The 60,948-nt window shown below is 44.5% G+C and overlaps 1 protein-coding gene across 1 annotated transcript; it reads right to left on the bottom strand.

Moving 5' to 3' along the window:
* Window positions 1-2,052: 2,052 nt before the first annotated feature.
* Window positions 2,053-22,353, bottom strand: RACGAP1 (Rac GTPase activating protein 1). Its single transcript, XM_066584046.1, has 17 exons — window positions 22,207-22,353; window positions 16,875-16,963; window positions 14,670-14,872; window positions 14,445-14,584; window positions 11,959-12,028; window positions 11,379-11,432; window positions 11,228-11,305; window positions 9,333-9,447; window positions 9,124-9,248; window positions 8,867-9,031; window positions 7,888-7,983; window positions 7,373-7,571; window positions 7,159-7,264; window positions 6,938-7,070; window positions 5,492-5,621; window positions 3,844-3,952; window positions 2,053-3,740 (listed from the first exon to the last, which is right to left on the bottom strand). Exons 2-17 carry the CDS (start codon window positions 16,957-16,959, stop codon window positions 3,665-3,667), a joined length of 1,884 nt encoding a protein of 627 aa, XP_066440143.1. The 5' UTR covers window positions 16,960-16,963; window positions 22,207-22,353; the 3' UTR covers window positions 2,053-3,664.
* Between the last annotated feature and the right edge of the window lie 38,595 nt (window positions 22,354-60,948).

Here is a 60,948-nt window from a genome sequence, read left to right as displayed (position 1 = left end):
AGAAAAGATACTCTGCATTTTTTTGCCCACATGGCCAAAATCCATGAAAAATACAGAGCTGCATATGAACGTATTGAAATCAATGAGCTCCATTCATGGTATATTAAGCACATCACGATACGCACGTAATAGAGCATATTTCATTCATGTGAATAAGCCCTTAGGCTGTATAGACCTGGGGGGGGTTGTTGCCACAGCTTGTTAGCCCTCATGTCCACAGGGTAAAATTAGGCCCACCGTGGATTCTCCATGGAGAATCCGCAGCGAGTCCCTGAGGCTAAAAATAAGATTAAAAAAAACTCACCTGTCCAGACGCTGCAGATCTTCCCTTAGTCGCGGCCGGATCTTCTTTCTTTGGCCCGGGGAATGTCCACGCGCATGCGCCAGTCAATCCATTTTTTTTTAACTCCTACTCTCCCGCCCCAGCGAGCAGAAATTCGGGCACGGGTGTTCCGCGGATCCGGATGGCTTCCATAGGCTTCAATAGAAGTCTGCGAGAGCCGTCCATGCAGGGTATGTGCACTAAAATGGAGCATGCTGTGGGTGTTTTCCCGCAGACGCAATCCGCGCCTGAAGGGAAAATAACATCCGCAGGTATTTAACTACCTGCGGGTGTCCAATGCATTCCTATGGGGCGCGGATCATGCGTGCGGGAGAAACACTGCAGATTTTAAGTCTTATTTTACCAGTGGACATGAGGCCTTAGTCTCCAGGTAAGGGTTTGTATACACTGGGTGACAGAGCCAAAGCATGAATTCGGTCCAGTGCCTCACAGAAGTATGCACCACCCTTGCTGGGTTTTCCCCTCTCATTTTGCTACATTAAATCTGAAATTAAAATTTACATATTTCAGGAGGAAACAGTCTCCATTTAATCTCCACAACATGACAAGCACTTTGTAGGTGCAAAACTTTACTGCGTCAATCAAAAACACAACTTTAAAAATGAAAGCTTAGGGCTGGGTTCCCACTGGGCGTATTCCCGTCGGAAATTCCGCGGTTTGGCCGCAGCAAAAACCGCGAGATTTCCGCTGGGAGACCCACCGTGGCTTTCAAGCGGCCCGGCCGCTTGCTCTTCCACTGCAGCCGGCGCTCCCATACAGGAGAGCGCGGCCGCGGCATTTAAAAAAAAACCCGACATGCTGCATATTCTGAAGCCACGGCTGCGGTCACCGCGGTTTCAGCCTGACTTACCTCAGCGGATTGGCCGTCCCAGAGATTAGCGGCCGCAGGCAGATTTGCCGCGGCGAAATTCCGCGGCAAATCCACCCCTTTGTGAATGCAGCCTTAACATTGCGAGTGCATATGTTGAATATTTTGCACTTCTTAAAGATTTTTTTCCCATTCCACTAACTAGGACAAGTTTTGTCAGCTCTTTACATAAAGGTTGAAGTAAAAACAAAAAGGGATTATAACAAGGCACTGTAATTGCAAAGTCAGCCCTTCAACATGGAGTAGCAGTATTTGACCTTAGCAGCCCCAGCAAAATACTGGGGAGGAGACTGAAGGCACAGAACAGTTTCCATCACATGGCATGAAGCAAATATCTTTATACACTATAAACGTATCACAATGACTGTTTAACCGTCTGTAAAAATGCAATGCTATAAACTATAACTAGACGTACTCTGCCATCGGGGAGGGGGGGGGGGGGGGGGGGAGAAAACTGCCAATAGAAAAATGTAATGCATGGGTCCCATACAACATATTTGGAAATTGCACCATCCGGCATGTAGTTTTGTGCCATTGCTCTTGCTTATGCCACCTCTATCAGGCATACGGTTGTAAACAGTTATACTCTCCACAGGTGTCACTTGGAGCAATTTGCACTATTGGTGTTAACTTGTAACTGCATCCATCCTAGAACACGATAGATTTTCCCCAGTGTGAGCAAAAGCAAAATTCAGGTGACGGCTAATGAATTAGCAAGGCTGCAATCAGATTGTGAAGGCCTCTTCATGGCTTTGCTCCTGAAGTGTAGATGTCTAAGGAGTGCTAATGTACATTAGATAAAGCATATGAAATATTAGCAAACAGAATGAACAGTCAGGGGTGAATCTTCAAGGGTAAATATATTCTCGAAACACATTACAAAAGGCAGTGCATTAAAAAAGGATAAATAAACTTTCAATTCAAGGCCAAGTATATTAAAGCACTCGAATAACATTTCTTTTTATTGAATTGGCAATATTTTCAAGAAAAATGATAGTGCTGAGAGCTAAAGTAATTCTTAAGACTGAAAGCCAAAAGAGGGACTTAAGTACTGCATCTCTGCTATGGTCCTGTCAGTAGATCGCTTTATATAGCGCATATCCTGGGCTGTGACACGCCGATCAGGACTGTAGTCATGTAGCGAACAAACTGTCTAGATAGAGACTCAATTTTTTTCCTTACCAAACATGATACCAATCATTTTTTTTCTAGTAGATTATCTGATGTAGCTACTTTTATACTATTTTCTGTACATGATTATGGGAGCCACCATGTTGTCAGAGATGCTGTACAGCAGTCACATTGGCCATAGGAAACGGTTATCTGGAGAAAAACTCAATGCCTTCTATGGGAGAGTATTCTAGGCATGGCCTGCATAAAAGGGGGATGGTGTCACTGCAGAGAAGGCGAGGAAAGACATTTGCATCACCTATTGAAGGTTGGATCCTGGTTTAAAAAATATTTAGGTGCCATCTTTAAAAATTTAAAGTGGGTTTTCCAGGCAAGTACAATCAATAACCTATGCTCAGGTCATCAAAAGCTGATCACTAGGGGCCAATGCCCAGGACCCGGGAAGATCAGGTAGCTGCTGCTGGTGCCACACCACACATGGGCGCAAAATCAGGCGTTCGCTCCGACCTTTGTAGTGGCCGGCGCCTGCAATTATAGGCACAGCTCTTATTAAAACCAATGAGAGCTGCGCCTGGAATCATCAGCATCGGCTACTACACAAGAGACTAAGCAACCTGCTTCCGCCTTGTACCTGTGTGTTGCGGCACTGACAGCAGGCACCTGATCAGCTGGGGTCCCAAGCAGTAGACCCCAATCCGCTACTGATGTCCTGAGGATAGGTTATCAATAGTGTTTGCCTGGAGAACCCCTTTGAGGTTGATAAAATCTTTTCTTATATTAGCATTACAGTAAAATAAAATCTCAAAAACTCAAGAAAAATATGGGTTAAAGATAATTTATCAGCACTGTATAAGAAACATACAGGCGTACCTGATGAAGTACAAGGTTTAACCTAACAGCAAGAGATTCCCTTCAGCGAGAGAAGTTTGCCATTAAAAAAACAAAAAAAAACAAACACGCACTTGAGGCAGAAGAGGCTACATACACGATATAGTAGCCAAAATAAAATGGTGTATACATGAAAGGTCTGGACATTACCATCATGCCAGAACAACAACTAATGTTGACTCCAGCAGAAGGAAGAGCCGCCGCTTCCCGTCAGACTATACAGTTTATAACAAGAGTCTGATCTAGTCAAGTTAAATATTCTATTTGCCTTCAGTATGCAGCAATAAAAGCGGGCTTACAAGTAAAGTGTTAGTTATGCAGTATCACCTCTTCCATGTTACAGTATTGTAGGAATCTTGTATTACCACTTAAAACCTCAAAAACAAAAAGCATAATATAAAAATGTGCAATTTCGTCTGCTGTAGGTTGACAACTCATTTTAATAGTGGAGAGGCAAAGAAACTGCCCTGTTGTGCAAAGCTGCTAACAGATTTACTTTTGCTTCCAAACCTAGAATGGGGAAGAGGAGAAAAAAAAAAAAAAAAGGTTATTAGCAATGCTAAAATAATCACACAATCGTTACATTTTATCTTTTGAGGAGACAAATACTTACTTTGGTGTATTTCTGCCAATAGTGGACCGAACTTTCTGCGACAGGGAACTTGTGGAAGGCGTTTTGCTAATTTGTTGCTCAGGAGTCGTTAGAGGCCCTAGCATGCTAACTGCAATAGAAAACACAAAAAACGTGGTAGCAGGCAGGTGGGGAATAAATGCTGGAGTAACTGAGCTCAAAAACCTTCTAGATGTTCGTTCACTTCTTGAAGTTTAGAAGAAGTCAAAGCAGTAAAGACCACCATAGCTAATGAGTTATGCGGATTATTATAGAGATGGGCACAGGGCTGGGCAGTTATTTCCCCTCTGCACTTAGCACAATCTATCATTTACAGGAGCTAAAGCCCACACCTTCCTGAAAACAGATTGGAGACGGGCGCTATCAGTAGCAAACTTGGCATCCAAGTGGTTAGAGAGAAGGGGCTTCTGCTGTTAGACCTTTGGCTCTGATGCTATTGTGGGGTGACAATGGGTTGTCACAGCAGTCATGAATATAACAAAGGCCCCAAGGTCTGCTATTGTTGGGAGAGTGGCAGTTATTCCGAGGTTGGCCCTGCTGTGGTCACCAGTTCTAGAGAGTCACTGCACTTTTGATCTACCTGGACTCACATTGGTCAGAGATGGTGGTAGTTAGAGATGAGCGAGCGTACTCGGAAAAGCACTACTCGCTCGACTAATTTGTTTTATCCGAGTATCGCTGTGCTCGTCCCTGAAGATTCGGGTGCCGCTGCGGCTGACAGGTGAGTCGCAGCGGGGAGCAGGGGAGAGCGGGCGGGAGAGAGGGAGAGAAAGATCTTACCTCCGTTCCTCCCCGCTCTCCCCTGCAGCTCCCCGCTCCGTGCCGGCACCCGAATCTTCAGGGACGAGCACAGCGATACTCGGATAAAGCAAATTACTCGAGCGAGTAGTGCTTTTCCGAGTACGCTCGCTCATCTCTAGTGGTAGTACATATTGAGGTAACTAACAACTTATCAGTCTGTCTCACTGCCTAGTGCAAGACTGGGTGGGAGAGCAGAGGGAGAGGTGCAACTATACCAAGTTATGCCCGGACTTACATAATGCTATGCTTAGATTTTGAATGGAATTCCTACAATATATACTGCAGACGTAAAAAAAAATAAACGCTCAAGTGTGTGTATATCTTACTAAAATATTGACATGGCCGATCAAGCACCAAAACGTATGTCACTATGGGATTCATGTGGTTTATTCTGATGAAGATTGAAAATGGAATATTTAAAAGCGCTCTAAGCAATTAAGTTTTCTACTACACATGGCAAATTAAGTAATGATGCATAGTAATGTACTATCTTATCCCTGGTGCTTAATGTTCGATTTATCCTAGGTATTTATTCCTGTGCTGTCATTTACAATTTATTTCGGTAGGCTTGAGAAGCATATGCCACAATACCGCCCTCCCAGTAGGAGGACCTTTATATGTAAGAGTTCAAGCTACAACTTTCTTCTGAAACTTGCTTCGCTTTGAAGCTCCACAAAGAATGCATCAGAATAGAGGATTATGGAGGCGAGTAAAAGGTTGGTTCATCTACTACCTTTATTCTGTGCATACACATGTATTTATGATGCCAAGTTTACCTAAACATTTAGAAGAGGGGAGAGACTATAATAGAAAAGGCAATTTAACTAACCTTTGACATCAGGAGTCTGAGGAGTGTTGAATATATTTGCATTTTCAATTACATGAGAAGGGTCTATATTTTCTACCATCATGAACTGATTCCAGTAATCTGCTGGTAATGACATCAGTCTTTCCAAAACCTGTATTTAAGTAGTTGAAGGAAAAAAAAAAAGTTATATTCTGTATATTATACACAGACACTTATCTACTCTGCAACATACTAACTGAACAAGCAGCATAATGGAGGTGTAACATTTAAAATACTATGTAGAGGTGTATGACAGCATAGTATCTTGTCTACAGCATCAGTAGACATTAACAGCATGATGTAGGACAAAGTATTTTTTGGTTTTGTTTTTTTTAAACTAGGGGGAAAAAAACAAAAAAAAAACAAAAAACACATTCCTAGAAGGATCTAGTGGATAGGTGGCTGTGATTAGTGCATCCAGCGCTGGCTGTGATTGGCTGAGCCAGCTGTCACTCAGCTGACTTAGCCAATCAGAGCAATCTCTTGCTAGAGACAGGGTCTGAAAATACCACTAGCAATAGATGCTTTGTCGGCTTGACAAGTGCCCAGCAGCCGCCCCGAAACTACAGAGAACACCGGCGGGGACCCTAACGCATATTTTTATATTCAACACGTCTGCTCGACCCAACCCAACCACTGTGAATCAGCCAACCCAAACAACCAATCAGGTTGCGAATTGAGCAGAAGTGCTATGGAATATAATATGCGACACCAACGGCACCTGCTAGGTTGAGTATTGATTTTTCTTCAGCATCCTTGGCTGTGTTTTTAGCTGTGCTGAAAACGCAGCTAAATACACTGGCATACAACATGCCAGCGCTGCTGAAAAAGTGCTGAAACCGCAGTAAATGCAGCGTTGAAAAACGCTGCATTACTACAAACGTCTGTGAGGGAGGCCCAACTCTGATTTCTATGAAACATACCATGAAACGGATACTTCTATAGCGGTAATAGATGGGGTGTAGATTGATCTTGTATTATGTTTAAACGCAGACTTTTTTCCTTTCTCAAAAGTAACATTAAAAAGAACTGCACTTGAGATGTGAAACAGTCTGCCTCCTCTAAAGCATGGGGTCCCCAACTCCAGTCCTCAGGGACCATCAACAGGTCCTGTTTTCAGGATATCCTATAGTAAGAACACCAGTGGCAATGTCTGAGGCACCGACCATAATTACATCACCTGTGCAATACTGAGGAAATCCTGAAAACATGACCTGTTGGCGGTCCCTGAGGACTGGAGTTGGGGAACACTGCTCTAAAGGCCCATAACCTACAGGAGAGGAAGCCTCGCAGTACTTTATTAATATCCTTTGGCTTATGGTTTGACTACAAAATACATGAAAAATTGAGGGAGATGGGGTGGGGGTTTTAATTGTTTAATGGGTTTGTGTTAAAAATTACAAAATGGATTGAAGGTAAGACACCCACCTTGGGTTGTCTCTTTGTATCTTGTAGAATGGTCATTGCGTCAGGATCAGGAACTGCATGCCCTACTAAAGTTGGACCAAACACCTTAGATAGATTGGTTACATCCATCCTACAATCCCGACTCTCAGACACTCTGCACAACACAGAAAGAAAATGATTAAATGGGAAGGTGCGTTCGTAAAGGAGGCGGTGACACAAAACGAAATAAACTACACACCAACCTTTGAAGGTGAATCATTAAGAAAGCTAGCGTGTCTCTGTTGGCTGCTGGAAGCTCATCGATCGCTTGATATATAGCAGCAATGCTGTTATCCTCATCTGATATTTCTGATGAAAAAAGGTAGATTTTAAGGAAATATTGTCTAGGTCACTAGTAAAACTTCTGAACGTTAATTTTCTGTATTGTGCAACACAAACCAATTATAAAGTCCTTACCGGCTGCCACCATGAAATCCTTATTCAAGCGGAAAGTAAGAAGCGGTTCCTTCAGGTTTCGCAAAAAGTCCTTGAGGAATCCGCAGACAACATGAATGTCGCTCACTTTACTTAGCAAAGGCACACTCTTCCCTCTCAAGAACTTTTCCTTCAACTCTTTCACGGTCCGGTCACAGCCAGAAATTCTGTACAAGCCAGTCTAAGAAAAAAAGATTACATGATAGTCTAGATAAAACAGCGTTCAGTATTCCTATAGATCACAGTTTAATTCACACAAGCGCCTGGCCATCAGACCGGAACCAATTTACTTAAAGGTCAGTGCTCATATAGCTGGCTGTTAGCACACTTCAGTGTGGAGCCCACTTGTTTAGTCAAGTTAATTTGAGAGAACTGTGTTTAACAGGCATATTGTGGGTTCATTCTGGTAAACAGAGGAAAGGTTGCAGAAGCAAAAACACTTCTGTTACATTTTGGAATAGATTTCATTTACCAATAATCCATGCAAACTGCCTTACCTCGTGAAGCCCTCGCTGTTCAATCTCACTGACACAGTGAACCACTAAGGGAGGGATCATTGGAGATGTAGAAGGAACAAAATCAGCCAGTGTACCCTAGGAGAGAGACAGGCGTTTAAAGAAAACATATCTTTACTATGAATGCTGAGAATACCAGTTGTCTACAACATTCATTTAACCCCTTCACACCCCAGGGTTTACATTTACATCCTGAGCATACAGGGTTTGTATGGAGTAGGTTCGGCAGCTGATCTTGCACCATACACAGCAGATGCCACCTGTTTTACAACACCCAGAGCAGCTGCAATCAGCGTTAATGCTGATCATGCCCGTTAACCCTTTAAATGCTGTCAATTTTGACAGCGACATTTAAAAATGCCCCAATCGGTGTTCAGGGGATCCTGAATGAAAGCAGAGAAGCAAGCAGTACTGATAGAGCAGCATCCCCAGCAACTGCAATGCAAGTGAGACTTGTGCTGCTGGACATTCAGGGGAAGGAGAGTCAATAGTGGGATGGGGACGAGGGGAAGGGGCAAGACTATTTGTCCCCACTCCAGTGGGCTGTGGCACTAGTGCAAGCCATGCAGCCTTTTAATTGTTTAGATACCATTTTGTACAGCAGCCATCTGAGAACTGCAGGCTTGTCCCACCCACTTTATTGGGACAAGTTTGTAGTACTCAGACTATTTTTTTCCTTTATAAGTACATCGTTGTGAGCACTCACAGGATCGCTGTCAGATATAAACACTGAAAAGGCTGCGCTGCTTTTACAAGTGCAGCAGCCCCTTTAATCAACTAGTCGGTGAGGACCCCAGGCTGTAGACCCCACTGAACAGATATAGATTGCTGATACGGAGTCCATTTTAAAGCCAGGATAGCCCTTTAGTTATCTTGACATAAGAGTATAAAAAGGAAGTAACGGTTCCTTAGGACTAAACATTGTTAGCTTACAAGACATCCTGAACAAAATGCACCTTACCTCTCCAATACGAACTGGAGTGCTTCCGGAAGTAGGTATACATGGAAGGGGGCACCGGTCACGGCATTCTGTGTGAGATACAATGCGGCAGTCCCGACATTTCAAAGAAAGTTTTCCAAACTTGATCCTTTTCCCACAAGGAACGCAAGACTCTGGTTTAATTACCTTGAACCAAAACAAGAATGTAAAAAAAAAAAAAAAAAACAGACTAGAAAAATAAGATACCAGATATGTCCTGTTTGGATTTTTAAACATACCGTTTTTGAAACAAATTCATGGAGTCTCATCCCGTGATTCTGCGGAGTTCTGCAGTTGTCTGTCTCATTTCGTTCAAACTGTCTGCTCATTAAACTAGACTCGCTGCTACTTGGCTGCAGCTGGGCTAATAGAGTAGAGAAAAAGTCAGTATGTAAATGGTAGACCAAAATAAATAAATAATTTTTCCTTGATGTCTACACAAACTCACCGGTCTTACGGCTACGCGTGTAATACGGCACAGTCTCTATAGTTGAAACTGCTTCAATAATACCACCATTATTTGGAACAGTTACTGTTGTTTTTGTCACTATGGACTCATTGGCCTAGAAAACAAAGAATGCAAGAGAGGGAAGATTAGTACGTATTCACGCATTTTGTACGATTCATTTAGAAGCACTAGACATGAAAAAAATCTCCAAAAATATTGCAATCAAGACCGACAATGGGAAAAAAATAAAATCTTTAAAGAGGTCTCAGTGGTTGAGCTATGCCAGAACCAGAAGCAGCCTTCTCCTTGTGCACCATCTACAATAAGAGACATATTAAGAGCCAGGCCGACAGCCACTAAGGGAGTCAGAGCTTGTGCAGAGTTTACACTGAAAGACTTCACCGCTGGATCACAGGCTTATCGCTCAGCGCTTTCACCTTCTATGTGAAACACTGAGAGGGGAGAGTTTACACTCAGCGACAAACCTGCGATTCAGCAATGGTTTTTAAGAGACAGACACTTAATTTCACCAGTTTTGAGCAGTTAAGGACATTAAGTTTTTATTTTCTGCAAGTCCATTCATCAGAAAATAAACTCCAAGTAAGAGCTGGCCTAGAATTACATAATTTAGGCCAGTTTGTATGTTAGGCTGTGGGAGGCCATTCACCTCCTCCAAGGTGCACACACACTTTATCAAAAGTGACAAGCATGGTGTGAACCTAAAAAGTCAAACTTTGGGCAAAAAGCAAGCAAAGTTCTCCCCACCTTCTATTGCTAATGATGATACTGCGTTATCTCCCTCCAGTTCTATAATAGCGGTTTTAAACGTTAATAGCAGATTTGTGATACCAAACCGGGCCACTATACTATGGACAGCATTGATATGGACAGCATTCTGATATGCACAGCTTTCCATAGCAGCTTCATCAGCTAATGTGTTGGGGGCCCTGACGTGTTGACCCCCTAACCATCTGTCATTGTGATTTATCCTGAGAATAGGTCACCAATATTTAATCTTCTGGAAAACACCTTTACATTTTAAGACCTGCTAGTAATGCGATCAGTTGAGCGTCATGTTAAATTCTACATAATTCTAATTTTGGACAACCCCTACTTATTAGAGGGGTCCTTTAACAAGCTAATCAAAGTGTTCCCAGTGATTAGCTGTTACGTTTTCGGTTTCCCCTACAGCACCAGGGTGAGAAGTACTACACAGTACCCACTCAAGTCAATTGGCTGTATATAATGCATGACAGGTCCTCCGGAGAACGACTGTTTCTGCTCTCCATTCTTGCCAGTTGATGAGAATCTTTAACGAGGACTCCTCCCCCAATGTAGAATTGACTTAAAGGGCATGTCCAGTTTAGAAAACACATTTTTTACTTGACCTTTTAGGCATGTTCCACCACCTACATTTTTGTTTTTCATTCATATTACCTTAACGAATGCAAGAAAAACAAATTTTACAGGAACTGCAGGTGATGTCTTCTACCTTCCCAGGCAGAATTGCATTCATCCATTGGAGAATAATTCTCAAATATTGTCGTGCAGGCTTACAATTTCTGGGTTGTCTAGTGTGACAGACAAGCAAGCTGATCCATTAATATGGTGTATATATAAAAAAAAAAAAAATTTACAGGGGTCTGCCAAGTTTATTTACTACTACTGTTATGTACAGCTAAAAGGAATTCTTTACCTAGTTGGCCAATTCATTTAAGAAAGTTTTACTACTTGTCAGTTTTAAACAACTTTTTTTTACTCAACTTTTCAAGAAACATGGCAATGTGCTTACACGCATTTTTAAGTGAGGATTCAAGGGAGAAAGACTTGCTACAGGAATACTTTACCACTTACGCAAGTTATCATGGAAGCTTTATTGGAAAGTAGTAACTTACCAGATCCACAGCCAAGCCGAATGAACGATTTCTCTTTGATGGAACAGGAGCGCCTTCTGCTTGTTGCCTTGAGGAGCGCTAGAAAGCAAAACAATTAGTCAAAAGTAGAAGAATAAAATGGTGCAGATACCACTGATTTTGGACAACTTACTCTCTTTTCCCTTTTCTTAAGTCTAACATTTCTGACAAAAGAAGAGTCCCAATCCTAGCAGAAAAAAATACAAAAATAGTAACTACAAAATATTCAGACACATGCAATTTAAATAAAATATTTGTGCTTCTACAGCGATTTAGGCATATGGATTACTTTTTAAAGCACCAAAGTATAGTAGAATATATAGCTGTGCCTCAAAATATAGCCATGGATATATAAGCTAAAAGGGGTGGTCTGCCCTCTTTTCCGCTGATGACCTGTCCTCAGGATAGGGCACCAGTAGTTGGTCGGGAGTCTGCCATTTAGGACACCCGATCGGGTCTGCTGTCCATGCAGCAGGCAGCACAGGAAGTGGGTGCTCTAGCTTCACTCCCATTGAAATCAATAGGAGCGTGACTCTGCTCTTCCATTTCCCGATTCTGTCCTGGTAGGATATCACATCCAGTCCGAACCAGGAGAGGAGCAGGACGTGTAATCACAGTTTCAGATCAGGCATTCAACAAATTCAAGCACAAAAAAAAATAAAAAATATATATAAAAATATTTTCATGCAGGTTTACATTAATTTCGTCATTACCAGGGACTCCTCAGTTTTGTCAAAGCTGATGTCCGAGAGGATGGATCCAGATTCATCTATTGTAGATAATCTTAGGGAGGGGGTAAAAAACAAGAAAAAAAAAAAAAAGTCAACCATTAAAAGGAGAAAGCAGAAGTATAAGCAGCTAAATTCGGAGCCTCTATTACTGCACTGTTCCTGAGACATTACTCCAATACAGGAGATTTACATACACAGATGCCAGTAGAGTATAAACTCAATCATTGGAATCTACAGACTCATGCAGCCTGTACACAGTGTGAACAATGAAAACAAACTAAAACCGATTAACCTGGTGCCAGTAAGAGGGGGTATAGCTAGCAAGAGGAGCTAATTCGTATTTTTTTGTGCTTAGTGTCGCTTCCTAGTGGCAGTAGCTATATTCACGGTCTTGGTTCTGTTCCCCAATGACACTAGCGAGAAAATAGTTTTAGGCTGGGTTCACACACGGCGGATTCCCGTCGGAAATCTCGCGGTTTGGCCACAGCAAAAACCGCGAGATTTCCGCCAGGAGAACCGCCGCGGTTTAAGCCGCGGCGGCTTTGAAGCGGTCCGGCCGCATGCATTTCCGTTGCGGCCGGCTCTCCCATAGAGGAGAGCGCGGCCGTAACATAAATAAACAAAAAACCGTCTGTAAACAGACATGCTGCTTCTTTTGAAACCGCGGCTGCGGCTTCTTTTGAAACCGCCGCCGCGGTTTCAACCGGATTTACCGCAGCGGATTAGCCGTCCCGTGTGGACGAGGTTTCGGGGAAACCTCGTCCACATGGCTGGCTAATCCCGAGATTAGCGGCCGCGGGCGGATCTGCTGCGGCAGAACCGCGGCAAATCCGCCCTGTGTGACCCCTGCATTACAATCCTGTCGAGGGGAAAAAAAAAAAAAAAAAGACTGCTGCCCATAGCAACCAATAACCACACAGCTTTAATTTTGCATTCTACTCTTGAAAAACAAAAGCCGTGTTGCAATTGCTTGTCACGGGCAAAGTTTTTTTTTGCAAGCCAGGTTTATGAAAATCTGCAATGTTTTTAAAGTTCGTAAATATTAAACAGTGAAAAAGACAACATCCTTTCTAAGGCCGGCTGTCCACGGGCATTGCGAAGTCCCGCGGCAGGTCTCCGCCGCGGGAGCTGGAGCCACCGCCGAATCTCCGCCGGTCAGCCCCATCTAATAGATAAGCTGGCCGCAGAGAATCAGGGCAATTCGCCGCATGCAGCGAATTGCCCACTGTGAGCAGAGAATCGCAATGATTCTCTGCTCGTGGACAGGGGCCGGCGCTTTCCACAGCAATGCTATGGAATGCGTCGTCCGGCGTGATTCGCCAGCGAATACACGTCCGTGGTCAGGGGGCTTAAGGCTGCCTGGCCATGTGCGTTGCACAATCCCGTAGAGGATCTCCGCTGCCCAGGACCAGGCATACGGATCTCCGCAGTGAGCCTATCTGACAGATAGCCTCACCACGGAGAATCGCGGCAATTCGCAGCATGCTGGAGATTGCCGACTGCGGAGAATCGCTAGGATTCTCTGTTCTTGGACAGGGGGGCTGCGCTTTCCATAGCAATGCCTTGGAAAGCGTTCACTGCATTCCCTGCAGCCCAATTATTGCTGCAGTAAACACAATGCAAAAGCACCCATAGACAGGCAGCCTAAATAGATGTGCAAAGAAAAAAAAAAAAAAAGTTATTCAAATTAAGACAACACGGGCATTTTATCTCAATTTTTTGTTTCTCTATTTTTTTTTAATCGACAGTTGCATTTTATTTTGCTGGACATGGTAGTTTTTTCTTTATACTATTTAAAAAAAATAAACAGATCTTTCATGAAAGATTTTCAGCCGCCATCTTTTGACCACCATAACTTATTTTACATTGACGTGGTTGTGTGAGGACTTGTTTCTCACAGGGTGAGCTGTAGTTTCTATTGTTAACTTTTTTGTGGTTACAGGTTTGCCTTTTATTACTTTTTTCTTGAGATGAGGTGACCTTTTGAAAAAATTTGAACAATTCAGTCATTCTGCATTTTTTTCTGACATTCACCATGCAAGATAAATAACTTATACTAACAGATCGGACTTTTGTGAACACGGCAATAGCAAGTAAAATGTATTTATTTTAAGATAAAATAGGTAAAATACATTTTTTTGCTAAGTAATAAAATTGTAATTACACATAAAGATAAGTCCTCACAGGGAACTTGAACTTTTAAAAAGTTTACCTGCTTATACAATATAATGGACCAGTATATACTTGTGAGAGCGCCCCTCCCACTGTCAGGTCATTTAAATGCAGATGTCAGTAGTGACAGCGGCATATAAACGGATAGTAATCAGGCATCAGCTCTCAGACACCCAACCACATATGACGTGGGCCTGCCTCCCAAGCACAGAGTAGGCCTGGCTCCATACAATCCCTGCTCCCAGCTGACTTACATGTATGTCAGATTGTGTTAAGAGGGTAAATGATTGTCCTACCTTCTAGTCCCATTGCCATCTGCAGACAATTGTGTTCTGTTATTCAAAAAAGCTAGTGCGCTCCTCTGTTGTTCGCTGAGCTGAATGCTTCCTGACACATCACACATCAGCAGCTCTCTTATCAGCTGAATCTGACGCTCCTAATACAGAGGATAAGAAAATAAGTCAAGTTACATTCCGTTTTACATTGTGCGAAGTACGAAGGAAACTTTCTAGAGTCCTCACCATTTTCTCACATTCAGCTTCTGCTCTCTGCCGCCTCTTAATCTCCACATCCACCTGATTGCGAGCGTGTTTCAGCTTCACCTCAAGTGCGCTGCGCTCAGTCTCGGTCTTCATCAGCAGCTCTTTGCTTTTTAGAAGCTCCTGCTCCGTTCGCAGCCATTTTCTTCGAAAATCCTCAAAGTTCTTAGCCAGCTGAATAAATTCTAAGATAAAATTCAGACTTGTGAGCTTGAATCGCAGTTGCATGTACATTGCCGCACAGTGTAGATGCAGATATTATACTGGTGAACATTGCCCTACAAAGATTACAACTGAGCCCATAACCCCCAAGATGGGGGCGCTCCCTGGCCCGGCCATTCTTACTCCCCATTACCATCTAGGGTAAAGTCTGCCTGCTGGCAAACTGTAAAGGGAACCAGTCATGTACTTTACATGATGCTGTGCCATGAGTGACTGTAGATTAGTGACAGACCATTGATTCCAGCGGTTTGTCACTTGTGTGCTAATGTTTGGTAGATTACAAGCACTTCCATAGGGAAGAGAGCGCCTGGCGAGAGATTAGTCCAGTTTACTTCTGAGCTGTTGACAACCTACTCCTCATGTTTGACACTTCTCAGTATACAGTGTAATAGTGCAAGTCATGTCAGGTGGATGGGGTTAGTGGTGTTTCGGGAAGCCAGATGGATCTCTCACCAGCGCTACAGCTTGATTAAGTGCTCACACAGTACATCATAAATGACGGACCACTAGAATTGGCTTATCCCGCACTACTTTATGGCATCTTCATTGAAAGCAGCATAACACATCAGTTTCCCTCTAACCCGCCAGTAAGGCCTCCCTCACACACACACCGCTTTTTACGGCGTTCAACGCAGCGCTAAACGCCGTCAGCGGCTTTCATTGTTCTTAATGGAGCCGCTCACAAAGCCAGTGGTACGCGGCACTTTTCGACCAGAGTCTGTCCTATTTTCGAGCCTTTAGCTCTCTTCATCAATGAAGTGGAATGCTACATGCCGACCTCAGCCATAGCATATTTGCAGTCAAAACCGAAAGTAAAACGCCGTAAAGCAATATGTGAGGGAGGCCTATGTTGTATCTAATGACCAAGGTATTTTCCTCCTTGTTTTGAAAATGCCATAAGATTTTTTCTTTGTCTACATAGCTATATTAAAGGGGTTGTCCCGCGACGAAACAGGGTTTTTTTTTTCAACCCCCCCCCCCATTCGGCGCGAGACAACCCCGATGCAGGGACTGAAAAAAAGAACAGCACAGCGCTTACCTGAATCCCCGCGCTCCGGTGACTTCTATACTTACCGGTTGAAGATGGCCGCCGGGATCTTCTTCCTCCGTGGACCGCAGCTCTTCTGTGCGGTCCATTGCCGATTCCAGCCTTTTGATTGGCTGGAATCGGCACGTGACGGGGCGGAGCTACACGGAGCCCCATTGAGAAGATAAGACCCGGACTGCGCAAGCGCGTCTAATTTGGCAATTCGACCATTTTAGACGGCGAAAATTAGACGGCAACCATGGAGACGAGGACGCCAGCAGCGGAGCAGGTAAGTGAAAAACTTTTTATAACTTCTGTATGGCTCATAATTAATGCACAATGTACATTACAAAGTGCATTAATATGGCCATACAGAAGTGTATAGACCCACTTGCTGCCGCGGGACAACCCCTTTAAGGCTTTTTTTTGGTGGTGGGGGGGGGGGGGGGGGGGGGGAGGTTTTTTTTTTTAATGGCACCGCTTTGGGGTACATATAGTCCATAAAACTTATTTTACATTGACAGCGCTGTAACTAAACGGTTAAACTGTAACTCGTGACCATCCATCCGTTACATACATATTTTTAAAAATATATTTTTCTGCTAAAGTAAGAACTCTGCTGTTAAAGCAAAACCTTTCCCTTCTAGATAAGAAATTATGCTGCAGGAAGGAAATTCCGACTTCACAGCATTGGTCTTTCCAATTAAACTTGGGTTGATATTGAAGATGTCTAACGCGTGCCAGCCCCAATGTAAATGTATTTATTGATTTAAAAGTAAAATACCAATTTGCTTGAACATGCCCCGGGAGCGTACTTAGGCTTCTCAATGAACACTTCCAAGAAGACATTCTTATACAGCAGATGGGAACTTCTATGTCAAATTGTCCAAGAGGCACTTTTTCTTTCTAGTACTCGTGATATCAACTTGAATACTTACGTGGTTCCATCCCTTCATTAAGGCCTTCGATCTGGCGAATCAACTGATCAAAAAGATTGCGCAAGCTCAACATTGTGGTCGCCATCTTCCTACAGGGGAAAACATGGAGATATTTAGCAGTACTTCATTGAAAGGAACGGGTGAGAGGCTGGAAGCATGCGATGCCACAACAGTAGGGGCTGGCGAATAGCTGTAGAGTTTACCAGCAACACAGCAGGTAAGGCTTGTCTGCATTCAGCTGCATTGTCTGGTCTCACCCTGAAGATGCCCTCACTGCATGTTCTAATTGAGGGTGCCCAAGAGGCTGGCAGTAATTTATCTCCCCTCAGGTATTGAAATTTACGTTACCAGCTTCTCTTATTTGTAGGAGGACCGTTAGTCAGTTTGACCACTTTTAGTGGCCTGGCAATAAATACCCAGTTATATATAGCAACAACTAAAGCCAACTGGCAGCTCCATGATGATACACACATCCTACAAGGGTTATAAATGGATACAACTCTGATTAGCGCTTTTTGCAGATAGCAAAAAAAAAAAAACCACCAGTTTCTAGTCGGTAACCTTCATCGAGTTGCAATAATGTGCAGTCTGAGCAAGTGGAATTACTTTGGCCGGTATAATGCTTTTAGTAACACAGAGTGGCTGACAGTGTGATGTCATGTGTTCCCCGCCATCTAGTTTAGATAAGTCAAAAGGAGAGGGGTGTGACGAACGGCTTCAGCTCCAGATCCTTGTCCCATCCTCAATGCATACACACGTTTCCAGAGTTGTACAACACGCCAAACTTGCATGAGATTCTGAACTGTGTGAAACCGGGCCAAAGGGGTATTCCGGAGACAGGGTAACATTTCCCGAATGTTTCAAAATCGTCAGAATGTTTCACCTTACTACCGTTATTCCAAACGTCCATCTAAGCCCCCCACTAAACCCCATTCTCTTTCCTTGCTGAGCCAAGCAGATTTCCAGCCAGATTTAGGCCGCCTGCAGACGAGCGGAAATCCCGCCGCGGGATTTCCCGCGGGATTTCCGCTGCTGAAAGTCTGCATAGGAGTGCATTACAATACGCACTCCTATGCAGACGGCCGCGGTTTGGCCGCGCAAAATCTCGCGCGGCAAACAAACCGCGGCATGTTCTAATTTCCTGCGGGGCACGCACTCACCCGGCCGCCGGCTCCGGTCTGCGCATGCGCCGGCTGCGTGGCAGCCGGCACATCAAAGAGCCGGGGCCGCCAGGCGCGGGTAAGTACGCGCTCGTCCCTGCAGGCTCTGGGGTCGGATCGCGCGGCGAGATTTCTCGCTGCCGGATCCGACCCGCTCGTCTGCAGGCGGCCTTAGGTTTCAATATTGTTATTTAAATTGGCTGCTGAGGAGTGTAAAAACAACATCTCCCAAGTTATTACCATAAATAAAGAATTTAAATTAAAAAAATTAAAAAAAAGGCTTTAACAACATCTCCCACAATGCCTCACTGCCAGTTACTGATGAGTGTGTATTCACGACTGTACGACCGATCATTATTACAGAATGTGAGGGCACTGAGCATGTCTGACCAGTAACACAGCAGAGCATCCAAGTCGTAACCTTCGGAGACCTAAGCAGCTGAAGCCATATCTCTGCAGGTTTGTGAAACAAGTCATAGCATTATATTGCAAAATCACGTGTTATCGCCTAATGATGTATGTAACTCACTTATCACCAGAATACCCCTTTAATCCTTTCCCAACATGCGCTGTCCACACACGGTGCATATCAGGCGTCTCTATGAAGTGGGCACAGGAGCTGAACCCACTCCATGCACAGCCAACCACAAGCAGCAGCCGCAATCAGATCCAACTGATCGCGGCTGTTAACCCTTTAAATGCTGCTGTCAATTCAAAAAGCAGCATTTGAAAGTCCCAATTGGCATTCATAGGTCCCAATCTCGTTCCCACACAATGAGAACACAAAGTGCTAGTCGGTTGTCATGGCAACCTGGGCCCTTCTGAAAGCCCCCAGGGTTGTCATGAATGATTGCCACAGGTATTCCCCCATCTGCAAGATTTTAGATGATTAAGATATCACATTAGTCACACATGCTGGACGAAGTCAGAATAAATAAATGCACTGCCGGAATCGAGCTTTTTTTTGATCATATCCAAAAAAACCTACATTTTAGAAAATTTAACAAAAAGCGATCTACCCCTCCAGGGGGTCCGGTTTCAAGATTTTAGGTGGACACCTTACAGAAGCCCTGGCCAGAGGCAACAAGGTCTGAATGGGTACTAAGAAGAGAAACCCCAGAATTGTCATTTCATGCAGAATGCAATTTACCAGAACAGACCCGTCAGGGCAGCACCGCCGTATACAACTAGTGATGTCACCGGGCTCTCACGAATGAAGCCTCGTAAAACTTGATTCATCTGCACTTTTGAAAAGCCATAACTTTTTTCGTTTTCCGCTGACAGACATATCAGGGCTTGTCTTTTTGCCCAGCGTGATGTAGTTTTTGTGGTACCATATAATGTATTACATGTCTTTAAAATTTCTTTGGAGGACAGGGAGGGAAAAAAGACAAACCAATTCTGACATTTTTTCTTCTTACGCCCACTGTCCATGGGCAGATTTAATTCGTGGAACCCGCGTGGGAGATCTGCAAATCAAGCCGCCAATAGAGATACATTAGCGTCCGCAGGACAGTAAAAAGCATGTAGATGTTATTCTTTTCCCGGCATGTGAATCTCACACGTGGGAAGTAATCGCGCCATGCGCCATTTTCCTGCGGATCCCAAGCGGACTGTCACTGTGGACGGGCCACGAATCCGCAGGAAAGCAGGAGATTTACAATAAAAAAAAAAGGAAAAAAAAAAAAAAGCACTGCACATGCATCGGGAGCATCTGGACACTTTTGCTCTGCTGAAGAAAGAAGATCTGGCCGCACACAGGAGACCTGCGCTGGATCTGGAGGTGGTAAAAACCTGTCTTTTCCTCTCCATGTCCGCGGGCACACACGGATACTGCTGTGGGATTCAGCACTGGAATCTGTGCGTACAAGTGGACACGAGGCCTTACAGCGTTAATCATGCAGCATAATGACAGGATACTTTTTTTTGTGAATGCGATCAATATTCGAGGCATGTAAGGGGTTAAAAGCAGGAATCAAAATTCTCACCGATCTCCACGGTTGCAGCAGGAGACAGACTGTCAGAGGCTGAGCCAGCGTCAACCTTAACCCTTTCCAATCCAATTTGTATTCTGGTTTTCCTAGGGGGCTTACTCTTTCTGCCGTTATACAACGGCGCTATATGCTGGCTAAAGCCAGTACTGCATCAGGTGACACATTGGATAGGCTCCAACAGCAGAGAGGCTGGCAATATACAGTAAGAAAACCCCGACAGACGGAGCTGTAAAGTCTTAAATCATAACGTCTTCAGGAGGTCAGACAGTGGATTGGAAAGGGTTAATACCTAAATTTACATCCATTCACGGGCGTAAACTTACAAGCTAGCTGGCAAGGGATTAGAGGCGTTGGCAGACACTTAGGCCTCATGTCCACGGGCAAATTAACATTTACAATCTGCAGCGTTTCTCCCGCACGCGCATCCGCGCCCCATAGGGATGATTAGATACCCGCAGGTAGTTAAATACCTGCGGATGTCATTTTTCCCTGCAGGCGCGGGTCCTGCATGCAGGAAAAAATCCGGACATGCTCCATTTTAGTGCGGGTCTCCCGCGGGGACGGCTCCCGCAGGCTTCTATTGCAGCCTATGGAAGCTGTCCGGATCCGCAGGAGACCCGCGCCTGAATTAAACTCACCTGCTCCGGATCTTCCCTTCTTCGCGGCTTGATCTTCTCTCCCTCGCGGCCTGATCTTCTCTCCCTCGCGGCCTGATCTTTCTTCGGGCAGGTGGATGTGCCTGGCGCATGCGCGCGGCACACAGCCGACGAGCCGAACAAAGAAGATCGGGCCGCGACAGAGAGAAGATCAAGCAGCGAAGGGAAGATCCGGAGCGTGCGGAGAGGTGATTGTTATTTTTAGCCCTCATGTCCGTGGGGCAGGAGGGACCCGCTACGGATTCTCCCTGATTTTCCCCGTGGACACGAGGCATTTTTTTAAGGCGACATGCAGACGGCCAGGTCGGATTCCAGCTGTGAGATTCTGCAGCAAAATCTGACCCTCTGCCAGCCAGTGACCCCTGTCTCGGATGCACTGCGGATGTGCCGGCTGGCGTGCCGCTGCAGATGTGCAGTGCAGGGGATGACAGAGATCCACTGCAATTTTAAAATTAACATTTCGGAATCACCACGGGACGGACGGCGGCTATTGACTGCAATGGAAAACTTCTGTGAGTCTTGCACAAAAATAGAGCATGCTGCGTTTCCTCCTCCGTGAGCGAGAATCGCAAGTGTTTTCTGCGCATGTGCATGGAAGAATCATTTTACATTCATGCTATGGACGGACATTGCAGCTGAATTTGCAGCGGGCGTCTGGCCACGAATTCCACAGCAAAAAACGTCAGTGTGCATGGGGCCTTAAAACAAAAGCAAGGGTGGTAAGGCTGGGTTCAAGAATCCCGTCCACACGCTGCGCACAAGCCGCACGGAAACAGACATACGGCATGTCAATTGTCGCCATTCCCGCTGTGGGCTCTCTCTATGGGAAGGGATTCCCGCAGCGGAACACAAGCGGAGAAGCCTCTTCAAACGTGGGTTTTGAAGCTGCCTTTCAGCTGCGGAAATCTGGTGGAATCTCAGTGCGGTCCTGCTTCGAACATTCCGTGAGCTTTCCGCCCCGTGCGTACCCCGCTTGAGGGTGGCTTCACATCTGTGGCGGAGGTGCCATCACAGATTCAGCTGAAAATACCCAAAAGCCGGCCAGCTGGGTGGACCACATGATAATCAATAGGGTCCATCTGGCTCCCTCCAGAGACAGAAGCGGTCGGCCGCGGGGATGCCTCTTCCCTGCTCCGCAAAGCAGATGTGAAACCACCCTAAGCTGCCCTCTGCCCTAGCATTTGTGGTGGGCCCTATACCACACCAGTCACCTGGCATAGCCACTCGGATGCAGGGAGCCATGATGCCAGCAGGGTTACAGCACTGGCTCATCCGCTTGAGGACGGGTCTGCAGCCCACCAGCCCTCACCTGTGCAGGCAGTGAAGGGGGATATATCACACACACCGCCCTCCTCACATTACATACAGCCCCATCACTGCAGCAGGACCCCGCAGCGCACAGGCGGCTCTCCCACCCCTCTGACTGACCAGTCGGTAATGCAGGCAGCGCCTCTGCGGCCTACACGGGCTCCCACAGCCCCGGGCTAGTCTCCATATAGCACCTTCCTCAGACCCCACTTACCGGCTGGCTGCTTTTTCGGTTGTGTCGGAGAACCGCGCATGTGCAGCAGGGGGGAGGAAGTCACGACGCGGTCACCGGACCTTCCACCGCTTCTAACAGCCGTTGTCCTCAGGAGCCGCTGAGGCTCCCGCTCAAGTTTGAATTCGCTAGCTCCGCCCCCCGTTACCATGAGAACACGATGACGTCGCGTGCGTGGCGGAAAGAAGGCGGGCCTCGCTCACAGACTGGCGGGAGTGGGCGGAGGGATACGGAGGTGGAGTGATACTTTGGTGTATTCTTATGGAAATCAGCGGTGTTACTGTTAGGTGATCACGTGATACACGGACTATGTGGAGTGTGTGGGCGGGCCGGTGTAGTTGTGCAGGAAGAGAAGGCGTCTGTGTGGGGCGTCCTGTACAGACTAGTGCGAGACGGGTTAAATAATATGTCGGCGTGGTCACAGGGAAGATGAGATGTGCAGGAGCAGTGTACAGCACTTACATATGTGCCCATACAGCTTGGGGTATACAGGGTGGCTATAGAAAAGTAGTCCGGCATCACACACTCATGGAAACTGCCTGCGTCATGTGAACGTATTTGCACGCGCGATACACAGAAAATGAAACCCGTAGATTTCAGTGGGTTCGCACACAAGCGCCCGCTTTTCATGTGCATTTTGGTAGTGCTCAATTGTCCTGTGCATTCACGCACCACAACTCCCCATTGCAGTCGGTGCGAATGCGCAAATGTGTACAAAATCCGCTAGGAGATGCGTGAAACACTGCGGAATTGCACAGGAAAAAGAACATCTGGAACTCAGACTCGCAAATGCACGTGCCCCGCGCACAGAAAAAAGTGCAGTAAACTACACCAACGTGCGCACAAAAAAGCTGCGAAAACGCTGCGCTCATTCGCTCGCAAATATGCACGTGCCCATGTAACTCTGGCCTACGGGTGCCTTTACCCAGCGGAGGCTGACGTGTATGTTCCGTCCGATAGCGATATGTACATAAGTTGCGCGTTTTAATAACATCGCTTTCAATGTGTTTATTAACACGCGTTTTTCACGCCGATACAAGGCGATCTTCATTGAAAGGCGCCTCCATCACTTCTGTGAAACTGTGATCTTCAGGCGCGTCAGAGGATCACAAGTGTGGCCATTGATGTCAGTGGTAACCATCGCACCCGCGTGCACATCGTACCGAACGCGAGCGCCATGCAATGTTTTTAAAGTTCTCACTGAAAACAATCGGCGAGACGTTCCGAGGAAACGCGCAGAGATGGAACAAGCCGTGTTTTCTGGAGACGATGAAAATCGCTCATGGAGATCAAATTTGTGCGTCTCGCGACACACAAAGCTCATGCGAGATTGTCGCCCGTGGGAACGTAGCCTTACAGGAAGAAGAACTACAAGTCCTTTCCTCATGTCCCCCGCATCTTGGGGTCCACAATGGTTCTAGTGGGTGTTCTTTGAAATAAACAGTAGAACGACGACCTGTACGAGCTACTGGGAACCGTATCCAAGGTTGCGTTCACATGTCACGGATTTGTTGCGGGTTTTGGTGCAGATCAGCAGCAGATTTTACCCCTTCGGTTGAATTCAAAGTGAAGGGGTAAACTCTACTGCAGATCTGCAATAAAATCAGCGGTGTGTGAACACACCCTAAGGGGCCTTTTATATGAGCCTGACCGCCAGGTGACAGCGTTCGGAGCAATGCTCCGGCCTGATACTTGGCCCGTGTAAAAGGCTCTTTAAGCTAAAGGCCCAATTACACGGCACGAATGTTGGGCAAGCGATGCCCGACGCTCGTCCCTGTGTGTACTCGCTCCCATGTTGCTGCACAGGAGCGAGTATCACTGGCTCGCTCAAGCTGCATAAAATCCTAAACACCGATTGTTCAGTGTAAACAGCAGCCGTTCAGTACTGAACAGCCGCTGTGTTAAGTGAATTGAGAGGGGCAGGGAAGAGGATTGTCCTCCATCGGCCCCCTGCTGGTCGCTCTGTGGGCGAGCCAGCGAAACCCGCTCCTGTGCAGCAGCATGGGAGCGAGGACATACAGGGACAAGTGTCGGGCATCGTTTACCCGATATGCGTCCCATGTAAATGGGCCTAAACATCACACAGGTGAGCGCAATATGGGGCCATGAATTCTACCGCCATATCGCGCTTCCTCACCATGTGAAATCCCCAGGGATGCGAGGCGTCTTCATGGCAAAAGAGCCTCACAACACTTCAGGGATTCTCCGGCACGGCTGTCACAGGCACGGCAGAGGATCGCGGAGTTTCTCCCATTGCTTTCAATAGGGCGGGTCCTGCTGCCGTCGGCTACATTCACCACAATGGGAAGTGCGTTGCAAGATCATACAGTAAGATAGAACATGCTGCCATGTGTTTCTCGCATGGCATCACATTGCGGTGCCATGCGGGAAAACATCGCTCAGGGGTATGACTGCATTCGTGCAAGATTAGGGCGTCTCGCAACACACAAATCTCGCACGATTTTGACGCCCATGTGAAGCCAGCCTTGGGGCTCCTGTACACTGGCGAGAGCGATATGGGGCCGTGATTCGGGCTGCCGACCCCATTGCAAACGTGGAAAACCTTGGATGTGACACCCTCGCATCCCTGCGGGGCTGAAGGAATCCCCTGCTGCAGCTGTCACAGCCGCGGCAGGCGATCGCGATTGAAAACAATGGACGATTTCGCAAAAAAAAGAGGAGATGCTGCGATATTTTTTTTCATGCAGCATCGCAGGAGTGAAAACATCGCAAAGGAGAATGAAAGCATTGAAAATCGTTGGTTTCCTAATCATGCGTTTTCACTCGCGCAATTTTCTTGCTAGTGTGAAGGAGCCTTCAGGGTGGTTTCTCACGGGTGATAAAAACGTGCGATTTTCACGTAATCTCCCATGTTTCCCTATGGAGCTTGCTTTTTATCGCATCACAACGCAACAAACATGCGTTGCAATTTTAGCATTAGTCCTATTGACTTTCGCTTAAAAAAAGCACGATTTTCTATGCAGAATTTTAACGCGGTTGCTCAAAAATCACGGGAACATAGTTCCGATTTTGCTGCGATTTTCTCGTGGCAAAGTAGCGATCGCCCGCCTGGAACGAGGCTTCAGAGAGACCTCACCCGTGCCTCCGCCAAAATATTCAGCCTGTCTGGTACTCACAATAGAGTGGGGGGCATTAGTGGATCGACTAGCTAGTGCTGGTAGATCAGAATTCCATAGGCTCATGGTAAGTATTGGTTCCATGGGGATCAGGTTCTCGCGATCTGTGAGAATGACTGCCAACTTCTTGTTACCCAACTTTCTGGACAACCTAATCTCATGATTGAGATTATCTTTGGGTCCGTGTAGACCTGCTGATTTGTTGTTTGAACGTGCAAACAATGTTAGAGTTTACTCGTGCAGTTTATACAGGCAGATACATCCTTGGCTCCTTCAATCAAAAATCTTTCAGTCGTTCTAATTCCCTCAAACAGCAAATATGACTGAATGATCGACTAGTGACCAAGCCAATGAGGATTTTTCCGCCTGCCTAACAGGAATGAAAAGCGAACAATTTATTGTTCGTTGTTCAATTGTTGGCTTCGTTTACACTGAACTATTTTCGTGCGTTTTTGCTTGTTTGAAGCATGATCATTCCGTGTAAATGGGCCTCATATATATATATATATGTTCAGGTATGTCAGGTAACCCGTCTCCTGAGAAAAGCTTAATGTCCAAAATAGTGAAGAATAATAAACCTGGAAGCAGAAACAGCGACGTCTAGGGCAATTCCACGATTCCCAGCGAACAATCCGCAGCATTTTGAAATCCCAGCAATGTGTAATTGTGCTTGTGAAGCGGATTTAACCCTTTCCAATCCAGTTTGTATCCTGGTTTTCCTAGGGGTTTTTTTTTCTGCCTTTATACAACAGTGCTATATGCTGGCTAAAGCCAGTACTGCATGAGGTGACACGTTGGATAGGCTCCGACAGCAGAGAGGCTGGCAATATACAGTAAGAGAACCCTGACGGACGTCTGCGTACATCGGAGCTGTACAGCCTCAAATCATAATGTCTTCAGACGTCAGAGAGTGGATTGGAAAGGGTTAAATGTTGGTGTAAGTAGCATATAAGCGTCTTTTTCTGCAGCAGAATTTAACAAATCCCTAAGGCCTCCTTCCCACGAACGGATTTACACCGCGTAATTCGTGGCGAAAATCCGCTGCGTTGCCCCCTGCTATTAGGTTCTATTGAACCTAATAGCACAATGCTCACGATGCGGAATTCCACCGCGGAATTCCGCACCGTGAAATCTCCCGTCCTCACCCGCGGCATGCTCTATTTGCCGTGGGTGTACGCGCTGACGGCTTCCATTGCAGTCAATGGAAGCCGTCCGTTCACGCTATCTCCCGCTGTAACATAGCGGAAGATAGCGTGAAAACGCTTTCCCGCCTACCGCCGCCGCGTCATATGACGTGGCCGGCGCGTCACGTGACACGGCCGGCCGCGTCATGTGACGCGGTGGGCATGTCACATGACGCGGCGGCGGTGGGCGGGGAAGCGTCTTCACGCTATCTTCCGCTGGTAAGTATGGGGTCTCTGGGGGGCGCCGTGACGGGCTTCGCCGCGGAATATTCCGCAGCGGAGTCCGTCACGCTCGTGTGAAGCCGGCCTTAGTGTTTCCACAAGGGTTGGTTGCATTGTTCCACCAATGACGCAGTTGAGTAAAAGTAAACGAACGGAAATCAAAATTGCACTAAAACTACACCGAAAAAACGCACCATTAGGGCGCCTACCCACTGGCGTTGCTGATTTTTGTGCGTGAAAAACGCAGCGTTTTTTGCGCGGTTTTTGCACGTTTTCCGTGCCTTTTTCGCGGTGTTTTTCGTTAATTTCCATTGACAATCATGGGTGCATTAAGAGAAAAATAAGGAGACATATGCAACTGACAGTTCCTATGTGAAAAATTGCAACGAAACGAAAAAAAAACCCCAAATGGACAAAAACACATTCTATGGTAATTGCTCTTCAGAAAAAACGCAAAACGCAATTTAGCATCGCAGGAAAAAAAATCGCCAGTGGGTAGGCACCCTTAGCTGAGCAAATGCCACAAAAATCCACCATAAATAGTAACTTTATTTTTTGTGGATTTCAGGACAGTTTATCAGCTGCCCTGCGGAAATGCCTTACCGGATATTCCTCATCATATCCGTCCCATGTGAATATAGCCTAAGGCATCCTTCACCGTGTTCTTTAGAGCTTTTTGGGCTTTGAAAAAAAATACCTTGATTTTCATGTGGTTTTGTTTCCAACCTTTTTTTTTGTATTAACACATTTTTTACATGATTTTCTCCTATCCTAAAGAGAAGCCTATGGGAAAAGGGAAAACAGTGAGAAAAAAAACACCCAGAAAATGTTGTTTTAGGTTTTTTCTGTTTTTTTTTTCTTTAAAAAGCCACTGAGCACCCCAAAAATGCACCAAATGCATGCAATTTTTTTTAAAGAATAAAAATAATCATGGTGGCTCAGTAGTTAGCACCGTTGCCTTTTTTAATCACAGTGGCTAAGTGGTTAGCACTGTTACCTTTCAATCATGGTGACTCAGTGGTTAGTATTGTTGCCTTTCAATCACATTGGCTGAGTGGTTATCATTGTTGCCTTTCAATCATGGTGACTCAGTGGTTAGTATTGTTGCCTTTCAATCACATTGGCTGAGTGGTTATCATTGTTGCCTTTCAATCATGGTGACTCAGTGGTTGCACTATTGCTTTTCAGCACTGGGGTCCCGGGTTTAAATCCAACCAAGGATAACATCTGTATGGAGCTTATATGTTCTTCCTGTTTTTGCGTGGATCTCCTCCCACACTCCAAAGTCATCATAATAGGTAAATACAGATTATGAGCTATAAAAAGTCAAAGAAAGTTGGAAAACCTACAAGAAAAAACGCAGCAAAACATTATGTGTAAAACTCTCCCTGATAGTATATATGTATATACTTTAAATCTGGTATAATACCCCAAATAATCACAGGGAGAATCTACAAACTATGCAGATGATGCCCTGGTTGAATTTAAACAGCACCCCTGCATGGCAGGTGTACCCACTGTGCCCATATGGCACCCACTGGGGAGTCAGTTAAAGGTATGCTGGGCACTGCTGTCTCCTATGGAGGGCAGTAGTGCCAAGCTGTGAAGAATGGCTAAGCCAGTAGCAGGAGGGTCTGTGTGGGGTTTTGTGATTAATCAGTGTATGTGTAAGGGGGGGTCCCCAATGGTCCAATCATTTTTTAGTATCCCTGAGCAATATGGAAATGATGATGTTTTATAACAAGAAGCTCTGTACTTATGTAGTAGTGTGCTGTTGCTGCCACCTGCAGGCTGAAGATTGTCATTTTATTCACAGCATTTTACCTGGGAAGAGGAGCGGATGACGTGGCTGGTGGAGAGGAACCCGATGCCGGGTCTCCCGGAAGTGGGCAGTATGAGGGCGGCATGGAGTGGGTTCGGACGTTCCTGTATGTATCTTGGTCCACAGCTCTAGCAGCAGTGGGGGCAGAACCCAGTGCAGTCTCTGCTGGGTGTGCTGCTTGGTAGAAGACCCTCTACGAGAGCTACTTACCCGTGACTTCAGAACCTTCACTCAAAGAAACATGAATCAACGACACCTAAGCTGCCCAGCCTCGCATCTGGGGTCTTGAAGCCGCCATGTTGTCTCCCTGGGAACAGACACTTGTATCCTGTTCAGTTTGTTCAATAAAACGCAGTTTGGAGCAGCAACAGCTGGAGCCATGTCTTCTAAGTGAGGATGGGTAAGGGCGGTTGCAACCGCACTCATTTCCGGAAAAACCCGGTGAGGGTTGATACCTTCCCATCGCTCCAAAGGTCACCAAAACCTCAGGCGCCCATTGCTTCCATACCCTCAGCTCCCTCATCAAGCCGCCTATGCCTCATCATGTTGGGGGCCCCAATTGCCATCCAGGAACCCCCTCTTCATAAGTAAATAAAGTGTGGCTGTTGCCAATATCCACAGGACAGGAGATAAATGTTTGATTGGTGGCGGTCCTACCACTGATATCCCAGCAATCCCAAGATTTGTGCAGCCTGAATGTGCCATGTGAATGGAGTGACCACTGCTCTACTAACGTCTATGAGACAGAGCAAGATTGCTGAGCACTCATACTAAGCACTAATTCCAATCAGCAGGGACTTTGTAACACATCTCCAGCACCACTACTACATACCACACCCAAAAGAGGAAGGAAGCACCATTTTGGTCTTGCAATGGGTCCCCTCCTGTTTGCATTCTCCTGATCCACACCCTGGGCTGTAAAATGAAACCCTGTTCAGCATACAGGGATGGTAGAATCCTTTTTGATGCCCAAGACAGGGGTATCACAATGCACCCCTCCTTCTTGGATCCCTAAAGCTTACCATCATAGCTGTTGGTAGACAATCATTCAGCTCATAACTAATGTATCAGCCCTTTTATGCCCAGGAACACACATACTTGGCTCTAGTACCTGCATGTAATATTCATATGTACATGTAAGTGTCATATATATATATACAGTATCGTGATTATAGGTATGCTATTTTTCTGGCGTATAAAATGAGTATATTTTGGCGCATTATTTTTTTTTGCTAAAATTTGTGACTTTTTACTACTTTCATCACTTTTGTGTTGAGAAACTTGAGTAGGGTAAGGCAAGAGCTGGCAAGGCCACCATTGTTCAGAGGAACTTACTCTGATTTACACTAGAAGTTGTCGAAATGCTAGCATAAATCTATGCCTACTCTTAGCATTTTCTGGAGCATGGACTGCCGAAGAAGTATCAAATTTATTGACATAGGCACTTCTTAAAGGGGTTGTCCCGCGCCGAAACGGGGTTTTTTGTTTTTTTTTAACCCCCCCCCCCCCCGTTCGGCGCGAGACAACCCCGATGCAGGGGTTAAAAAAACAAACCGGAGAGTGCTTACCTGAATCCCGGCGGTCCGGCGTCTTCATACTCACCTGCTGAAGATGGCCGCCGGGGTCTGCTCCCTCCGTGGACCGCAGCTCTTCTGTGCAGTCCATTGCCGATTCCAGCCTCCTGATTGGCTGGAATCGGCACATGACGGGGCGGAGCTACACGGAGCCGGCATTCTGCACGAGCGGCCCCATTGAAGACAGCAGGAGACCCGGACTGCGCAAGCGCGGCTAATTTGGCCATCGGAGGGCGAAAATTAGTCGGCACCATGGAGACGAGGACGCCAGCAACGGAGCAGGTAAGTAAAAAACTTTTTATAACTTCTGTATGGCTCATAATTAATGCACAATGTACATTACAAAGTGCATTAATATGGCCATACAGAAGTGTATAGACCCACTTGCTGCCGCGGGACAACCCCTTTAAGAAATTTGTTGCATCTGACTCCACCACACATCGGTTTAAGATTGGCGTATGAAACACCAGTCAAAATAAATCTCAGAGCATTGAGTCTTAAAGGCAATTGTGCGCCTCCTCTCAATGGCACCTAAATGGCTGCCGACTCATTGTCCTGGCCCTGGGCCCAGATTTGTTTTTCTACATATCCATTCATATCTCCATGCCTATTACGTTGTATTAGGTTATGGTTTTACCGGCCGTAGAAGCTAGCTGCGCACGACTTTGCAGAAAACATATACTGCTTTATTAATAGAAACATAAATCCAATAGTGTTCTTAATTCCGTTAATAAATTCTCTACCTTTCTCTGAAAAGGACATTTGAGTGCACAGCCTTCCCTGGTAAAGAGCATTAATAATACGGCCTGCCTGGACAGGGGCCAGTCCTTTCTGCCCAGCACCCTCTGTTTGACACGGGAGGGTTTGATTTCTCCATTTTGAAAATCATATTTTACATAGCTGTCAGGAATTCGGATTTTTTAGCTAGTACCATTTATATTTAGCAGCAGAAGTGTCAGAGACCTCGGTGAAGCTGCTTACTGAAGACAGGCCTTTTTATTACATTTCCTTTGTTGGCACCTAAATCTAGTCTGTGATTTAGAATATACTGAAGTCATAGATTTAAATTCAGTACCCATGAAGTGCAATATATTCCTATCATTTATTTACCTTAGGATGAAGTATATAAGAAGATTGAGTAAAAACGAGTCGTCTTGAATAGCCAAGTTTTTAAGCTTAACCCTTTCCAATCCAATTTGTATCCTGGTTTTCCTAGGGGGGCTTACTCTTTTTCTGTTATACAACAGCGCTATATGCTGGCTAAAGCCAGTACTGCATGAGGTGACACGCTGGATAGGCTCCAACAGCAGAGAGGCTGACAATATACAGTAAGAGAACCCCGACGGATATCTTCCAACATCGGAGCTGTACAGCCTTAAATGATAATGTCTTAGGAGGTCAAAGAGTGGATTGGAAAGGGTTAAAGGGGTTTGTCCAGCACTAGGAAAAAAAGGCCTACTGTTTTACCAAAAACGGGGCAATATCTGTCTATGGGCTGTGTATGGTATCGCAGCTTATCACTATTCCAATGGAGCTGAACTGCTATACCCCACACAGCCCATGGACATATGTGGCGCTGTTTTTGGTAAAAGAGTAGGCCTTTTCTAGTCTTAGACAAATCTATTTTAAAGGGATTCTCTCATTAGGTTCATGATGCCCAAAACATGAATCCGGGATAGGTACACCTGTTGTTCCTGTGTATGTTTTATTCTGAAACGCTGTGACATTTCAGAATAAACATACTTTGAAGTTTGACTTGGGAATGGAGGTCATGGAGTTAGGCCATGCCAGCCTCTCCATAATGCAGAGTGACAGTTATCTTCCTCTTTGTGTATAAGGAGAAAGCTGTCAGTCTGCATGACACTGGCCGGTGCGGCCCACTTCTGCAACTAAAAGCTCCTGTCCCGAGTCAAGCTTCAAAGTGCATCAATTCTGAAACACTGCATCGTTTCAGAATAAAACATACACTGGGGCAATAGGCATACCTATCCTGGGATCATGCTACCTATGGTTTCGGCAGCAATAACCTGATGACACAATCCCTTTAAATCTACCCTCATGCATATTGGAATGCTGCCCTCTTCAGGATTTATGAATGACTGATAGACATTCTCAGGCTTCCACTCTCTTGGTTGGGTTTTCTTGTATGATGCTATTATTCCCACTAGATGTATTACTAGAAGCTTCTGGGCCCAATATAACATTTCTGGCAGTGCTCATCACCTACCATGAGCTGTTTATGATATTCCTACATCATTATGTGACATAGGAATCTTTGGGCCCCTTCAGGCAACGGGGCCTCGGTGCAGCAGCCTCTGCATACCCTATAGCTATGCTCCTGATTTTTATTCCTCCTAAGCAAGACCACTATGTCTGACACTCACCCCTCTTACCTCCAAAAGTCTTTATGCTCATGGAGTTAAGGGCCTCACCCCAAGGAGTTACAAATGGCGTAGAGATGGTCTGGAAAAGTGCACCAAAAATTGTGCCGAATTTTGGCACATCGAAACTGAGCATGCCAACGGGACATGTGCTGATTAGCTGTGGCTCTCATATAAAAAAAAGGACTATATCTTGCTGTGTAGTGGTCTAAATAAGCATGGTACTGAGGAAGAAAAGGCAGCTATCAGTGAGGAAAAGGCATGAGAGAAAGAGAGAGAGAGTGGAGTTGAGATGGCACAAGACAAAGCCTGAAAGGACTGGCAACAACTCCCACAAGCTACAATGGAGATTGTATTCATCTTGTCTCCTTCTCTCTGTAATGCCAATGGATGTAGCGGGAAACACCCACTCTCTTTATAAGTGGAATTTCCAGAAATGTAACCCCCACCTATCAGGATATTCTTGGCCTATTCTATCAGCATGCCATACATTACTCAGGTGGGAACACCTCATCAAGTTTTACTGCTGCCCTTGGACTCCAAAAAAATTGTGCACCCTTGCGTAAGTGATAGGTGTTGCCTACTAGAGAAATCTGTATTTTTATCAGGTTGACCTAGCCTGAGTGAGGGGTAGAATAGGCAGCTGTCAGTCATACAAGGAGACATATACAGATGACCTTCATGTCTCCAAAAAATGCTAATTCTACTCTGCCAACTGTGTAAGTTATTTCAATGGAGTAGAAGAAATGAGCAGTTGTCATACAGCTCTCGTGCCACTTAGAAACAATAGGGTAGAACCGAATAAATCCATCACATGCCTTCTTCCCCTCTCCTGTGAGGGTCTGCCGCTTCCCACAAAAATCAGATTGTCAGCAAATCTCAAGAACAAAATGTAAGTTTAAAAGTATCTAAAAAGAACAAAAATATTCTTCAAACATCTATTTTATCTGTTTTGGAAAATTCATTAGCCGAGTCACTTCTTATGGGAAATAGTCTGCTATTAGCACATTCATTGCAGACTTTTATTTCATAAGAGCATAGAACACTGTAGTATTGGAAAGAAATGGTTTTTATGTGGTGAAATAATGGTAATGATAATCATAACAATAATGACCACATCTTTGGGGGGAGACGCGATCATCAAACTCTGTATTACTTTTTCTAAGTATGGTTGAAAAGTCAAGAATGAGACTTAGGGATGTCTCACACGGGACAGAATATTCCACAATCAGAGAAGATTGATGGCCTATTAATGCTACAGTCCTGGAGAATCAATTTAACCCCTGCGAGCTCCATTAAGCAAATTTATGCTATGGAATACCTTACTCTACGGTTCCATGATGAACACTTCAAGGGGTATTCCACTGATTCAAGGTGAAAGTTACATGCTTCATAAGGTGATCACATGTGATTTTGCAATATAACATTATAACTTGTTTTACAATGCTGCAGAGATATTGCTTCACCTGTGTTCTCCAACCCCTGGCTTTGTTCTCCATTGGTATTGAATGGTTACGACCTGTATGTTCCTCTGGTTTTACTGGTCAGGCATGCTCAGTGCGGTAAAATTCTGTAATGATGATACAGTTTGTACAGTTATGAATGCACACTTGTCAGTAACTGGCAATGGGGAATTGTGAGAGATGTAGTTTCTACACTCTTCAAAGGCCATTTTATGGTTCCATCGTTTTTTTATTAAACATTTATACAAACATAACAGATGGTAATCCTGAAAAGAAAGGAAAAATTTAAAAAAAACTTGGTTCTCAGCTAACAATACTCTAACTTATTTTCATAGCTGATTGTAGCTGACAGAATACCATAAAAAATAAAACATATTTAAGAAAACTCACATCCAAGACTACTTGAATGTGTCTATTAGGGGAAAAAAGGGTGAGGGAGAAGGGTTAGAGGGAGGAGGGGCGATAGGGTGAGAAGGGAGGGGGGGTGAGGGGAATGGGCACCGCTCACTTCTGTGGTCCCATACAAAGGAGACCATAGGACAACCATCGTATCTGCATTTCCCAATTGGGGGCTTCTTAGAAACAGTCTCTCCTAAGATAATGTTCTTCAACTTAGGGTCTCAATCGTCCCATCTATAGCCATCTCTTAAAAGGGATCTGATTTCCTCATGGATATCCAGGGTCTCCAGATATTTCAATGACCTTTTTAAATCATGTGGAAATCTGAAGCTGTCTGGAAAGCAGAGGTTTAAAAAAATCTAAATCATAAAAGAAAAATACATATTTGGTATTGCCGCGTCCGTAAATATCCGATCTATCAAAGTAGTGCATTATTTACCCCGCACGGTGAACGTAGTCCGAAAAAAAAAAAAAGAACGCCACAAATGCACTTTTTCAGTCACCCTGTCTCCCAGAAAAATGCAATAAAAAGCGATCAAAAAGTCGTATGTCTTCCGAATTAGTACTAGCGTAAACTACAGTACACCTCGCAAAAAATGAGCCCTTGCTCAAGTATGTCGACAGAAAAATAAAAAAGTTATTGCGTCCCTTTAGGGGACTTCCACAGAGACCCATCAGGACCCCCTGATCGCATTCCGAGGTCCAATGGTGACAGCCCTTTACATGCTGCAGTCGCATAGACTGCAGCATTTAAAGGGTTAACACAGCAGAAATCAGAGGTTTTCTCTGATCTCTGCTGTAAGAGCTGGTGCCTGGCTGTCCTCTGACAGCCAAGCACCAGCTCTCCCTGCCACAGAGACCATGGGCTTGCTTCTGACAAGCCGATGGTCTCTATGGCAACCTGTAAACAAACCAGTGCAGGAGTTTGAATTCAGAAGCGGGAGATTGCTAGCAGATTGGCAATATCTCCCTGCTTCTGTTTTCAAAGTCCTGCACTGTTCTGTGTGGGTCTGTGCAGGCAGAGCACAATGCCATAGCTTGTGGCATTGTGCTGTGCAGCTCCCATAGTGATACATAGCCCGGAAATCTTCCAGGCTATATCGCTATGGGCAGTGGAGCTCGTCCCGGAAAATTTCCGTGCGCGCCACTCAAGGAGTTAAGCCAGTGTTTCCCAACTCCAGTCCTTACAGACCCCCAACAGGTCATGTTTCTAGGATTTCCTCAGTGTTGCACAGGTGATGTAAAATACAGAATACAAATTAAACTCACTACCTTCATCCACAAAGCCCTCTACAGCACTGCCTCGCCCTACATTGCTTCCCTCATCTCAATTTACCACCCAGCCTGCGCCCTCCGCTCTGCTAATGAAATCAGACTGAGTGCCCCTTTAATTCGAACCTCTCATTCCCGCCTCCAAGACTTCTCAAGAGCAGCAACTATCCTCTGGAATGCGCTACCAGAAAATAGCCAGGCAATCACTGACATGCTAAAGTTCAGGCGTGCTCTAAAAACACCTCTTCAGGGAGGCATACCATATCCCCTAAACCAAACCCCTCTGTACTCCGCCTGATAACATGCTCCCTGTCCCACAGACTGTAATCCATGATAGCCGTAATCAACCGGCATCTGCAGTCATCCTGATTCCGCCACTGTACGGCTTGACCATTGTCTATGTGTATAGCATCCCTCACTCTCCACCTCACCATACCATGCACTTCTCCAGCCCCTTTACCTTCTGTATCACCCCATTATCTGTAGTATGTAAGCTCGTTGGAGCAGGACCCTCACCCCTACTACTTCCATCAATTGATTACTACATGTAACCGTTGTCTTGTTTTACTTCCCCTGTATTGTAAGCGCTGCGGAATATGTTGGTTCTATATAAATAAAGATTATTATTATTGTTGTTGTCGGTGCCTCAGACATTGCCACGGGTGTTCTTACTATAGGATATCCTGGAAACACGACCTGTTGGACTGGAGTTGGCTTAAGATGCTCATAAGATTTAGAAGCCCACCTCTTACTATTCATCATGCTGATGGCTACAGTTTATCATCCCCATTCCTTTATAGTGTGCCAACATTTCCTGCAGTTCAGTGCGTCCTCCTCAGGTTGCAATGGGAAGCAGTGATGTAGTGTGAAGACAAGTCACTACATTCTACCTAATCATTCAAAATGGCATTCAAATATTTTCCGAAAACCTAAATTAATATGCAAAGATACAAGATACTTGTACATACATCTCCTTAATAGAACAAGTGCGTGTGTGTCTTTGGCATTTGAAACTGCCTTCTATGACAAATACTGTTTATTGCTGGAAAAGTCAATAGCTTTATGTAAAAAGCAAACAAGTGATGGCTGGAATGCAAATAAATGACACGCACGAGGTGAAACGCGCAGTGATAAATGTGGGAAATATGTTCCTATTCGTACGGAATGTTTTTACTGCAAGTTGATGGATTTTATTCACCACATCACCAATGCAAAAGAGGGGTAAGTAACTAAATGATATACATAAAAAGTGTAAATAATCGGAAAAGGATTTTGCCAAACACTGCAACTGCAAGGGAACATCGGGAGACATATTTATAAATGCCAGCCACCTTCCTGGAACTAGTGCTCAGGAATGAGTATTACTGAAAAGTACAATATAGTGTAACGTCAGAACTGGGTCAACGGCATTGAAAAGAATGGTGTTCAGGCTGAGCTCCGTATCAAGCTCTGCATCATTTCTTCTGACACTTGTGAAGTTTCACAATAAAAGGACGTGACTTCCAAATATCAAGGAGTGTGAAAGCAAGAAGGTGAGCTATAACCGGTAAGATCCATTGTAGCTTAAAAGCTGCACTGTATTTCTCAAACGGCTTGGAACATGTTGAGGAACACGGCAGAAAGTAGGGCAGATTTATATTGAAATTTGCGTCGGAAATTGTCTTACACGCTGTGCACCACATTTATGGCGTATTTAAGACAGTTTTTTTTTTCGCTGCGGACAAAAAAAAAGATGTGGCTTTCATTGGCCTTTCCAAATAGAAGATTCATTGCAGGAGTTACTGCTGCTCATAGCTATTTAAACGAAACAACTGAGCGACTTGATGTAAAGTGTGTTTGTTTCAAGTGTGCGTGACTTAAAATCAGGTGGCTTTAAAATTGGGGAACTTTAGAAGGGAGTCATTTATATCTTTTTACTAAAATTTTTACTTGTTTAAATTACTAGATTACTTAAATTTTCTTTGTATGATCCCCATTTAGAATGTGCTCCATGATTGACAATGCTGTCCAGTGTGCAGCTTGTTCCATGTATGCTGTCCTTGAACAAGCCATACTATATGAAATGTGTGCTTATTGCACATTTAGAAGCCCAAATCCTGGATCTAAATCTGCAGCTTGCAACATTGAGATCCATGGGCAACCTGGAAAGGGGTTTGCTGTGTGCTGAAAAGACACTCGCTGGGACAGATGTGGGGATGAATAGTATTATGGAGTGCAGAATGATCAGGCAGCTAGCTGGGTGACAGTTAAAAGGAAGGGTAGATGGAAGAGTGCTAAAGAGGCTGATTCTCAGCTGGCACACCCCAACAAACTTGCAAAGTTGGCAGATGAGGGGAATGCCATTACAGGGGTAGCACTGCTGCAGCACAACATGCCCTCTGAATGCCAAGGGGATTGTCTGATCCATTAAGAAGGGGAAGGGGAGCGCAGGGCAGGCTAGACAGGTCCTGGGAGCGGGGGACTCAATTATTAGGGGGGCGGACAGAACAATCTTCCACAAAGACTGAGATTGTCCAATGGTGTGTTATCTTCCTGACACTCGCAAATTGGGTTGACTGATTATTGGGAGGATTCTGCAGTCAGGGTATACATTGACACCAATTAAAAAGTTAGAGGTTGATGGAGGGTCCTTAAAAACTATTTCAGAGAACTAGGATGTAAGCTTAGGGCAAAGACCTCCAAAGTAGTATTTTCTGAAATACTGCCTGTACTACTTGCCACACCAGAAAGGCTGCAGGAGATTAGAGAGGTAAACAAGTAGCTGAAGAGCTGATGTAGGAAGTGGATATTTAGGTTCCTGGAGAATTGGGCTGACTTTGCTGTTGGCTGCAGGTTTTATTGTAGGGATGCGCTGCATCTCAATGGGGAGGGTGCAGCTGTGCTAGGGGAGAATATGGGTAGGGTATTATTGTATCTTGACGCCACCTGTCACACCCCTAGCTCCCAATTGGCTGTCTTAATGTAGGTCCTAGCAGCAAGGTGCCAGTGCTGGCAGACTGTTTGTGTGATGATAATGTGGCCACCCAGCGCTCTCCCCAGCTGGCTGCTCCTGCACGCCCACCGCAGCCATCCGTCACACAAGTCCGCTGAGCAGCACTGACCTGCACGGGCACAAACTGCAAAGCTCATGAGCCCCCCCCCCCCACTCACCAGGGCCAGCCATTGCATGTCAGCGCCGCTGTGCCCCAACAGCTAACCCACACCTCTCACCTCATGGGCCCTGAATGCATCTGTGAGCCTCAGGATGGGGTAGAGAGAAGGAGAGCCCTCCAAGTTTTCACTGCTGCTGGGAGGGCGATGCCGAGGATGGGGGACACACGTGCAGAACCTGACAGCTCCTTCTACACTTGTGACTGTCAGGACAGGGTCCGGGATAATGGAAGTCCCTGAGAAAACCCGCTACCAGTTCTGACAGTGACATGCCGACAATGGGAGAGAGTACAGCAGCAGACCCCTGACCTTCGTCTGTGCTGCTGGAAGGCCGATGCTGCGCCTCAGCACGGGGGACAGAGTTGGAGACCACTCTGCTTCTTCAGCCATGCTGGGAGGACCTGTGAGGCTGAGGATGGGTGAGAGCCAATCACAAACAGGGGGCGTGAACCCCCTGTCAAAAAACTTGTATCTTGACTTCACTACTTCCGGTGGTGTCAAGATACAATAATACCGATGGCTAGAAGGTTAAAGGAGTGTTTAAACAGGGGGGAGGGGCAAACAGAGAGATAGAGGGGCAGACAGTGTAGATAGTAATCTTGGACTAAGTATTGGGAATGGGGACAGGAGGGGTTAGTACAGTTAGAACTGTCAGAATAGTTCATAGGGATACATTTAAAACAAAAAATATAACGAAAACTTTCTAAACTGTATGTTGACTAATGCTAGAAGTCTGACCAATAAGGTTGACAAACTGGAAGTAATTATATCTGAGGATAACTATGGTATAGGGCTCATGCCCGTGGGCGTATGCGTAAAAGACCTGCAATGTTTTTCCATTTTGTAAACATGGGCTCTGCCGACAGCACATGGCTGCGTTTTGCACTGTGCATGTCTGCATATCACACGCGCACGGACATTCTTATTTTTTTTTTCTCTTAAACTCCCCGCTCTAAAACAGAGCAGGGATGCATATGAAAACGCTGGCATACGCAATATATTGCTTATCAACAGAGTTTCATAAGCAGCTTATACAAATGTATAGGGCTCACGCTGCATGGTATGCAGAGAAATAATGCATGCTGCAATCTGTTTCTTGTGCATATCGATATGCAGTATCTACATGCCGTTGTGCATGGATCAATGGAATTCCATTGACTTTCATTGACTCGATTAACCGCGTATCACGCGTCCGTGCAACGCACACATAATATGTGGTGACAACATGGTGGTGGACATGAGCCCATAGTGGGAGTAACGGAGACCTGCTTGGATGAAAGCTGTGACTGAGTGGTGATCTTACAGGCTTATAGTCTGTTTACAAGGGATTGAAAAGGGGGGGGAGGGTGTAAAGTCCTGCTTAAAGACCACAATATGTAAAGATATATGTGGAGGGAAATGAACAAGTGAAGTCTCTATGAGTAGAGATATATGGAGGGAAAATAGGCCCTATAGGCCACCAAATATAACAGAAGTTACTAAAAATCTATTACTGAGGCAAATAGATGAAGCAGCAAATCACAATTAGGTACTTATTATGGGGGACTTTAACTATCTGGATATAAACTGGGAAACTGAAAGCTGTGAATTTCATAAAGGAAACGTGTTTCTGTCAATAAGTATAATTACTTTTCCCAACTTATACAAACCCCACTAGAGGGATGGCAATTTTGGATAGTATTAACCAATATACTTGACAGAAAAACAGGGGTGCAGGTCGGGGAACACCTGGGAAACAATGACCATAATACAATAAATTTCCACTTGTCTTTCAATAGGGCGTTTCATCGGGGAAATACAAACATATTAAGGCAAATTCAATGAGCTTAGAGATGTCCTTCACCTTATTGACTGGGACAATGTCTTCAAAAATAAGAGCACAAACAATAAATGGGAAATTTTTTAAAGCATCTTAAATATTCACTCAGAGCAATTCAGACCTTAAATAAAAGGGTTAGAAGTAGGAGAAAACCAATATGGCTCAATAAATATGTAAATGGGGAAATAAACAAAGAAAGCATTTAAACTACTAAACAAGAAAGCAGTGAAGAAACATTAAAAGCTATAAAGAAAAAATTAATTATGTAAAAAGCAAACAAAAGTAACAAAAGTCGGAAACAGAGAGACTCATTGCCAAAGAGAGTAAAACTAACCCTAATTTTTTCCTCAATTACATAAACAGCAAAATACCATTAAAGTGGAAGGTTTTGGCCCTTTAAAAAGTATTGAGGGAAAAATAGTGGAGTGTGATGAGGAGTTTTATTCGCCAGTGTATTCACTCATGGAAATGAAACGTCAGATGAAATGCACAGTGGTAAAGTAAACTTTCCATTAAATGTCACCAATCTAACCCAGGAAGAAGTGAAGAGCCGCCCTAATAGACAAATTGCTGGGTCCTGAAGGCATACACCCCTGGGTTCTAAGGGAGTTAAGCAATGTGATAGACAGACCATTGTTTCATATATTTCATAAGGACTCTATAGTGATGAGGTCTGGTCCACTAGATTGGCCCGTAGCAAAAGAGGTGCCGATATATTCAAAAAATGGTCAAAAAGCGGACCTGGAAACTATAGGCTATCAAATCTAACTTTTACTATGGTTAAAATGTTTGCAGGGTTTCGAAGAGATGCTATCCTGGAGTACCTCAATGAAAATAGCTGCATAACTCCATAACAATGTAGGTTTATGAGGGTTTCCTCCTATCAAACCAATCCAATTAGCTTCTATTAGGATGTAAGTTCTAGACCAGATCGGGGAGAGTCATTGGAACTTGTATAGCTTGATTTTTCCAAAGCGGTTGATACTGTGTCGCATAAAAGGTGGGTATATAAAATAAGAATGCTTGGTCTGGGCGAGAATGTGTGTAAATGGGTAAGTAACTGTCTCAGTGATAGGAAGCAGAGGATGATTAATGGTACACCCCTTGATTGGTTTATTATTACTAGTGGGGTTCCACAGGGGATAGTATTGTGCCCTATTCTTTAAAATATATTTATTATGGGGGATAATACAGTAAAAAAATATAAATATTTGCAGATGATACAAAACTATGTAAAGTTGTTAACACAATAGGGGACAGTTTACGGTTGTAAATGGATCTGGATAAGTTGGGTACATGGGCAGAAAAATGGCAAATGAGGTTTAGCACTGATTAATGTAAGGTTATGCACATGGACAGAGGAAATACATGTCACCATTACACACTAAATCGGTCAGGAGGGGTATCAGAAGGTGTGTGAGGAGACACCTAGGAGGTGAGTGAGCAGACTTATAAGGCCATGCATGCTCCTCTATGAAATATATACAAATAAGGAAGATGGAACAATACCTCTGCATCGCTACCTATTAGATGGCAGCATTCCTTCAAATCAATGTCCGATCCTGTATACAGGTCTTTATGACAATGATCCAGAATGGAAAACCATGCCAGAAAACCATACACAGACAGCTGTTTCGGGGGTTTTTAAAACTCATCAGTGTGTAGGATTCTGACTTGGCTAGTCACCCATCTAACAGAGGAGGACGCCTCCAGAGGCCGCAGGCGGGGTTGGTGACTGGGACCCTGTGAGTTGTGAACCCTAAGGTATGAACTTGGTGCTACTATATGCTGTACAAGTTTGTTGCATTGCTGCGAAATCCAGTCTCCTGATCCATTGTCTACACGTGTGGTGCCCGTTTCTGGACCGAGACGTCGGTGATCAACAGGCGAGTGACCCCAGCTTGCCACAATAGATAAATATGCACCTATGTCAGTTCAGTAATATCAGATAAAATAAAAATTGCAAGCTTGATGTTAGAGTCTGGTATATTGTGATGTCTGTTCCAGCAAAATGGCCCACTAATTATAATTTCCATCACAGTTTTACCGTAGAAATTGAATAATATAGCATCTCATTATCGCAGCCACAGCTATTTTCCGAGGCTGGTGATTTCATAATGGCTACATTAGATAGCAGACGTCTTCACCATATTGTCTTTACAAGTACCCTAGTGGCAAACCACAGATTCCTTTGAAATGGGTGCGGAGATTATTTGCTCTTGTAGGGATGGCCATTATGACTTGTATTTCAGTATCTTCAAGTCATTTTATAGATGAGAAGCATTTCTTCTAATGAACTCGGGAGTAACACTCTGCACTGGGCATTTTGCCACACGATTTTGCTCAGTTATTTGCACAACAAATCTAATAATCTAAGTGGATATCTCTATTTTGTCTCCAGAAGCTCCAGTCTTAGTATAATTATGCATACATTTCCACTGTCCATAATTCTGTGGAAGTAGATAATTCTGTGCTAGCTGAACTGAAGTTAATGTTACCTCTAAAAACAGTACATCTAAGAGAAAAAAAACAGTAATTAGGACACAATAGGGTTCTGCCGCAACCTAAATTCACTATAGTAGAACCATGGGGGTTCCTGGTCTTCTGGCCATAATATGGATGAGTTCATCTTAAGGCCCCTTTCACACGGGCGACAGCGATATTGCCACGAGAAAATTCTCTGTTCTGTGCAATATCGCTGTGTTATCTCATGGTGATATTGCGATTTTGTGTCGCTACAAAGTTGCTTGACCTTGTAGCGCTCTTTTGCCAGGATTTTTTTTTTCTTGGGGGGGGGCCTTGTCCGCTCCGCCGCACTTCTTCTCCGGCAGTTCGACAGCACTTGTAGTCTTCAGCGAGCGCTTCCTGGTCAGGGCTTCAAAAAACCTGCCTGCAGGAAGCACTGGCTCTGATTGGTTCTCGAGCACTGCGGCTCAGCCGATCATGCAGCGCTCGATGAACCAATCACAGCCATTCAATACGATGCGGAAAAGAAGTGTGGCGCAGCTGACAGCCCCTTATGGGTGATGTATTGTTTTGATTTTTTTTATGTAGATAGGGGTTATTTTAGAGGAAAGAGTAGGATTTCCTACTGTAAAAGTTGCATCACACCACACGAAAACCATGTTTTCATGTGATGCAACACAAATGAAGGCTCCATAGGGAAACATTTGCTACAAAACATTGCAAATCACAGCAATATTTAGCATGCCGCAATTATTTTTCAAGCAATGTAGCAACCTACACAACATTACTAATGTGAAAGAACCCATGGGAAAGCATAGGCTTCACATTCATGCAATTTGTAACGCTGTTGCATTGCGAGAGAATCGTGTGATTTTGTCGCCCCTGTGAAAGCAGCCTGTTGCGGCTTGTTGGTCCCGACAGTGTTGTGGCATGGTGGCCTAGACGCAGGCCAAGACCTGTTGCCTTGTTATGCAGGACAAGGGTTAATGTACCATGTGCAGAGTCTGTTGGGTGCTGTCTCTCTTTGCTGCATGGATGCATGCTGGATTACTCATGCCTGGGAGAAGGTTGGAGATGGGGTTCTCTAATTGCTCTGCCAGTCCTCAGGTGTAGAGGAGCTTTATAATCTCACCCCTCCCTTTGCTCAATGCTGCTTATTCAGCTCCATAGAGGAGTATTGGAGTTTGGAGTTGCTCTGTGCTGGGTGTACTGCTACGTCCAGATAAGTTGCTGCGGTTTACTTTTCAGTTGTATTTCTGTTTTCATTTCTGTTTTGCTTTGCTGTTCGTTTCATCTCTCCAGGGGTCTCTCTAGGGACAATCAGGGCCCTGGAAGAAGATCAAGGGGCCGCCTCTATCAAGGCGATTACTCTGCTTCTAGGGCCAGGCTACCTTCTCCCTGGAGTGGTGCTACTGATCTGCATAGTGTTGTGCGCACGATTCTACAGTGCATGGTAATGTCAACTGCAGTGGTTGTGAACATCACCCTGCATCCGTGCTGAGCGTGGTGCTTGTGTCCCGCACAGACATGGCACAGTCTCAAGCCTGCGGTAAACTAGCATATATCATGTGCTGTTTGTGTTAATCCAAAGACAGCACATTGCTCCATTATATCCTATGAGGCCTTACACATGGACAGTTTTCACCTATGGTCTGAGAGAAAAAAAACTATGGCACAGACTTGTAAAAGACTATACCAGGATATTTCACAGTGTAGATAAAAGAAATTCAGAATCATATTGTCGAAATCAGAAGACTTGCCAGTTTTCCATTACATCTCTCCATGTACTTGTTGTTACTCACCTCTCCTCGTACCAGCTGCAGGTCATCAATGGTGTCCTTTTCTTTCCCCTCCACATTGTCTTTTGCAAGAAGCCTCAGCCCTGCTTATACTGGTCACTCCACTCCTGCTGTCAGTTGCTGGAGTGTCATATTAACCGTTACCTAATGTTGACATCAGCCATGCGGCCTAATTTAAACTATTCAGATGAGCATATCATCTGGACCTGGGCGAGTTTCACACAGACCAAGAGTCTGTGTAAAAAACATTTCTGCATGTCTTATTCTCATCCATATTCACGATTGAGAATAAGACATGCAATGTGAACTGATCATGAAGAATGGAAAGCATGGTGTCTATGTGCTGTCTGATGTGAGATGCACCCAAGATTCTTGAGCATAACTCGCACTCGTCCAACTAAATAAGGCCGTATTCTGACCATGACCTTGACTTTGTCTCCCTTCCTGGAGTCCGCTCCTGTCTGATCCCTTGTTGCATATTATAGACAATTGAACTGTGTCTTGTATTGTTGCATCTATATTAAATGCATATAAAGTAAAGGACATACCCACTGTCTGACGGGGTTCCTAATTGTAGGCTGACCCGCCAGCACCTTCACATCCAGGTTTGCTGAGTATTAAGGGTGGTGAGTATGCCCGCTGGCTGAAAGTATGCTTGAAAAAGGCGCAATGAAGGGCTGAAACGCATTGCAATAGTTTTTGTACTAGTTAATAAATTCAGATTCCTATTTAGCTATAGTGGTACCTTTATTTTCATGGATCTATTGAGCGCTGAGTTTTTTTCCCCAGCATTTTTGGGAACATAACTTTTGAATTGTTGCGTGGTACTTTTCGTTCTACTCCTGATGTTGACGATCCTTTGATTTTGAATTTGTCTCATTCTCTGGCTTGACATATCCTGATTAGAGATGAGCGAGCATACTCGCTAAGGGCAATTACTCGAGCGAGCATTGCCATTAGCAAGTACCTGCCCGCTCGGAAGAAAAGATTCGACTGCCGGCGCGGGAGAGCGGTGAGTTGCGGGACTGAGCAGGACGGAGCAGGGGGGAGAGAGGGAGAGAGAGATCTCCCCTTCGTTCCTTCCCGCTCTCCCCCACCGCTCCCCGCCCCCCGCTGGCACCCGAATCTTTTCTTCCGAGCAGTCAGGTATTCGCTAAGGGCAATGCTCGCTCAAGTAATTGCCCTTAGCGAGTATGCTCGCTCATCTCTAATCCTGATTTCTTTCTTGATGACAACCCTTGATTAATTGTGCCCAAATGACATTAAAAACATTGTGCTGTTTGGTTAACCAAAGCTATAGCAGAATACTTTGGACTTGAAGCATTTTGGCCTGATTAGAGTCGGGAAGGAATTTTTTTTGTACTTCTACCTCATTGAGTGTTTTGTCTTTCTATGGATCAACGTGTGTGTGGGGGGGGGGGGGGGGTGTAATAGGCTGAACTGAATGGATATGTCTTTTTTCGGCCTTACATACTGTGTTCGCACTGGACTGCTGTGTATCTGCATGCATATATGTTTCTGCATGTAAATAAATCTTATTTGTATAACATCAACTTATTCTGCAGCACTTTCAGGTATTTTATTTATTAACCTCCACCAAGCTGGGTACTGGAGTCTCTCCAGGAGTCTCTCTAGGGACAATCAGGGCCCTGGAAGAAGACCATGGGCCACCTCTATCAAGGCGATTACTCCGCTTCTAGGCAGGGACCCTTCACCCCCCTGCTAGGTTAGGGCCAGGCTACCTTCTCCCTGGAGTGGTGCTACCGTTCAGCATAGTGTGTCGCGCACTGTTCTACAGTGCATGGTATTGTCAACTGCAGTGGTTGTGAACATCACCCTGCGTCCATGCTGAGTGTGGTGCTTGTGTGCCGCATGGACATGGCACAGCCTCAGGCCGGTGGCAAACTAGCATATATCATGTGCTGTTTGTTTTAATTCAAAGACAGCACATTGCTCCATTATATCCTATGAGGCCTTATTCATGGACAGTTTTTACCTATGGTCTAAGAGAAAAAAAACTTATGGCACAGCCTTGTAAAAGTAGGAGTCAACCTTGAGCCGGCTACCTGAACCATGTGGCGATTGAACTTGCAACCTTTAGGTCGTGAGGGGAGCTTAGGACTGCATTTCTGCTGCCTTAACACTCTGCGCCACACAATGTATGGCAGAGTGTTAACACTGCTATCTGAGCTGGGGACACACACAAAGAGCTGGTGGCAATGCTATGGACCCATACTGTACCTTTATATTCTTCCAATTCCTACACAGGTATACTGAGGTTTTTCTCTCAAGGATCCTTATACAGTAACTAGGCTGCCAGACTCCTTTTGATGTCTGCTCTTGAGGTACATTTGTACTCATAGCAACTACTGAATCATTGTGTTAATTTCTTCCCAATTGCCCACTCATTCTTTTCTCTTTGGTAACACTTTGTCTACTTCTTTTTGAAAACAGGTTTTATTGTCACAAAGTGCATAATGTAAAAATGGGAGGGGGGGGGGGAGTCACGATAGCAAAAGGGCGGGGGGGGGGGGGAGCTGTAACACCACGTTGGGCATCAATATCTACTAGAATATAAAAGTCAGTGCAGGCTGTAAGAGTGTGAGATTTCAGCTTTTTCATATTTATTTATTTTCACCTTTACTAGTTTTTTGCTGTTTCATGTCTATTCAGCGATTCTGTAAATGATTCTCAGACACTCGCACCTTTGCAGACTCTTAAATATATATTATGTCTTGCTATATAAAGATTGAATCCTCGCAATACAATATAGTATATGGAAATATTCATTTTAGATTCTCTACACAGCTTTTGTATTTATGTCAAAATGTCTAAAAGATTCTTTTGAAGAGAATCTGTCACTGGAGAATAACATCTCTTTATATGAAAAGTCAATGACTTCAGAATGCTAAATCCTGCGATTGATAAAACTTTGGTGCTTGTTATATCAGTAGTGCTCGCCGTCTCTTGCTACAGGAAATATGCCAATAGAAGAGCTTAGCTTAGCCTGGATTTCCTTACTAAAGTAACTGTATGTGTCTGGAAAAGCTTCCGACCTGCAGTGGCTAACAGTTGTACCATGTTACTGGTAATTTTGCAAAATTGTTTGGCCATTGGCCATTATTAGTGTGCAGACTTTTGGACGTTTCGACAACATGAAAACCCAATCCTAAAGGGCACTTCCATTATAAGCACCAATGTTCTTTTTGTGCTTACAGTTTACCCACATCCCTAGTTTAAAGCCTCCAGCACAATGGCATAGCTATAGCGGTCGCAACATTAACAATTGTGACCCGGCCCCTAAGCCAGAGGGGCACACAGGCCCCCCTTGCCACATTTCTGCAAGACTCCATGCACATCTCTGCCGCTGCTTCAGAAGGCATCTAAATATACTGTCTCTTCAGCCCCCTCATTCCCCGACGCACAATAGAATTAGAGAAGAACTGCCACTGAATTCTGCAGGATGGCAGTGCAAGGGCATTGGGGTTGAAGCAAGGGGGCTAGAGGGACAGTATCTTTAGGGGACTTAGGCTAAATAGAGGTGCAGGGGGCAGGAGAGGCAATATTTTGCCTTAAAGGGGTTGTGTGCTTTTAATATAAAGAGGTTTACAGATTGGACATGTACTAAAACAAAAAAATAACATAAACTCACCTGTCCTCAGTCTCTATGGGCGTCACTAACTGGCTCCACTGCTACATGCCTGCTGCGAAAAGTCAAGTGACTGCTGCGGCCAATCAGTGAACTCCTGTCATCATGGTGCCAAGGATGTGAGAGCGCCAAAGAGATTAGAAGAGTACGGGGACAGAGCAGTGGCGGCGGTTACTGTTGCCTCAGGGAACCAAGCATAGGTATATAGTATACGTTTTTTGTTTAATTTTTCGACCGTGAACCTCTTTATATTTAAACCACACAACCCCTTTAAGGACCTAGTGATTTTCATTATCACCTTGCAAGAGCCATAGTTCATTACATAGCCATATGATTACTTATTTTTTTTGGGGGGGGGGACAAGTTGACTTTATTTAGTAGCACCACTCAAAAACACATATAATGTATTATAGAAGTTTTATTATGTTTTGGGGAGGAGATGCAACCCCTTCCCCAGAATTACCACAAGGGTTTTGTTTTTACAGCGTTTACTATTCGTTAAAAATAATATGCAATGCCAAATTTATGAAGATTTTTTTCATATTTTACTCCTGTTGCTTGTTTTTAAAGAAAAACTCTGCATCACTGTATTCTAAGACCCATAACATTTTTATTTTTCTGGCAACAGAGCTAAGTGGGGACTTTTTTTTTGCAGGAAGAGTTGGCATTTTTATTGGTACCAGTTTGATGTACATATGGCTTTTAGATTGCTTTTTATTGCATCTTTTTGGGAGGGGAACAGAAAAATAGCAAATCTGGTATTACTTCTTCAAATTATTTTTATGACGTTCACCACGCAAAATAAATAACAACATGTTTTCATTGTCCGTGTTGTTACGAATGCGATAATAACTATCATGAAGTAAATGGTACAAGCCTGTGGTACTCAAAACAGTACTCAGAGTATGATCATGATAGTGTTCAGATGTGAACATTGAAGAGGCTCCAGTGCTGGCACAAGCACCGTGACCCCTACAGTCATCAGGGGCCCCGAGCAGCATACCACTCATCACATATTGATGGCCTATCCAGAAGATAGGCCATCAATTTTAAAAGTATGGTTAACCTCTTAAGGGGGAGCTATTACTTTGAGGGCAGAAGAGGAGGCACTATTTATGTGGTCTGCAGTGAGGATAAGCACTGGTCAAGGAAGCATATCAGTGCTCCATTCACTTTCAATGGGGCTGCAGAGAAACCCTGCTCTGGTATTTCCATCAGCCCCATTGAAATGAATGGAGCACTAACTGTGCATGCTCGGCCAGCACTCCCTTCATGCTGAGAAGTTACCCCTAGAACAGGACATGGGAGTTCCATTCTGGAGATCGTCAGGGGTCTCAGCAGTGAGACTCCCATTGATCAGCAAGTTATCCCCTATCCTGTGGATCCACCATGCTTCACTGTTGCCTGCAGACACTCATTATTGTACCGCTCTCCAGCCCTTTGGTGAACAAACTACCTTCTGTTACAGCCAAATATTTCAGATTTTCACTCATCAGTCCAGAACTCCTGCTGCCATTTTTCTGCACCCCAGTTCTTATGTTTTTGTGCATAGTTGAGTCGTTTGGCCTTGTTTCTACATTGAAGGTATGGCTTCTGGCCTTAAAGGGGTTGTCCCGCGCCGAAACGGGTTTTTTTTTTTTTTCAACCCCCCCCCCGTTCGGCGCGAGACAACCCCGATGCAGGGGTTAAAAAAGAACACCGGAGAGCGCTTACCTGAATCCCCGCGCTCCGGTGACTTCTTACTTACCTGATGAAGATGGCCGCCGGGATCTTCTCACTCGGTGGATCGCAGGGCTTCTGTGCGGTCCATTGCCGATTCCAGCCTCCTGATTGGCCATTAGACGGCGAAAATTAGTCGGCTCCATGGAAACGAGGACTCTAGCAACGGAGCAGGTAAGTGAAAAACTTCTTATAACTTCTGTATGGCTCATAATTAATGCACAATGTACATTACAAAGTGCATTAATATGGCCATACAGAAGTGTATAGACCCACTTGCTGCCGCGGGACAACCCCTTTAATTCTTCCATGAAGACCACTCCTGGCTAGACTTCTCCGGTCAGTAAATGGAGTACCCGGGTCCCTCTGGTTCCTACCAAATCTGAGCTGATGGCTCTGCTGGACATCTTTTAGTTTTGAAGGGAAGTAAGCATTATGTATCTTTCATCTACTGCACTAAGTTTCCTTGACCGACCGCTGTTTGGTTGCATTGGTTTATCCCACACCTGACTATAATCCTACAATACCCAGACTCTGTGCAAGTGTACCTACAAGAAGTGATGCTGTTTTGAAGACAAAGGGCGGTCACACCAAATATTAATTTGATTTTAGATTTCTCTTTTGTTTATTCGCTTTGCATTTTGTTATCCTGTGGCTATGTCATTAACGTCTGAGATAGGAATACCCTTTTAAATCATTTACTATATATTGTATGAGCACAGATGTAACTTAAGCTTTGCTGCTGTCTGTAGTCATTAAAGAGGACCCACCACCTTTCCTTAAATGTCTGTTTTGTGAATATTTGTATTCCCCATAACATAATTCTGGAACATCTTTTCATAGAACTCTGTGCAGTGCGATTCCCCTGTTGTTCCTCCTTGAAATGTATGAATACATTGACGACAAGGTGTTGAAGTGTGTCCCTACACAGATAAGGGAGATGGAACAATACCTCTGCAGCGCCACCTATTGGAAGACAGCATTCCTGCAAGTCAATGTTAAACTCTTTTTACAAGCCTTGTAACAATGACTATGAATTGACAGCCAAGCCAGAATATAGAGTATAAAGAGTCTAATATTGACTTGCAGCAATGCTACCTTCCAATTGAAGGCACTGCAGAGGTAATATAATATTCCATCTCCCTTATTTGCGTACTACCAAGAGGAGCATCAATGGCCTTAAGTCTCATCACTCACTCACCATCTAGGTGCTCTCTTTAAGGAGAAAAGATAGTGTTCCTGCACATACACAGATTAACACTGGACAATCAATGCTGATACTTTCAGACTGTCTGAAGACACACCCCTTGATAAGGAGAATGCCCACTCCCAGTTGTCATTTTATGGGTAAATATTCAGGAAGAATAGCAAAGGAACAACACAGAAGCCTAAGAAAAGATGGGCCAGAAGGTATTTCAAGGAGAATACAATTACGGTACATACTAAAACAAAAATGTCAGGAGAGCTGACAAAAGTTATTTGAGATTGGCATGTTGACGCTTGGCATCAAGGAACAATGGAAAATTCTCATATTGGATCCCAGACCTTTTACACACCGTCACTTGAAATCTCATAAAAATGTAAGCACTGCCTGTTGCGCACAATAAGAACACTTAGGCCATGGTCACACAGGGCGGATTCCCGATGGAATTGTTGCGGTTTGGCTGCAGCGAAAAACCGCGACATTTCCGCCGCGAGAACCGCCACGGCTTTAGCCCACTCTTCCGCTGCGCCCGGCGCTCCCATAGAGGAGAGCGTGGCCGCAGTAAAAAAAAATTAAAAATAGACATGCTGCGGTCAGCAAATCCGCGCCGCAGCAGCGGCTTCTGCCGACTTTGCCGCAGCGGATTTGCCATCCCGTGTGGACGAGATTTCTGAGAAATCTCGTCCACTTGGCTGGCTAATCCCGGGATTAGTGGCCGCATGCGGATTTGCCATGGAGAAATTCTGCACGGAATTTCTGCGGCAAATCCGCCCTGTGTGAACCCAGCCTTACACAATCTTAACTTGGGCACCAAAAGTGTTTACAACAAGAAGAAAGTTCATCCCTGAATGCATCCTACAGTTAAAAAAAATACAAATGGGAGGCGCACAGCACATAAAGAATTATGAGCGTCTCCTTGTATAAGCTATTTGACTTTTCTGCCCTTGTGTCATCTTTCTGTCTCTTTCGTTTTATGAGATAGAACCAGTTGGGAGTTTATTTATAGTGAAGGAAGCAATCACTTCAAACGTGTTCCCGAATCAGGAAACATGCAATAATAACAAATGGGTGAAATGTCTTCCCCTTGAGTAGACTATGTCAAAGAAATATAAGCTGAGCTAATAATCTTAGTGAAACCTCAGGTAGTCAACAGCAGCAAGTCTTCCCTCTAGGGCAAGAAATCCACTGTATATAATCGGCTGCCAGCTGACTCAGTGGAAGTTTGATTTTCAGTTCCCAGACAGAGATCCATATATTGTTTAGTCTCTTTTTTCTTCACAAACGTCAAATAGTCTTGAAATCATCCAGTAGAATAAAAAGATGCAGTTCCACTTAGCACTACATATTGAAACCACAATGAAATGTGATCAGTCAACTGAAGACTAACATTTTTATTATTTGTTTCGTAGCCCAGAGCAGCAGTCTGTCTCGTTCAGTACGTAGCAATTACATTAGTGGTCTATCACGGCTGCTCTAGAATACGCATATAATATCCCATCCACATGGGCGAATGTATCAAGGACTGTGCACCAGTGTGTTGACATAAAAAAGTCACAAATTTCGGAAGGTGAGTTTTGGAAAAAAATTTGGGACTTTTCACTTGTTTTCTCACTTTTGTGATGGTGAAAAAAGGAAGGGGGTTTAGCTGGCGGGGCCAACAATGAGAAAAACAATTTATTAAGTTTTTAGTTAGAAAATGGTGTATCACATCGGACTTTAGTTTAAGACTGTCAGATAAAACACCAGTCATACTAAATCTTCCCCATAGTTACCGGGAGATTAAATGGAATTTCCAGACTGAAGCATGGATGACCCATCCTTATTTCCAATCATCAGCAGGGATTGTGAGGGTCAGCCCCAAACAATCAAGCATTGCTGGCCTTACGATAGGTCATCAATGATTTAGTCCCAATAAAACCCTTTAGAAAGCATATAGAATGGGGCATGGGAAAGCTAGGTTATAGTACAAGGTGGTCCAAAGGCATTGAGTTACCTGAATAAATGGCCCCTGAGCTCACCAGATCTCATCCCCTTGGACTTCTACCTGCAGGTTGATGTCAAGTCCAGGGTTTACGCAGTGAAAATCCAGAGTGGCACACATGTAACATTGGATTCTAGACGCCTGTGCAAGCATTCCTGCTGAGGTGTTGCTGTCTTCAGCTATGCAGCTAGGTGAAGATGATGCTGCGAAACCCATCTTCAGCTGGTTACTGTAACTGTACAACTGAAGAGGGCGCTCCAGCTGTGCCTGCACTATTCTCTCTAGTGCAGGCACAGCTGTTTCCATATAACAGTGTATTAATAAATGTCTGCTGTATATTTTATTTATTTTCAAACCTATTTAGTCCTCACGATGTGTCTCCCAGCACTGGTTTTATTTTTCTCCTGTCTCAGCAGCTCTGTCCCCATGCACTGTGTAAGGAGAAGCCATTCTGTGTTGCAGACAGCTTTTCTCCTTCGCAGCACCTGTTTCCCGCTAAACCCAGTGGACCTTCAGGGTTTCAGTGCATCATCGCATGACATAAAGTACTATACACCTGATGCACAGAGACCCTGACGATGCATTGTGTCTGGCAGGGAACAGGTGTTGTGAAGGTGAGAAGCCATCTGTAGCACAGAACGACTTATCCTTACATAGTGAGGGGAATATATCTTGGGGCACAGAAGGACTAAATAGGTTTGAAAATGAATAAAATATAAAGCAGACATTTATTAATACACTGTTACATGGTTTGCTATGCAGTGAGGTGAAGATAGATGTCTCACCTAGCTGCATAGCTGAAGAGACATCTTATACAAAAAAAATGTACAGAATAGGCTAATTAAACCTATTACAAAAATGCTTAGAATCACCTATTCTGTACATTTAAAAAATATGCAGTTACTCTTTAGGGCTCAGTCACACGGGCGCATCCGGGTGCCGATGCGCCCGTGTTACTGCACGATAAGACAGCCGCACTGCAGGTGCTGACGACCCTCCGCACCGCCGGAAGAAAGAACACATGACCGGCTCCATTGCCTTCTTCATGCAGTAGCACGGGCACATCGCCGCCCGGATGCGCTTGCAATGGGCAACGCGCCACTGCAGTAGTTTTAATGGCTAATGGTAGGAGCATGTATTGAGGAGAGGGAACGCCCAGAAAGATGGTAACAATGGCCCCTCTGTGGCTCTGATTAATACCCCCAGATTCCCCAATCCAAACCTCGTTGGGGAATTGGATGGTAAGTCTCTTGTGACACTTCTCTTCTTTTACATCCAGTATTCATAACATCTAACATTATAAGTGGAGTTCCCCCGGGGATATGTACTGGGACCATTACTGTTTAACCTGTACATAAATTATGCAGAAGTTAGACTTCATAGTACTTTCTATGTATTTGCAGATGACAGAAAGCTCTGTAGTGTTGTAAATACACATACAGAATGTCTTATCCTATTAAAAAAGATATCAGAATGCTGGAGAGAGTTCAAAGGAGGGCAACCAAATTAATACGAGGTATGGAAGATCTCCGTTATCAAAACTACTTTTATTTACCCTAGAGAAGAGAAAGCTGATGGGAGATATATCTTTATAGAAATATGTAAATGGCTCCTATGAAAACCAGTGCAATAAATCATTCTTTTTGCAAACCCAACACACAGTCACTGCAATTTTGTCACAAAAGTTTAAAAGCATTACTTTACCTCATGAACCATAATGCTATATTACTATATTTATTAAAAACATTTGCAGTTGATACAAAACCATGTAAAGTAATTAGTTGATACAAAATTATGTAAAGTAATTAGTACAGTTAGTACAATTAGAACTGACAGACCAGCCAATAGTACAATTAGTAGCAAAATGAATTTAAAGAACAAAAACAACCGTATAAATTGTATGGCTACGAATGCAAGAAGTCTGATCAGCAAAGTAGGTGAGCTTGAAGCGAGAATGACTGATGAAAACTACGATATAGTTGGAATAATGGAAACATGGCTTGATGATAAGTGTGATTGGGTGGTGAATTTATAGGGTTACAATCTCTTCAGAAGAGACCGTGGTGAACAGAAAGGGGGAGGGGTGTGTCTGTACGTTAAATCCTACTTAATACCGAGGCTACGGGAGGATATAGGGGCAGGAGATGAAAACGTGGAATCTCTGTGGGTAGAAATACAGGGAGAAAAAAAATAACAAAGTACTGATAGGGGTTTTCTATAGGCCACCAAAAGCAACAGAAGAAACTGAAATCTTACTATTTATGCTGCATTCTCACGAACGAATATCGGCTCGGTTTTCATGCCGAGCCGATATACGTCCTCCTCATCTGCAGGGGGGGGGATGGAAGAGCCAGGAGCAGGAACTGCCCCTCTGCACTATTTGCAATGAAAGGAGGCGGGATGGGGGTGGGGCTAAGTGGTGTGAATTAGCGCCGCCCCCATCCCGCCTCTCCCCATTACAAATAGTGCAGAGGGGCGGAGAGGAGGCAGAGAGGGGGCGGGAGCTCAGTTCCTGCTCCTGGCTCTTCCATTCTCCCCCCCTGCAGATGAGGAGGACGTATATCGGCTCGGTGTGAAAACCGAGCCGATATACGTACGTGGGAATGCAGCCTAAGGCAGATAGAGGAGGTGTCAAACTGTAATGAAGTAATTATTATGGGGGACTTTAATTATCCGGATATAACATGGGAAACGAAACCTGCAAATCTCACAAGGGTGATAAGTCCTTGAGAACAATTAAAGATAACTACCTTACCCAACTTGTGCAGGAGCCAACTAGAGGGAGGGCCACTCTGGACTTAGTATTAACAAACTGGACCAAATAATGGGGGTGCAGGTTGAGGGACACTTGGGTAATAGTGACCACAATATAATTAGTTTCCAGCTGTCAATCAATAAGAAACCTTATCAGGGAGCGACAAATAAACTAAACTTTAGTAAAGCAAAATTTGATCAGTTCGGAGCTACTATCGGTAACATTAATTGGGACAAGATCCTCAAAATTATCAGTACAGACAACAAATGGGAAAAATGTAAAAACATCCTAATCACCTCATGTGAGCAGTTCATATCCTTTAAAAAAAAAGAACCACAGGGAGAAGAAACCAATGTGGCTTGACAAAACTGTAAGGGGGGGGCAATAAACAAAAAAATAAAGCGTTTAAACAACTAAAACAAGAAGGCAGCGAAGAAGCGCTAAAATCATAAAGGGGGAAAAAAACAAAATATGTAAAGAAAAGATCAAAATTGCTAAGGAGGAGGCAGAAAGACTGATCACCAAAGAGGGCAAAAATAACCCTAAACTATTCTTCAACTATATTAACAGCAAAAGGATTTGCACCGAGAGCACTGGCCCTTTAACAAATAATGCAGGAGAAATCATTGAAGATGATGGAGGGAAGGCAAAGCTATTAAATGGTTTCTTTTCAAGTGTATTCACGAACGAAAAGGAAATGTCACAGGAGATGCAGGGGAATAAAACGAACCCCTCGCAAAATATTACATACCTAACACAGGAGGAAGTGCAAAGCCGGTTAAAGAAGATTAAAATCGATAAATCGCCTGGTCCAGATGGAATACACCCAAGGGTTCTAAGGGAAGTAATCGATGTGATAGCTAGACCACTATTTCTTATATTTATGGACCCTATTAAAACCAGGGTTATACCATTGGATCGGCGCATTGCAAATGTGGTTCCAATTTACAAATAGGGGTCCAAAAGAGAGTCTGGTAACTACAGGCCGGTAAGTCTCACTTCAATAACTGAAAAAATATTTGAGGGGTTTATGAGAGATGCCATCCTAGAATACCTCAAGGAAAACAACGGAATATCTCCTCACCCGCAGCTGTTATTGTGCTGTGCTGCGGGACCGCGGGAAAGCGGGAGTTAAAAAAAAATATATACATGGTACGCTGCCAGCGTGCCGAACACATCCACCAGGCCGAAGAAAGAAGATCCAGCCGCAACGGAGGGGAGACCCGGAGCGTTCAGACAGGTGATTATAATCTATTTTCTTAGCCTCATGTCTGCGGGGCAGGAGGGACCCGGTGCGGGATTCTACACAGGGAATCCGTATGGGCCTGAATTTCCCCATGGACATGATGTCTTAGAAGTGGGTAATTTACTGTGTAAATACTGTGTCATCAGTTGCCTATTACTTCACTCTATATCAGATCATACACCTATACTACTAGAATTTAGCTATTCTACTGCCAATATCCTATGCCATAAGCCCTGGAAACTAAATGCTTTCTGGCTGAAAGTTATTGAAGTTGTAAAATGTACTGGGCTGTTAGATGAATTTATAGCCACAAGTTATGGGTCTACTAATATGTGCATAGAATGGGATGCCATGAAGGCTTACTTAAGGGGTTTCCGTATTCAGAATATTACATGTAATTAAAGGGCACAACAACAGCTTGGCCAGGAACGTCATACATACACTGGTACTTCTGAGGCACACAATAACTGCAAAAATACTCAGGAGTGCTTGACACTACTTAAATGGGACACAGCTGCTAACAGAAAAAGGGTTTATGAAACATCATTTTTTGAGGAAGGGGAGTGTACAGGGCACATGTTGGCTGCGCTTGCCAGGGTTCACATGGATTCTACAGATATTACTGGATTGAGAAATTCCTCTGGGGAGGCAATAGAGGGCCTGGGTGAAAAAGTTCATCTGCCCCCCCCACCCTCCCCCATCTGTACCCATACCCATATCTAAACTGTTCTACAAAACTAATTTACATACATGACCTAGACCCTTGGTACGTTGACCAAAGAGCATGTATACAGGCTAATGGAAGATTGATTTCATCCTTTTCATTTTATCGGGCAGCCAGACAGCGGTGCCCTCTCTCCCCATTTTTATTTGCTTTAGCAGTAGAGCCCCAGGGTTTTACACATGGCTCCATTGTGGAAAAAATAGCTTTGTATGCAGATGACATGCTTCTGTTTGTAGGTGATTGGTAACGGCTATTACAGTAATTAATGAACATGGCAGTTACTTAGGCGTGACGATTAACTGGGAAAAATCCATTATTATGCCAGTGGAGAAAGACCCATTTACACGGGACGAATGTCGGGCCAACGACGCTCAACACTCGTCCCCGCACATACTCGCTCTTGTGCTAGTATCGCTGTCTCACAGCGGGGAGGCTGGAGGAGATTTTTCTCCTCGTGTTCCCCTGTCCCTCTCCATTGACTCAACATAGCGGCTTTTCAATACTGAACGGCTGCTATTTACACTGAATGATCAGCTCATCACCCATCGTTTATACTGCATTGTTCAGTGTAAATAATGGGTGCTATGCTAAGTCAATGGAGAGGGGTGAGGAGAGGCACAAGGGGAGAAATCTCCTGCCACCCCGCCCCCTGCTGGCCGCTCTGTGAGTGAGCCAGCAATACTAGCTCTCGCGCAGGAGCACAGGAACGAGGACACACAGGGACGAGTGTCAGCATCGCTTGGGCCTTTACACAATCTCACTATTTCTATAGAGCATGCCTCTTTAATATGTACGCACAATTCTAAATATTTTGGAGTTTATGTCACTAGAACTATTCAAGATTATATTACATTAAATTTAGATCCTCTACTATAATGATTCCAGCAAAAGCTAGCAGTGTGGTGCAAACTTCCACTATCGGTTTGTAGGCAGAGTGAATTTAGTCAAAATTATATGGATGGCACAGTTATTATATTTGTTGTCTAATGCCTCCCTATGGATACCACAACATTTTTTACAAGGTCAACAGGCTTATCAGAGATTTAGTATGGCGTAAAAAATGTGCTCGCATGAAACTGGAAACCATACAATTTGCAAAAGATGAAGGAGGGCTAATCCCAAAGCTTATTATTTAGCTTTTCAAATGCAACACTTTCGGGAAGGGGAGACAGAGAACGTAGCTGAAGCTAGTTCGGGAATGCTGAAGTCTTTTTGGGGAACTATATTTATTTGAGGCTCTAGAGGCTCACAAATTTAAATGCTATTCCAAGTATCTCCCTACCTTGACCCTTATGCATAGCATTTGGTGGAAAATCAGAGGAATTCTGTATACTAAACACTGCACACAATATACACCCTTGGCTCTCAGAGTTGCATAAATTGGAGGATTTTGAATCCTGGAGGAATAGGGAGGGGTATTTGGCGAGTCTCTCGCACATCGAGTGCATCGGAGATAAAGTCATTTGCACAATTGCAGCCTGAGTTCTAGTTGCCTCATGCCTTAAATATTTGCAGTTGCAGCATTCTTATGGAGCAAAGCAACCCCCTTCGGAAGTGAATATTATTAGTTATGTGCCAGCAGAGATTATTGGTTCAGCAACCTCCACAGCGGAAAAAATGTCAGTGTTATATGTTTATAAACAGACCCAGTTTAATACCCGTAACCCTTCCAATGTTTGGAGTAAAGTCTAGTGCCCTTGGCCGTGACGGCGCTCCCCCAGAGACCCCATACTTACCTCTGGATCTGCCGGCCGACGTCCCGCATGACGCTCCGGTGCACATGTGCAGAAGAGCACATGACGCGGCCGGCGCATCATATGACACGCCCACAGCATCACACGACGCGCCGGGCGCGTCATATGACCCAGCCGGCAGTAGGTGGGGAAGCGTTTTTACGCCATGTTCCGCTGTGCTACAGCGGAAGATAGCGTAACGGACGGCTTCCCTTGACTGCAATGGAAGCTGTCCACGCATACGCCCGCGGCAAATAGAACATACCGCGGGTGAGTACAGGTAAATTCACGGGGCAGAATTCCGCAGTGGAATTCCGCACAGTGAGCATTGCACTATTAGGTTGAATAGAACCTAAGAGCTGCGGGGCAACACCGCCTGTATCATACTTCAGCCTGTTAATATCAGATCAGGACGAGGAATTCATTACTCTGTTAACGATCTACACTGAGGTGGATTAGCCCCTTAGTGAGCAAGTTTTTTTTTTCGTTTTTTCCATTTTCATTTTTTCCTCCCGTCCACTAAAAAAAATCGTAACTCCTTCATTTATCCATCGACGTCACTGTATGAGGGCTTGTTTTTTGCGGGACGAGTTGTATTTTTCAAAGGTGCTATTTAATGTACCATATAATGTACTGAAAAACTTTTACAAAATTCTAAAACGAGAGAAGTGGGAAAAAAAATTGAAATTCCGCAATCTATTGGTGCATCTGGTTTCTACGGCACACAAACTGCAACAAAAATGACATGATAACTTCATTCTATGGTCAGTATAATTACTATGATACCGAATTTATATATAAATTTTTTTTTTTGCTGTACTACTTGTATTTTTTTCAAAGACATTCAATGTTTTAAAATTATTTTCTGCCACCATCTTCTGTGTGTAATAGCTTTTTTATTTTTCCTTCGACCTAGTTGTTCGACGAGCTCATTTTTTGCGGGATGTCCTGTAGTTTGCGTTGGCACCATTCTGGAGTACATGCGACTTTTTAATTGCTTCTAGGGCTTATTTACACATCCATAT

The sequence above is a fragment of the Eleutherodactylus coqui genome, chromosome 1 (genome assembly GCF_035609145.1).
Source record: "Eleutherodactylus coqui strain aEleCoq1 chromosome 1, aEleCoq1.hap1, whole genome shotgun sequence".
NCBI classification, from domain to species: domain Eukaryota; kingdom Metazoa; phylum Chordata; class Amphibia; order Anura; family Eleutherodactylidae; genus Eleutherodactylus; species Eleutherodactylus coqui.
This window is presented reverse-complemented; position numbering and strand designations above follow the sequence as displayed.

Bases quoted from the DNA above. Each gene is read 5' to 3' on its own strand.
- RACGAP1 (XM_066584046.1), bottom strand. From the start codon at position 16,959: ATGGCGACCACAATGTTGAGCTTGCGCAATCTTTTTGATCAGTTGATT. The intron at 14,585-14,669 runs GTGAGGACTCTA...CCTCTGTATTAG, and splicing joins AAGCTGAATGTGAGAAAATG to GAGCGTCAGATTCAGCTGAT. The intron at 11,433-11,958 runs GTAATGACGAAA...TTTTTCTGCTAG, and splicing joins ACAAAACTGAGGAGTCCCTG to GATTGGGACTCTTCTTTTGT.